The sequence below is a fragment of the Neltuma alba genome, unplaced genomic scaffold (genome assembly GCF_004799145.2).
Source record: "Neltuma alba isolate B1F8T4 unplaced genomic scaffold, ASM479914v2 tig00011219_pilon, whole genome shotgun sequence".
Classification (NCBI taxonomy): Eukaryota; Viridiplantae; Streptophyta; class Magnoliopsida; order Fabales; family Fabaceae; genus Neltuma; species Neltuma alba.
The window spans coordinates 56859-118220 of NW_021635942.1; the positions used below are offsets into that span (position 1 = coordinate 56859).

General features: G+C 35.3%; 9 protein-coding genes and 2 pseudogenes across 12 annotated transcripts; 6 read left to right on the top strand and 5 right to left on the bottom strand.

The window, feature by feature from the left end:
* Window positions 1-234: 234 nt before the first annotated feature.
* Window positions 235-2854, bottom strand: LOC114762559 (probable polyol transporter 4). The gene is made up of 2 exons (XM_028952059.1): window positions 2498-2854; window positions 235-2032 (listed from the first exon to the last, which is right to left on the bottom strand). Exons 1-2 carry the CDS (start codon window positions 2709-2711, stop codon window positions 660-662), a joined length of 1587 nt encoding a protein of 528 aa, XP_028807892.1. The 5' UTR covers window positions 2712-2854; the 3' UTR covers window positions 235-659.
* Window positions 2855-7964: 5110 nt separating this feature from the next.
* LOC114762581 (ethylene-responsive transcription factor ERF054-like) lies at window positions 7965-9507 on the bottom strand. Its single transcript, XM_028952086.1, has 2 exons — window positions 9437-9507; window positions 7965-9235 (listed from the first exon to the last, which is right to left on the bottom strand). The coding sequence occupies exon 2, from the start codon at window positions 9176-9178 to the stop codon at window positions 8240-8242; it is 939 nt and encodes a 312-aa protein (XP_028807919.1). The 5' UTR covers window positions 9179-9235; window positions 9437-9507; the 3' UTR covers window positions 7965-8239.
* Window positions 9508-13296: 3789 nt separating this feature from the next.
* Window positions 13297-18643, bottom strand: LOC114762570 (uncharacterized). The gene is made up of 7 exons (XM_028952076.1): window positions 18417-18643; window positions 16062-16316; window positions 15833-15965; window positions 15373-15476; window positions 15121-15292; window positions 14881-15015; window positions 13297-14666 (listed from the first exon to the last, which is right to left on the bottom strand). The coding sequence occupies exons 1-7, from the start codon at window positions 18641-18643 to the stop codon at window positions 13512-13514; spliced, it is 2181 nt and encodes a 726-aa protein (XP_028807909.1). The 3' UTR covers window positions 13297-13511.
* Window positions 18644-19079: 436 nt separating this feature from the next.
* Window positions 19080-19775, bottom strand: LOC114762571 (NDR1/HIN1-like protein 6). Its single transcript, XM_028952077.1, has one exon. It carries the CDS (start codon window positions 19773-19775, stop codon window positions 19080-19082), a length of 696 nt encoding a protein of 231 aa, XP_028807910.1.
* Window positions 19776-21509: 1734 nt separating this feature from the next.
* Window positions 21510-22305, bottom strand: LOC114762560 (uncharacterized). Its single transcript, XM_028952060.1, has one exon. The coding sequence runs from the start codon at window positions 22301-22303 to the stop codon at window positions 21872-21874; it is 432 nt and encodes a 143-aa protein (XP_028807893.1). The 5' UTR covers window positions 22304-22305; the 3' UTR covers window positions 21510-21871.
* A 5892-nt stretch (window positions 22306-28197) lies between these two features.
* LOC114762564 ((R,S)-reticuline 7-O-methyltransferase-like) lies at window positions 28198-36461 on the top strand. 2 transcript variants are annotated; one of them, XM_028952071.1, is made up of 3 exons: window positions 28198-28205; window positions 34444-35229; window positions 35926-36461. In XM_028952071.1, exons 2-3 carry the CDS (start codon window positions 34462-34464, stop codon window positions 36223-36225), a joined length of 1068 nt encoding a protein of 355 aa, XP_028807904.1. In that variant the 5' UTR covers window positions 28198-28205; window positions 34444-34461; the 3' UTR covers window positions 36226-36461. The 2 variants fall into 2 exon arrangements, with proteins under 2 accessions (XP_028807904.1, XP_028807903.1); XM_028952070.1 differs by lacking the exon at window positions 28198-28205 and having other exon boundaries at window positions 34377-35229.
* On the top strand, window positions 28230-31528 carry LOC114762568 (ELMO domain-containing protein A-like). 3 transcript variants are annotated; one of them, XM_028952072.1, is made up of 10 exons: window positions 28230-28332; window positions 28885-28987; window positions 29369-29472; window positions 29760-29828; window positions 29986-30101; window positions 30418-30472; window positions 30586-30706; window positions 30800-30847; window positions 30929-31023; window positions 31253-31528. In XM_028952072.1, the coding sequence occupies exons 3-10, from the start codon at window positions 29377-29379 to the stop codon at window positions 31358-31360; spliced, it is 708 nt and encodes a 235-aa protein (XP_028807905.1). In that variant the 5' UTR covers window positions 28230-28332; window positions 28885-28987; window positions 29369-29376; the 3' UTR covers window positions 31361-31528. The 3 variants fall into 3 exon arrangements, with proteins under 3 accessions (XP_028807905.1, XP_028807906.1, XP_028807907.1); XM_028952073.1 differs by lacking the exon at window positions 28230-28332 and adding an exon at window positions 28425-28465; XM_028952074.1 differs by lacking the exon at window positions 28230-28332 and adding an exon at window positions 28425-28465 and having other exon boundaries at window positions 29402-29472.
* Window positions 36462-41045: 4584 nt separating the features above from the next.
* Window positions 41046-43341, top strand: LOC114762563 ((R,S)-reticuline 7-O-methyltransferase-like). Its single transcript, XM_028952069.1, has 2 exons — window positions 41046-41859; window positions 42868-43341. The coding sequence occupies exons 1-2, from the start codon at window positions 41089-41091 to the stop codon at window positions 43165-43167; spliced, it is 1071 nt and encodes a 356-aa protein (XP_028807902.1). The 5' UTR covers window positions 41046-41088; the 3' UTR covers window positions 43168-43341.
* Window positions 43342-44138: 797 nt separating this feature from the next.
* Window positions 44139-45655, top strand: LOC114762567 (desmethylxanthohumol 6'-O-methyltransferase-like; annotated as a pseudogene).
* Window positions 45656-46868: 1213 nt separating this feature from the next.
* LOC114762566 (xanthohumol 4-O-methyltransferase-like) lies at window positions 46869-48800 on the top strand (annotated as a pseudogene).
* A 5798-nt stretch (window positions 48801-54598) lies between these two features.
* Window positions 54599-55772, top strand: LOC114762572 (desmethylxanthohumol 6'-O-methyltransferase-like). The gene is made up of 2 exons (XM_028952078.1): window positions 54599-55291; window positions 55401-55772. Exons 1-2 carry the CDS (start codon window positions 54599-54601, stop codon window positions 55770-55772), a joined length of 1065 nt encoding a protein of 354 aa, XP_028807911.1.
* The last annotated feature ends 5590 nt before the right edge of the window (window positions 55773-61362 follow it).

Below are 61362 nucleotides of genomic sequence, written 5' to 3' on the forward strand. Positions count from 1 at the left end.
GCCAGATTCAGGTTATGATTATAAATATGCAATGTGTAGGTCAAACTGTAAATTTAAAGAAATATACTTTGATGTCACAAAATAGTCACTCAAAGTGATACAAAACGGAAAGTATATTAGAAACTGATATAGCAGATCCAGATTATGGTTGGTGTAAAGCAAGGTCTAAATTTAGACAGAGATAAGCTTTTTTCCGTCAAATGATCACAATGCAGGTACGAAGCAAAAAAGTGTGGCAGAAACCGATATATCAGGAATAATATAAAGAATATCAATTTTCATTTCATCCCTTAATGAAGTACGTACAAATTATTTTGCTATTATATGTCACAGAACATCTCAACAGATCCGCCTAAAGCCAAATACATATACAGCGATTATAGATATATTTGTAGATCAAAGAAATAAAAATGATTGTGCGACTGGGAAAAGTTTGTGTATGCCTAAAGATAGCAGTTTGTTGATCACTTTTCAGGTTTCTTTTTGTCCCTTGTAAACTCAATATTCTCAGTCTGCAGATGATCATCTATCCAGCAAAGTTCTTGCCGGAATTGCGAATGGAAGATGCTTGGATATAACATCTGATGATATCACATCCTCTTTCAAGCCCATCAAAGGGCCATGCCGTGCGTAAAGTTGCAGCTGGGGGGAAAAAAGTATTAATTTGTTGAACCAGTTTTGTTCCGCACAAGCTGTTCAACATCTCCTAGCTCCATTTCATTCCGTTGCCCCTCATATTCCTTCTGAAACAGCAACTCTATCTGCTCCAGTGACTTTCCTTTTGTCTCTGGGACCAACATGTGGACAAAGGCAACAGCAATAGCAGAAATAACAGCAAACAGAAAGAATATTCCGCCAAAACCAATTGCGTTGGCAATAGACAGAAAAGACATAGCTACAATGCCACTGCAGATTCTATTACCCACAGCACCAAGCGCTGATGCTTGAGCACGTACTCTTAGAGGGAAGATCTCAGATGACACGACCCAGCAAACAGGTCCTAATCCAATAGAAAAGAAAGCCACATTCCCACAGACAAAGAGAATTGCCATCACAATCACAAGTGATCCTTTTCCGATGAAAGAAAGACTGACCCCTAAGATGAACAAGCACACTGTCATGCCAATTGTGCTTGTGTAGAGCAAGGGCTTCCTTCCAAGTTTGTCAATAAGAATGATGGCTACCAATATAAAGATGGTCTTTGTTATACCTACAGCAACAGTAGCTGCTAGAAGTTTTGCATTATCCTCAATACCAGCTGCTTTGAAGATTTCAGGACTGTAGTACACGGTTGCATCTATTCCTGATATTTGTTGAAAACATTGAATACCAATCCCGGTAATGAGCATCCGACGAAGGGGAGGAGGAGGAGATAGTAGTTCACGCCACACAGGTTTCTCGTGATCAGAATTAGCAAATTCAGCAGCCTGCTGTATTTCTGCGAGTCTCTCCTCCACTTCTTTCTCATCTTCATTTGTCCTTAACAGCACTTCTCTTGCTTCTTCTATTCGGTTCTTTATCACCAACCACCTTGGTGACTCTGGAATGACAAAGAGAGCAAAGCCGATGAAGACTGAGGGCAGTATTCCCACAGCAAGCATTATCCTCCAATTTATGTGCGGTGAAAGGCCAGCGAACGCATAATTTGACACATAGCCAAGCAAAATTCCAACGTTTATAAAAATCTCAGGGAAGCTAGTCATAGTGCCTCTAGTGACGTTTGGTGATATCTCGGCGATATATATTGGGGATATCATAACTCCAAAACCTATCCCGATACCGGCTAAAAGTCTTCCTACCAGAAGTATTGGAAAGGAAGGAGCTAGAGTCATAATAAGTGCGCCTGTTTGAAAGACAACAGCAGCTAAGGCCATCGTCCATTTTCTGCCAATAATATCAGATGTTCTTCCACCACCCAGACTACCCAGAAGAGAAACAATGCTCAGAATACCAACCAGAAATTCTACTTTCACCTCAGATATCTTCAGATCTTCTTTGATAAATATAATTGCTCCACTCATGACGCCTACATCTGCAGATCAGGAGAAAAAACCAACTCTATCAACATATTATATACATGAAGCCAAACCAGGATCAGAAATAGAGCTTGAAATAAAAATGATGTTTTATGACAATTTCATACACTATTAGGCAAAAGTAGAAGAAAGTCAAAGCCTGGAAACGTTGGATTGAAAATCTCTTTCACACTCTCATTTTCTGCTATCTTGGACAATAAAATTCGCAGATGAATCAGAAGGGTACTTCTTTGCCGCAAATTGTCTTGGCTATGGCGAGGTTTCTATAGGTTGTTTATAAAATATAACCGAATTGGTCTGGATAGGCTACATAACAAAGACATGTGGGGAATAGAAGCTTGATAAAAAAAACATCAAGAAGATGGAATACCGTACTACATGATAAATGGGGCGGCAGCAAGACCCAAATCGAAGAGGTAAAAGGGCAAAATTTGGCAAAGAGAATGATAGCATAATATTACCATAGCCCAGAAGGACATTGTTGAGGGAAGCAAAGACGGCACAGGCAAGAACATAATTCCTGGTACTAGTCCTCCTATCTTGCTGATATTGTTGGTGCAAAACATCGTCGGAGTCCTCATGAAGCTCGGAGTGCATCCTCTTGTACTTGTTCTTTGCACCCAAGGGGATTCCAGAGAGCCCCATTTCGCCGTTCCCATTTTCCTGGAACCCCATGTTGTCGGCTTTGCTCTATCTGATTGTATATGCCCACAGTCTCGTAGTATCCAAAGATGGTGTTCTTAGACTACTACGACATACTATGAAACTGGAAAAAGCTTCGAATGGGATTTTAGATCTGAGGGAAAAGAACGACGCGGAAATGGAAGGACAAGACTAGGCAACAAGAGGGACCTCCCTTTTTGACAAGAAAGCAAGCAAAGGCGACCCCACTGTTCATCCAATATTTTACATTTTTACCAAATAGCTTACGTTACATGTGCCATTGAAGACATCACAAGGATTTGACCTCCTACTTTTCTTAAGCTTAAATGGCGCTTTCCGGGCAACAGCTGCGCTGCGCCTCCTGTGAAAAATATGATTAATTGTTGCTTTCTGGCTTTCCGCGGGAATTAATTTAACAACCAAACATAAATGTTGATTGGCTCCTAAAGAAATGTATTTTAAATAGGTCGGAGGTTGGAACTTCAAACTATATTTTATATTCATTTTATAACGCATCTCCGTTTCCTTCCATTGGTTTAAAGATATTCTTGTACTGTGTTTTGTCTTAACTCCGATCCCAATTGGATAATCAAATGCATTGAAAAGTTGGTCACCTCTGACGTGGAATCTAGAAATATTTAACTATCCTGTGGAAATTGCGATCGCGAAAGGTGAAGGCCTGAAGGTATCCATGAAACGTGGGCTTCGCCGGTATTATTATTTATTATATTATGCTGCTGTTAAATCTTTGCATATTCTATCAAAATTAATTTGATTCTTGAAATTAACATGACTGGATGAATAAGATAGCATTAAAAAGGGTGAATTAATTCAGATGTTACAAATTCGCTTTGATGAGTGCATTCAAAGATAAAAATCTTAAGAGATATATTTTTTAAGAAATAAAATTCTATAATTAGTTTAATATTTAAACGAGGATGGCGATAAATTGAGGATATATCATTAGGAATTCAGATTATGATTATGTTAGATATTTTTAGGAAAACAATATTGTTATCACACCTTAACACACGTGCATTTGCTTAATCTGATCCTAAATATAAGACTCAATTTATTTATCTTTTATATTTATCTATTTTTTACAAAATAGTCCATACAATAGTTGCACATATTAAATATCTATCAAATAGTAATCCTAATCAATATACGCGATTAGCAAAAGTATTTTAGGGAATACAAGATTTATTTATTATAAATAATTAGTTTAATTAATTTTTTTAATCTACTCTAATTAATCAACTACTCTTATACTAAGAATTGGAGGTAGTACTATTTATTTTCCATATGATTAAACAGTGAAACTTCAAATTATAAAGATGATTTGGATAGGATGCAGAAAATGAATTAACCAATTAATGGTAATTGGTAAACCCTTCTTTCTTCGTTCCTTCTTTTTTTTTTTTGGGGGGTTTGGTGTTGTCATGCTTATCTAACCTTGTTGAAATTAAATGTTTAAAAAGAACAATCAAACAAATGAGACCAAGTCTTCGATAACGACACAAACACCAAGTCATCTGTAAATTTAAAATTTAAATTAGGCAAATTATAGGATATTTCTCAAAATCGGCAGAATTAGTTAATTAATGACTGATAATAGATCATTTCATTTTAGTTAATACCTCGTTGTTATTCTCTCCCATTCGAGTCAAAAACAACAAAAAATTATTTTTCTTATTATCGACCAACTAGCGACATTATAAAATTACATTAAAATATAATAATGATTATAAAATTGTATTAACAACTTTGCATCTAAGAAAATTTAATCTTAAGTCACAGAAGCCCGTTATAAGCGGCCATTGATTGAGTTGACTTGAGCATTCAACAGTTGACTTGAGTTTTAAATTATAAATGAAGATAAGTACTTCCCTTTAATACGGTATTATCTCCTGTCTTTAATATAATATCTTATTTGATTTTTATTTTGGTTTTAAATATAAGACCCAAATTCACTTTGTCTCTCATATTTATACTTTTTTTTTAAAAAAATTCTTCTAATAATGATAGTTATACCCAATACACTTAATTAAGAAAGATATTTTAGAAAAGACAATACTTATTCATTACAAATAACTAACTTAACTTATTTCTTGAATCTCCTCAAATTAATCAATTAGCTCTTATAATTAGGACAGAAGGTTATATTAAGATTCCCGCCCACGGCCTACCTTCTGCGACCAATTAATTTATAGAAAACTAAATGAAGTTTGATTATCTTCCGCTCATATTCCGCTCCATGCAACTTCAGATTCCGCAATTTCTAGAATTTTATTTGAAGCCCATAAATTTGGTTTAATGGTTAAAATATAAAATAGTCATAGTTTGCCGTTTGCGAGATTTTTAAGTCCTTTTAATAAATAATATATATGAGGTTAAAAAAACACCCCAATAACACAGGCTTGACGTATTTATGCGTCCTGAAGTAACTACGAGTTTTTATTTTTTATTTTTTAATAATCAATGGCCGTTACCCCCAAAAAAAAAAAAAATCAATGGCCAGATGCAGATTGTGGATTTACTAACTCTTACATTACTTCAAATGGGTCAAAGTTTGGGGGAATCGTAACATTCATCCAAATGTTCACAGTCAACTGTTAGAAAAACATATTCCAAATTTAAAAAAATGACGTATTCAAGTTTGAAAATAAATAACATTTTTTTAATAATTTATGCCTTAGGCACCCGACGTAAATCTGTTTCATTCAACGCGAAAATTTATGGAATTTTCGCCCCCAGCAATACGGTAAAATTTTTAATAGGGGATTTTTTTAATTTTTCTTAAATATATTCATTGTAAAATTCATACATACACCATGTACTTTTAATTAGGACATGCGAAACCAAACCTCATCAAATTAAATTAAATAAAACCTGGTCTTTTAATTTTTTTTTTCTTCAGTTTGGTTTGATTAATCAGTTGAACTATTCTAGACTATTCAGTTCACTAACTATAAACAACCTAATATCCAAACCCTTCATGATGTGATGTTCCTTTAAAAAAGGAAAAAAAAACTAATAGCTAACACTTCAATCAAACAAACAAAAAACTTGGATAAAAAACACAATGGATGTTTCATGTAGGATGAGTTAATGACATTGTTGCTTAAGCATTTACTTTAAATTTTATCTAAGTTGATGAATATATTTATTTTATATCCATGTGAAAGTAGATATGAAGTTAATTGTTGGCCCAAAAAAATGAACTTAATTAAGATAAAGTCAGCTATCAACATCTCTTTAATGATTCTTAAAAAATTATTTAAAAGTCAACAAAGTAAGGCCCATTTGAGCCCAACGCAGCCATCTAAGCCTCCCGAATCAGACACTAACAGCTCCATCGGGATTTTATTTTTATATTATAAAAATATAAAATCTTATATTTAAGGCCGGAAATAATATACTCCTCCGGTCCTAATTATAAGACCCAATTGACTTATTTGAGGAGATTAAGGAAGTAAGTTAAGTTGGTTATTTATAATAAATAAGTGTTGTTATTCCTAAAATATCCTTGCTAATTAAGTATATTGGCTAAAACTATCATTATTAGAAGGATTATCTTGAAAAAAAATGCATAAATATAAAAGAGAAAATGGATTGGGTCTTATAATTAGGACCAAATAAAAAGTCAAATTGGGTCTTATAATAAGGACCGGAGGAGTAATATAGTTCTCTTCTATTTTCTTCAATTATATTTTGGTAATTTACTTTTAATTTTTTTCATAGCTCATAAATTCATTATTTTTTATAAAGAGTATGAACCCCTTGATTAAAAAAAAAAAAAGTACTAAGAAAAACGTTTGGTATTATTTGGGTTATAAAGCTCCAGCCAGTTATTTGATTTTCAGTATTTCCCATCCTTATCCTTCCTTCGGATTGGACATACTTAATTTTAAATTCTCAACATTAACGACTTTTTACCGTATTGATATAACTTACCGAAAAAATATTGACATAATTTACACTTTGAATCTTTGAATTTGACAGTGAAAACTTGAGTCACTTTTCTTTTTTGCCAAATCATTATTACGGTCCTAATATAAGACCCCGTTTAACTTTTATATTGATCCTAAATATAAGACCCAAATCTATTTTGTCTCTCATATTTACTCAATTTTTTTCAAGATAGTCCCTCTAATAATTATAATTTTAGCTAATATACTTGATTAATAAAGATATTTTAGAAAAAAAAACCTATTTATTACAAATACCTACCTAAACTTCTTTTTTAATTTTCTCAAATTAGTCAACTAGTTCTTATAATTAAGACTGGAGATAGTATTATTTAGTGTCTACAAATAATATTGAGAATTAGATGATTTGATATTCATTTCATTTCAATATTAATAATAAAACTGCAACGAAATTACATAATTAGACATCAAAATCATCCAACAAACCATTTAATAGTGATACTTACTGAAAATATCACCTTTATAATAGAAGATGAAATTGTGCCCCCAAAAACATAAAAGAAGTTGGCAATGTTTTGTTGTCTCGGACTGGGTTACTGCTGAAATGAAATCCAACTTTTCAGCCCTTCGCTGGGCCTCTGACAAAGCCCAGAAAAACTGCCTTAACCGCACAAAGCCGGGTACTTTACTTATAAAATGTAAATAATCTCTACATCCCGGATATAAAATTTAATTAAAAATATAAATTGATCTTAATCATAAGACGCTACATTTTACCCCAAATAATATATAGTAATTAAAATATTAAGAATTTTTTATATTAAATGATAGTTTTAATATGCATGACTAATATGAGTATTTTAAAGAAGCTATCATTCATTTATTATAAATAATTATTTTTTTAATATCTGTCAATTAGTTATATAATTATTATATTAAGAAATCAAATTAATATAAATAAAGTGATTAGATTCTTTTATATATATAATTTTTTCATGGTGGTCAATTTCAAACTTTATATAATACGTAATATATATATGTATATATAAAAATTAGTTGTTATTTTTCGTCTGTCTGTTAAATTTACGGAGGAAAACTATATCTAAACAATTCAGATATGAGAAAATATACGTTGAAAATTTTAAAAGTCACAGTTATGCTTAACAATGCAAGTTATCATCAAACTTTATATGATATTTATATAATCATTATCATTAATATATTTTCAAAAAAAATATAAAATTTTAAATTGCTATAGATTTTTTAGTATATAGTGTTATTAACTTTAAATCTCTGACCAAAAAAAAACTTTAAATCAATATGCCAATGGAACCGAAAAAAACAGAGCTTTATGGAGAGGGAAGTCACAAAAGCATCTCCTTCTGCCATGTTCATGCTCCAAACTACAAGCTACTACCTAACATCCTCATAAGGCTCATGTAGCTTGATATCTCTCGTGTCTTCTGAGTTCTGAGAGGCCTGGAAATAAATAACATGTCGTCTTATCACCTACAGAAACTTGAGCTGTATCTTAGTATGTAGCTCAGACAAGATGCAGGATTTTGATGCTGAGAATAAGGTCTCAATTTTTAAATGGAAACATCAATCTTAATCCCTGCAGGAGAAAGGTTTCATGAGACAAGCAGAGGAGGAAGCGGAGGCATAATCTGGTCCTGTCTTGTCTTCTTGTCTCTCAGCATTATTAGCATCATCGAAGTCTTGCTGGTTTGGATTCACAAAAGGAAACTGTGACTGAAACAGAAGATGGTTGGTGCTGTCTAAATCATCCCACACAGCGCTCTCGGGTCCCCAGCCTTGTGGAATCGTGTTGTACCAAGCCTCCATGTCTCCCAAACCCACTTTCTCTGCCTCTGAAAGACCTCCCTCTGCTGTATTACCTCTAGCAGTTTCCTGAACCTCGTGATTCTCTTCTGGTTCAGGCTGCTTTGAGGACGAGGAGGAAGAAGCAGTTGAATGGGGAGCTTTATTGAGAAAGAGATCGGGGAAATTGAGCCTAGCATTCTCTCCTCTGAGCTTAAAGGCCTCACGATCATAAGCCAAAGCAGCATCTTCTGCAGTGTCAAATGTGCCTAACCAGAGGCGATTTCTACTGTTAGGAAGACGAATCTCAGCCACCCATTTGCCCCAGTGGCGTTGCCTCACTCCCCTGTATAGCTTAGTAGTGTGCAATGGCCGAAGAGGCGTCTGCCGCCGCTGATGATGATCACGTTCTGGGTCTGATCCTAAAAACGGTGGGCATGCGAAAGACTTCAAGGGCTGATAAGTTGTGGCTGTAGATTGGTAGGGAGACTCATCAAGGGCAAAGGGAAACGTGATACTTGAAGAAGACGATGAAGGAGGTGGAGGCAGAGTGAGAGAAACAGAGGGATGGCATAGGATTTGACGCTCAGGGCTACAGATTCTTTTGAGAGGCCTATCTGACTTGTGAGCTTCATCATAAACTGACTTCCATGCTTGCCTCTGAAAGCTCGAGTCTCGAATTTCTCCCATTTGAGTACCATCAACACCATTGGTGAATCTATCCATCTCAGAAACAGAGACTTTTTGGGTGTTGTACGCAGAGAAAAGAGATGGATGAAGAAGCTGATCAAAATGAACAGAAATACAAGAGTCTAAAACTCTGAGGATCCTGATTCAGTGTAGTCAAGCTAACAAGGAAAATTTAAAAGGAAAAAAAACAGAGAATTTTGAAGTCTGGGTTTTGAACTTTTGATTTAGAGAGTTAATCCAATCAAATCAAAATCAAAAGTGAGAAAAAAAGAAAAAGAAAAAGAATGGGATTACCAAAACTCAAAATCTCGGCTTTGGACCGAACCATCTTCAATCTCAAGCAAAACATGAAGAATGGAGAGATTTCTTGCGGGGGACACAGAGTACGGGGCAGAGAGGTTTATATAGGAATGATATGGAAAGAATCGAAAGGGAACAAGGATCTGCATTAGTACAAGGTTCAAGTTGTGACCACGTCATTATTTCAGACAGCCACTAAAATTTCACAGAATTTAAGTCTTTAAAATCGTTCTTTTCCCCCTCAAAAGGTATGTGAATGCGGGTGTACTAGGTTTTATGACCTCGTACGTCGCCCTTAAAAGATGGATTACATTTGAATGCTTCTATAATTGGGTGAATAAAATTATACTTGTGACTTGTGAGAAGTGATGGCGTGCTCTGTCTCAGTCCAAAATATGCAATAATTAAATTATTACAGTAACGCCGTATTCTTAGTATTAATTAAATTCCTTTCTCCACCATCATTCCATCACTTTGAGTAGTCAGAATTTACTTAATTAACAACAACATGTGACCAAGAGCTAAAAGAAGCTCACTAAGCATCTTATTAATGACATGATTTGCATTACATGGAGCATATTCACGTACAAAAAGTTACCGACGATCCTGTTTGCCTATACGTAAATGGAAATTTCGAAAACTTTGATGAAAGATTAATAACCAAAGGAGCCAGGTTCCATCAATTCCCAAGTTTCACTTTCGGTGAGTACAGTAGGATGTGCGATCCTCCTTGTTAAGTCGGTGAAAATAGGTCCAAGTCGGTGGCCTATTTTCAACCATAGCGGCAGTACAAAGATTTCATCATAACTATCATGTGTTTTTAAGAATAAAAAACGATTTTAAGTGAGTTAGCGAATAATTAATTATATTCATATTTTTGGCCATCCGAATAATTAATTAATAATTCATAGATAGGGCGTTAAGACTTATGCTAGCTAACTAATATAATAATAAAGTCAGAAAAATGAGCCAAACTCATCAGGCCGGCTCATTTAAGCCTGAAAATTATGAAAGTTGGGTTTAAAAATTTTCTCTTTAAATGGAAAACAAGCCTTATAGGGCCGAGGGTTTAAACTGGCCGATCCATTTAAACTCTTTTATAATTTTTTTGCTTTTTAAAATTTTTTTGTGTAATTACAATATTATTAATTTTTTATATTGTTAATGATAATTCAAATATTTAGTTATTATTATCATTTTAAAATTAAATTTCACAGAATGGTTTGATTTATTTAGTTTTAGACAATAATTTGTCTAATTAAATTTTTAAAAGATATGTTAATTTGGACTTTAATAATGATTTGATTTATATTATATGCGTTGATATTTTTAAACTATATATATTTGATAAAAGAGTATTTTTATACTACCTCTGGTCCTAATTATAAAAGCTAGTTGACTAATTTGAGGGGGTTAAGAAAAGAAGTTAAGTTAGTTTTTCGTAATAAATGTGTATTGTCTTTCCTAAAATATCTTTACTAATCAAGTATATTGGCCAAAACTATTATTGTTAGAAGGATTACCATAGAAAAGAATAAATAAATATGAGAGATAAAGTGGATTGAAATCTTATAATTAGGACCAAAATAAAAGTCAAACAAGGTTTTATATTAAGGACCTGAGATAGTACTTATATAACTTCTGATTCTATAATTTGAATTAGAAATTTATGAGTTTCAACAATAATGTTTCTCAAACTAAAGTAAAATAATAGTTAGACTGCAAAATTTAAAAGTGAAATTCTTATAAAGAAAAAAAACTTGATATTTTTGTTACGAAATAAAAGCAGAATTATAAAGAAGAGTAATTGATTATAGTGATGATGAAGTTTCAAAAAATTAATAATAGTATTTGTTTATTGCACATTTACACTACAGATGAAACTTTTGAATGTTGTTATCTTATTAATGAATATTTTAGATGTTATTGGATATTAATAGATATTTATATATGATGATATTTTGTATTTGTGACTTAATTTTATTTATATTTATGTTTTATATCAATAATTTTATTGGTTTATGTTCTTTCTTTTTTTTTTTAACAAAAATGTGAAAAATTTGGAAAATAATATTTTTTCTTAAATGGGCCGAAAGCTTGCCAACCGACCATGAGCCCGTTAGCTTAAGGGTTAGGCCTAACACATTGAGATATTTTTAAAATTTTCGTCCTGTAAGACTAACCCTTTTAAGCCTGCCAACCCTACAGGGCCGGCCCGTATTCCCACCTCTATATAATAAGTGAAGTTATTATTATTTATTATATCGAGTTGTTCAATCACATATAGTCATGTGTTTTATTTTTGTGTGTGTGAATTTATAATTATGTGACATTAAATGCTAATATTCTAAAAATAAAACATATGGCTATGTGTGATTGGAAATTAAGATTTAATACAATAGATATAAATAATAAATAACTTGACCTAAATATCGTCCACGTTAGTTTAGGAGGATTTTTGTTGGATTTATGGAGTTCGCAAACCATGAGTCGCGGCTTTATCACGTCCATGTTTCATTACATTTTGACATTCTTATAATTTCATTGATTTCAGATTTTGTAGGTTTTTTAACGAGTCACCTAAAATTATAGAGGCCTTATTAAAAATTAAGTGAAGCCATAAAAGCGTAATAAAAAGAAAAAAACTATAGAAATGTGATTGAACATCAATGAAATTATAAGGATACGATGAGGGAAAAAATTTTAAAAAAACTCTTATTAAAAATTAAGTGAAATTAAGGATTTACAAACTAATTTTTCTCATTAAATGTTCTGATCCGTAAAAGATAATGCTTATTGTGAGGAGAAGTTTATGATTCATGAGAGTCTAAACTATATGGACAGTAACTCTATCAGTGAAAGTATACTCACTAGAGTTATTAGATGTTGGTGATGGGAATCTTGGAGAATCCAAGAATCACATTATGTAGTAGTGGATATTGAAATCTCAAAGGAATTACTACTAGCTATTGATGAAAATTCATTGGATGCTATTGTTAGGTCAATTTATGGTGACGTATTTTGCTAATTTCACAAGCAATGAGTACTTTAATGATAGAGTCATACTTGCACCAATAGTTGAGATGATCAACCAAATCAATGATCATATGTGTTCTTTGTTGTCAGGGGAGCCATATGAGTTCATAAGCTATAATTCAATTTGCAAATCCACTGCAGATGCCAATAGTTTTGATGACTTATATGCTACTGAATTCTTAAACATATTTAGTTACTTTGGTATGCCACGGCACAAGTTGATATTGAAAGTTAAAGCACCTATTATGTCGTTGAGAAATATTGATCAAGCAGCTGACTTGTGTAATGAGACACGATTACAAACTTCTCAAGTTGGCAAATGAGTCATTGAATTGATAACATTGAATGGTAATCAGCCAAACCAAAAGGTATTTATTCGTAGAATAGACATGAATCCTTTAAAAAATAGATGACCATTTTGTATGCAAAGGAGGTAGTTTCCTATCATCTTGACATTTGTTATGATAATTAACAAAAGTTAAGGCAATTTCTAAATCACGTTGGGTTATTTTTATGTAAGCTGGCCTTCTCACATGGGTAATTATATGTTGCTTTGTCTAGAGTTAGATCCTTAGAGGGATTGAAGATTATAATAAATAAATATGAATCATGGTACATTTTCTGGGAGGACAAAAAATATAATGTATCACGAGATATTTCAAAATCTCGATGCGTCATTGGCATGAAATGTGATGAATGAAATGGTGAAAGTATGTGAGATGAGATGATGAAATGAAATGTAATTTAAAATGAAACTGAAACAAAATGTCAAGGTACTTGTGCCCACGGATAAGACCATAAACGTACACCCCAGTGACTTTTTGAGGGGCAGATATCTTGTTCTTTTGCATATCACTAGATTTCTTAAGGACTGATGGCAACCCAAAAAAAAAAAAGAGTTTCTGAAGGATATTTTTGCAAACTCAACAAGGTAAATCAATACAACAACGCACAAATAAAGCTATTCGAATGGGAAGATTAAATAAAAAAAATGGATATACTACGCGTGCCTCCTATTCTACCTTTGAGTTTCTTAAGTGGCCAAAGAGGTCACTTTGTTCTGGAGATGTTCTCTCTTGAGAGCGTTGAACTTAGCAGCTAAATCATCATAGTCTGGCAACTTGGGATGAACATGGTTGGGATATTCAGGCGGACATGAATACATCCTCATCATCTTGTCCCTTCGAGTTTTATGCCGCTCTGGGGGCATCGTCACAGCTCTTGCGTACGCTTCTGGTGTTCCGTTCTTCTGCTTCTCTGTTTTGTTACAATCTGGGTACGTGAATACATTATATACTGCTCTCTGAGGAACGGAAACTAATTCCATTCCCTTGTTTGATTCTTCATTCGAAATGGGCTTTTCTTCACTTTGTATAGTTCTTATTCCTATGTTTGGATTCACCTGTAACCCTTCCAAACAGTCTCTACTGTCATCATGAACAGAGCAATAGCAGGGATTGTCCAAGCTGCAGGCATTTTGCTCCATTTCTGAAGAGTTATGCTGCTTCAGTCTCTTGTGGGCATAACCTGGTTGTGGAAGTGCTTCTATGAAAGGCTTCTGGTGCTTTAAGTGGTAGCGAGAGCAAGTTCTGTGAGAAGAGGCATTTCTGGATGGCTTGTGATGATAGTATATCAAGCAGCCAATATCCATTATGCATTGGCTTTCAAGTGATGCTGATCTTCTTCTTATTCTTTTCTCACGTGCCCTCTTGCTCTTTCTAGAGCTCCTCGTGCTTGACTTGTCGCTTTCCGACTCCCTTTCATCCAAATTACTCTGATGACCATAATCCGATCGAGTTTGTTCTCTGAACTTCATTAGCCTTTGGTCACGAAAGGATCCATTTCTTGATGCAGAAGACTGAGGTTCCTCTATGTCATTATCATATGCTACCAATTCTCTCGTGTCTTTTAAACCAGGAAGGAGCTTAGAGATGTTCTGTACTTTCGCCATCTTTTGTAAAGGAAAGCTCTGAATATAGGGGAGATATTTCCGAACAGTAGAAATTATGGCAGAAACATCAACTGCGTTAGATTCTCGCAGAAAACGAGGGCTAGTTGGCTTGAGCAACAACTTCTTGATAGGTGAATCAACGCAAATGATTTCTCTCTGTATCTCTTCAACCTCTGAAACGTGCATCTCTGGTTTGCCACCATCTTCCTCTACTTCATACTCTTTGATTTCTCTCTCCTGTTCAAAAGTGTTGAATGTAAATCCGGCGCCACTAGACTAGATAAACATATATAAAGGTGAAGATGGATCCAGAGGAATGAGCCACCTTCTGTGTTCTGTTTGTGTCTTTATCTCTTAAACCCTTTAGATTGTAATCCCCCCCCCCCCAAAATATAAAGAATTATTTCCTTCTTTACATCGCATATACAGTGGTCTAGCCGAAATGAATTACCTGCATTTGTTGCCAATCAGGATAGTACTCAATAGCCAAAACCTCTGGTTGGAGGCAGTGGTCTCTTGCTATTTCATCGACAACTCTGTACTTTACATCATACGGCACAGACTTTAACGAGAGGCTCTCTATTAACTGCGATTATAAAGCATCATCACTATATATAAGCGCACATGATTTGATCTATAACTATAATTGCATCAAATTTGAGGGAAGTTTTCTCATCTTCAATTGAAAAACCTGCTTGTTCACAAGATTCCCAGGAACTAGCTCCACAGCAGTAGTTGCAAACCTCTGGCCATAGCGCTGTCCAAAGAGCTTCCTGATGACAAAAAGCTCAGGAAGATCGCCAATCCTCGCAGACGCAAATATCAAACTCGAAACTGCTTCATTGATGTCGTTTGGACAGTCCCTGTTTTAGGCAAGTTAGAGAGTAGTTAAAATGATTGTCCCGAACAAGAATCCAAGGAATCAGTTTGATCAAAGTCGTACTTGTGCCTTCGGATATAGGAGAGTTGGGTCAGGATAAATTCACAGAAGTGATCTAACAATTCATAAGCCCCAGATAAAGTTTCATCTTTGATTAGCTGCTCCACCTGAAATCCATAATATTTAGCTAGATTCATTGGAAACAGTAAAAAGGAACAAAAGAAGATCGAACTGCATGTAATTCCCAACGCAACTTGGTTGATGCAAAACCACCTTCCACTCAACCATGACTTAAGCCATTATTATTCTTGATGGAAAGATTTCCTTTTTAATTAAAACAGAGGATGTGACAGGAGAGAGATACCGGAACGTCAACGATAAAGTGTCATGTCCGACGCATATAACATTTGTATGAACACACGCCATGAAACTTTAAATTTGACATCGAAGTCTCAAATTTTGATACATAATTATACCTAGGCTCTATGTTCGTTTGTGTCCCATGTAAATGGCATTTACGTACCCGATTGACAGCAGATTCTTGATGGCCACACTTTATAAGCTCAGCGGCATCTTCACGTGACTGCCTCGCTATTGCCTGCCTCTTGTTCTTGAGCAGCTTGAGCCTGCACCTAGCTCTTTTGATCACCTTCTTGCTGAAACCCAGTTAAACAATTATAGAAGTAGTGAGAAGAAGCAGAAGATGAACAAGAATGAATCTGCCAAGTTTTCAACTTTTGACGTGAAGTTACCATTTAGAAGCCTTTGACCACCCAAACAAGATGTCCAACATGTCTAAAATCAGACGGTGGTCCGTCTGTTCTTCGGCTACGACATAAAACCAGGAAAAAGCGATAGGGTTTAAGCTGGTTTTGCAGAGAGGGGGAAAAAAGGAACCTCGAGAAGGATAAAGTCGTAGAGATGATGAAGAAGATGGAAGAATAACTGAAAGTGAAAAGACAGTTAAGTTGAGAGTTGTGGAGGAGAGTGGGGTTGAAAGAGGATACCTATGAAGAAGGGGACAGTTGTGGTCTGGTTGAAAAACTCCCCCACTCCGCCGGTTCCTTTGTGCACTTGTCATCTTCTTATAAAACCTACTTCTGAGATTACAGGCACGTTGCGGTATTAGTTTTAGAATCTCGGATAAGATTATTCTCCAAGAAAACAATTTCACATAGATTTACCATAATTTTATAGTTTAATTATTTTATTTTTGGTAATAAAGGGTTGGTTATGTTTTCTCTAATAAAAATATAAATCATGATGAAAAAAATTTCCAATTTTTATTATAAATTTGATGAGAATATCAAATTAGTCCTTTTGAGTCCCAATGGGACTGGAGACGAGGCTAGACCCATGGGGACGATGTTTGTTTTGTGATATACTAAGGTCAATAGATTAATTAAAGTAAGTGATTTTGTGGTAAGTAAGGGGCTGGGAGGTAGTGATCACCACCGTGAAATCCACTACGTGGTTACTTGTTCAAAGAACTAATGATAATTCTAAACTTTGGCCAATCAGTTCAACACAACACTGAACCACTCATTTATTAAACTAATTAATATTTATATGAAGCTAACTTATTTATACACATTTAATTCTATTAGTCATAATATGAAATTGATTGAGTGTATATCTGTCTAATACAACATATTCCTAAACTAATAAAGGAAGAAAACTAGTTTAATTACTCTTAAGTTTTATTTAGGTAGTTGAACCAGTGTAAGAAAAAGAAAACAAAAGGCGGGTGTGATTTAAAGGAGGAAGGAGGATGAAGAAGCACGCCTTAGCAAAGATTAAGCCCACGAGCCACTGATGTCATTTGCGCTGATCCTTAAAGAGCACGCACTGACACAGAAAGGCTGCTCTGCCTTTGTAAAGTTCTCTATTGTTGGTCAGTCACATTGACATAATGGAAGCGTGACTTTGTCTCTGTTCATTCTTTTGTCGTATACTAGAGAAAACAAGAGGCTTCATGGAGGGTCAAAGAACAGGTAATCTAATCCCCACTTCTCTTATCTTTTACTCGTATCTTTCTCTCTGTTATAAAAATGTAATTCTGGGTTGGCCACCCAACTCATGTTCCAATTTCAGTTTAGCTAAGTGGGCTCCTCAAGGGTGGAAATACTAGAAAACTCGATCGAGCGTGATTTCAATAGTGTCATTCTTGATTAACAAATGAGAAGGTACAATTATTAGTTCACATTGACCTGACAATCATTGACTTTTTTAATCCCATGTTGCATGTACGCTGTTCTTCTCTAAATGCCCTTTAAGTGGTTGTTGTTATGCCTGTGAGATTTTTGCTTTGGGTAGCCCTGTCTTACGGGTCATACCTAACTACTTTAATGGATCGGATGAACAGAATCTTTTAAGGTTAATTACAACATTCTTTATTCAGATGGATCCTTGCAGTACAAGGCTTCCCTGTAACTTCTCATAAATAAGTTGGATAGAAACTGAATAAGTTTAAAAGAATCTTGTACTAACTCTAGCCCTTAACATCAATTTTATAATTCTTTGTCAAGGACCTGAAAACTACGTGTTTAAGTTCCAGTAATCGAATTGTGAAACTTTTCAAGTTTCACTTCTGATTTGGGTTTTTTTCCTTCTCTGGGTTTCATTTAAATTCTTATTGACTAAATGCTAGAACTGGCACCTGGTGATATATCAGTAACTTTTCAAGAGCGACAGCAGCCAAAATCATGATTTCTTGATAATGCATTTATTGCTAGGGTTTGCATTTTACAAGTCCCTTAGGAATTTTTTTTGAAACGTCACAAATTCACAATCATGCACACCTCAAGTGGCACCCTGCAACTGCACTACTGCCTCGATGGAAGATCCCATCCCTCACAAGCTTTATACAGTTGTGTGACTAGAACAGACGTACTCATATTGAGGAAGTGAGATAGCCTCACATTCATTGGGCTCCAGTCTCCAGTTACCAGAGGCCAGATATATTATTTCTACGATACTCTGGACCTTCTGAAGATGATGGAGAAGAAAGAGATTTTTCTGTTTTTTATTATTTCAGTAAGCCAAAAGTTGGCTTTGAGATTAAGCTACAATAATCAAATTTGTGCAGCCTGGATGTTATCACTTACCAGTCAATGTCTTCAGGTTTCATCCATTGACATGTGAACATATCGATAAGTTGATATTTATCCTGTCTCTGGAAGGAATTAATGGCAGCTTCAAACTCCATGACAATCCCTGCAAGGCTCCACTTCTCTTCTACCTGAGAGGTTTCCACTTCAACAAGTGTCTGAAACTCTTCAAGTAACTGACAATTAACAAGATATAAATCTGTCCCTATATCCGTGGGTAACATATTTAGTTTAATAGGATACACAGAATATCATTTTATATTCAATGCTGATTCTGTCATGATTAATTGAGATTTATATGGTAGACCTCGCCCATCATATTCATATGAAAATGAATGTCTCATGGAGTGCGCTATAATAAATCAGTCAAATAGTATGGTCACTACAAAAGGAATTTGTTATTGCTCCTCTCCATTTTTCTTCCCTCATTTCTCTGCACCTACACTTCATGGGAGTCGATGTGTTCATGACTCTGCCATTTTAGGATTCCCATATTATGTCTCACCCTTTATCAGATACAGTTACTTCTGTTACAATGAATGCAACTTCCCTTTGTGGCTAAAGAAGAAGACTCGTTAATTCTCAGTCAAAAAGAGAAAAGCTCCAATTTCGTCTTTCATTCTCCGAATATAACAAGACTCCCGGTAACAAGGAAAACATTCATTCTTCTCCTCCTCCATATTGGAAATCGGATGATACAGCATTAATCTTCTGACCTGGCTGCAAATTGTCCACGGTCAATTTGAATTTGATAACGACTGGAATTTCCTTCAAACGTGTGCCATGGGTCACGATCGTGAGGGGAACATTCACTTTTACATCCAAGGGAATCTTATTTTCCTTCTGATCCTGCAACAAGTCTTGTTGAGTCTGTGAATCAAAATCACTCTCACCTTTCAACTCCACGTTCATCATCGAGGTGTTCTTCGGAGGTTGTTGGAAACTTGGGATTTGTCCACTACAGAGCTGGTTATTAGAATACAAAATGATCACCGAACTCTTCTCCCCATATCCAAGGGAAATCTCTTCGTTTGGATTCTGTGCTTTCAGAACAACGTTGAGTTCGGTGTAGACCTTATTCCCGTGTTGGGTATCGAATTTGGTGACACTGACGTTATCAACTGTGTAGACTGGAAGTTGAGGGTTCAGGAAGAAGACGAGAAAACCAAGGGTGGCGCAAATGAGGAGGATGACGAAGAAGATGAAGCAACAGCAGCAGCAGAAGCACTTCATGCAACCGTATCCGCTGGAGTGGTGGTGGTCGTGTTCATGGTAACGCGGGATGTTACGGCGGCCGGGTGGAGGAGTAGGCAAACCATCTGGGTCTAGAACAACGTATCTCAGTGGGGCACCCATGGTGGTGGGTGCCGATGAATTGACTGGTGATCAATGATGGTTCTAAATAGACTGTCTTAGACGCAGCTGGCGGCGGCGGCGGATGATATTGTCCTGTTTCTGGGAAAACTACGAACGCATTCTCAAGAAGAATGAGGAAAGTTGAGTGTTTTCTGGGTCAAAAAAAACCTCTCCTCTCTCTCTCTTCTTGATCAAAGATGTTCTTTTTGACGGGAATGAGGTACTTGCTCTGTTTTGAGGAAGGCTAATGGTTGAGGATTCTGCTGCATTTGGATGGTTATAGAGCGTGCCGTTTGTCTAGCTAGATTTTTGGGGGACTCAAACTGGCCTGCGGCGTGCAGCTCTTACCTTATTTTGAGCACAGCCCAATTATGGTAGCCTCCTACTATTAAATTATATTGATATGAATGTGATACATATTTAAAGTTTTGATTTCTTTTAAAATTATTATACATTTATATTAGATAAGAATTTAAATCTTTATCATTATTTGTATGTTAATTTTTCTAGGCTAAAAGGTGTTGGGATTTAAGGCAGATGCTTTTAGATTTGTGGTCCACTTGGCCTTCTGGTGGGATTTTCTCAAAGTTTTAAGTATTACTAAACTAAAGTTTTTTTTTTCATCCTAAGTACAGCTTTTTTTTTTGAGACATGGTCAAGTATTAAACGTGAGTAGTTCTTTCAATCGAGATTTTGAATTTTGGTTCGCTCTGCTATGAAAGATTAGTTTCTTTTGCTATTCTCAATTCCTGAGCCTAAACCGGAAGTTTTATTACTCACGTTCTATCCTCCAACCTGCACCACGACTAGGCTTCCATTCTGGGCTTACATACTCATTTTTTGTTTCGTTGTATTTATGCAAATTTGACAAGCTCTTTGGTCCTGGGCTGGACCCAATTAATGTTTTGTCTTAAATCCATTGGGCCGAGCCCAGGACCAAAGTTAGCTTATTATTCTATGTACCCATAATTCAAACAAATTCCGTCACAATACTATTAAATTCAATGCATTAAAATTCTCTTGAATTTTAAGGTCCATGCAACGCGTCAAAAAAAGTTCAAGTTATAAATATATAATAAGAAGGAAAAATGGCCAAAAAAAAAGTGGCAATGAAAAATAACAAATAAGGACTTATAATAATATTAGTATGAGTTTTGACAACAATAATTTAAGTTTTGACAGCAATTTTTGTAAACAGATCCCGATGTGTACTTTTCTATTTTGAATTTTTTTTTGGACAATATTAGCATGAGTTTTGACAATAATAATATAGGTTTTGACAATAATTTTATGAACAAATCCCTATGTATAATTTTCTTATTTCGACTGTTTTTTGTTTTTGTGGTTTTTCTTAACAAGAAAGTATAACAGCAATGATGATAATGACATTATTGCGGGAAAAAAAAGAAAGAAAGAAAGAAAACAATGAGTGTGAATTACTTCATTAGTCCTGGCCAAGGCCACTAGGCCAGCTTCGCTTTTAGTTTATGGAAATATAAAACATCAGTGATGTCTCAGCCAAACATCAACGTGGAAGTTGGGTCCCAGACTCTCGGTGAGTCAAAAGTCATATGCTTTACTGAAAAAATGGTGTTATAGGCTTTACAAGGTTTGGTTTACATCGTTTCCCCCTCTTCATCCTGTTAGAATAATTTGCAGAATCCCGGCATGCTATCTCCGTGATTCAATTTCAAACCAGTCTGCACAAAAAGCTTACTGAAACTCCCATAAAAATTATCCAAGTTAACTCAAATTAGACTTCCATTCCAACCTATAAGCATCTTTAATGCTATTTGAATTGCCTTGTATATATGACGGCGACCCAAATCGCAGAAGGAACTCTATTCTGGGATCATCGAGCACATAACTTTCAAGGTAGCATCATATTAATCGCTAGATATACACAAATACATATGGTAATAACTGAAATTTTAAACCCTGTGACAACAAGGTAACACCCGCTAAACTAAATTGCTTGCTTATTGGTCTTTGCCGTCATAACCTGAAAGAAGATGACGCAGCAAGCAACAGGGGTGATCCTAAATCCTGTTAATTTGCCTTCATATCTCTAAAAACCCAAATACTGCAAGTCTTCATCACTCACAGTGTGCGTTGCGCCATGTCTGATTGAAGCAAATCAGGGCCAGTAAAACGTTTTTGGTGTTGGATGATGGTGCAGGGGAGGAAGCTGAGATGGCGGACTTAGAACTGCAGGATCTGAAGGAACCAGTTCGCATGAAGACGAGAACAGAGTTGACCATTTTCTTAACCTTGACAGCCACCTTCTTGAGCTTAGGAGGTGAAGAAGAAGAAGAAGGGGGTTTGGAATCTGGGAAATCTTGGGAGAAGGAACTTAGCCTGTAGGTAGTGAGAAAGATTTGCCTTTGTTTGGCTCTTCTGCGTCTGTAGCTGACGGACTTGAGTCCCAGAGGCTCGTATCTGTAGCGGCGGCTAAAAGTGAGGGTGCCGTTCCGGACAAGGGTCGTCATCCTCACTTGCTGCCTAAACCCGCACACACACACTCGCATCCCTAGACCTAGGACTTGGTGCTGTTTTATAATTCATCTTCATCTTTCCAATCCCTTTCACTTTCTCACCTTTTTTTTTTCTAGTGGGCAACTTTTATTTGACTGCAATAAATGTTTGTTGACCGTTGACCGGTATTTCTTCTCTTCCTTCCGTGGCGGGCGCTTCTTCTCCTTTCTTATTTGCAATGGTCTTCAAATAATGACGCTATAGTGCAATAATCTAGTAAAAATGAAAATGGGTTGTTATTGCATTACAAAAATTAAAGATAATACTCCTCCGGTCTTTAATATATGACTCAATTCTTAAATTGGTTTTGGTCTTAAATATAAGACCCATTTTTCATATTTATCAATTTTCTCTAAATTACCCCTATGGATACTCCATCAACTATGATCAAATAGAAGAAGGAGATGAGGTATTAAGAGAGATGATTATTGTATTTTAGGAAAAATGTGTCATTTTTCTTATAATTAACTAACTTATCTAACTTCCTTAATCTAATCAAATTAGTTAAATAGGTCTTATATTAAGGACCGGAGGAGTACTTATATAATTGAATTGTCACATTCAACACTGTAAAATAATAAAGTTTGTTATATATGTATATTGTAATTTTACATATGGATGATGATTCATTATATATATTGATTTTAATTTTAAACCAAAATGGACGGTCAAGATGTCATGCTAATTAAATATTTCCGTGTGGTATGATGACGACATTGAATACGTCTCCTATTTTTCCTCTTGGAGGAAACCAGCGGATGTGTTCAAGACTTCGGATTTCATTTGGACAAACGCGTTTTGATTTATTACTTTATTTATCCAAATTTGTAATTTGCAAATGCATACAAATAATTTGGTAAAAAGGGCATACAAATAATATTAAAAAAAAGTGTGCGAGTGTGTGTTGATATGCTTTGAATTGTAGGAGTATGTTTGTATTTATCTGTACGTAATAAAACTCCATGAGGGAAACAATATCCCATCGTGGATCTAAGGTGACATAATAATATAATATATCGTAATTGTGACACGAGAACAAAAGTTATTAAATTGATGTTAATTTTTAACATAAAAGTGTAATTTGAGTTTTAACTTAAAACAACATTCAATTAAATAAATTTTTCATTTAAAACATGCATATTATGTACAATTTTGAAGTTTAAAATATTGTAATATGTTTTTCTTATTGCTTGTAGACATATTTCTGTTTGAGATAATCTCTTCGAGATATAATCAGATATTAAATGTAGACAATAATATTTAAAGCACCATTCAATGTTAAAGCGTATCATGTCAAATGTTATGTATTGTGGGTAAGTTTTTTCCCTCTAATTAGTAGTATTAAACGAGGTTAACATACATTGGAGGATAACAAATTTATGAATTAAAAGTTTCCATGGACATTATATCCACGTGTGAGGATGGATTGGGGAATCTGAGACAAGCCGACTTCTCAATAAATCAGTAAATAGAGACTATCGCGGAATTTTGACTAATTCAAAATTGTTTACCAATGATGTTGACTCCAAATGCTAACTTCATATTCTTTCTGGAAGACTAGAAGAGTTAAAACAGCAGAAGGAACGTATATAAAATGCGTGCATTTTGTCTGCATTTTTGGCCATTAAATATTGCATATTCTTGCTTATTAATTACCGCTCATGTCCTTAATATAATACCTAAATATTGAGTTAATTTTGACCATAAATATAAGACATATTTTTATATTTATTAATTTTTCTTAAATTATAGGATACTCTCTCAACCACAATCAAGTAAGAGAAAATAAAGATATTAAGGAAGATGATTATGATATTTTTAAAAAAATTCATATTTTTCAAAATTAAATAACTAATTTTTTTTCAATTTAATCAAATTAGTTAAATAAGTCTTATATTAATAATAGAATAAGCAAAATATTTGTAATTATAATTGGCCCAATATAAAGTCAAGCCTCGGGAACCACAGGTTTGGTGGAATAAAATAATGGACCATATCAAAGGAGCCCACTAAAATACTGGAACGGGCCTACCGAGCTGGAAAGGAAATGATTGGATTCCGGGAACCAAGCCTTTTTGTTTTGTTGGGCCATCCCACGAACCAAAAGTCATAAATTCATAACACTTGAAATAAAATCAATAATAACACCAGGTTATCACTTATAATTATAGAACAGTAAAGTTTCACATTTGGAGCCAGGAAAAGCATCAAGTACTTGATAATTTTAGTTAACATGCGCCATCATTTTAGTTATCCAAACAAAGCACGCACCGCAGGAAGAAAAAAAAGAAAGAAAAGCGTTTATTAATGGCGGTCACGTCAGAACATCGGAAGCTATTTATGAGCAGGAAAACAAAGAGCAAGCCCTCTCTGCATTTATGCATTCCATGCTCCATAACCAAGCTGGGTGAGTACTCACGAAAAAGAAGCACTCTCAACACTTTTCTCTTTTAATTCTTAGCTTCTTCCACGGCACAAAACCACCTTCACTCCTGTGACTTGGTCTAGACATAGATGACCAAACCCTCTTTCATGTGACCTCCTCACTTTGCCTGTGAACGAAGAACCATCACTCCCTTTTCCGCTCCTATAAATACATCGTCTCAGCTTATCTACTGTGCTTAATCAAAGTCTCAACAAAAACACCCACCAGTAGTGTTTCAGTAAACGGATCGTAAGAGAGCTCCAAATATATAATGAAGATCGCTACAGTTTTTCTTCTTCTTCTCTATGTTCCATTACTCATCTCTGCAAGGCACATCCCCAGTTCGGAGTATTCTCGTCGTAAGTATTCCATTTGAATTCATCTCCTGTATATGTAGAATGAGTTAGGTGGGGTTATGTTGATTATGTGCGGCGGTTTTTATTCATTACAGAAGACGAAGAACAAGCAGGGAGAGGATTATTATCAGACACAAAGATGATGAAGAGGTTGAGAGGAGAGACAGTGGAAGAGGTAGCAGGGTCGAGGTTGCCGGATTGTTCTCATGCGTGCGGTTCCTGTTCGCCCTGCAGACTCGTTATGGTCAGCTTCGTTTGTGCCTCCCTTCAAGAGGCTGAGACCTGTCCCATGGCTTACAAGTGCATGTGTCATGACAAGTCCTACCCTGTCCCCTAGAGTTATACAAGTCCATATATATGAACTTTGTCCTTAGTAAGGATATATCTATATATGTCAACGTGTTCTTGTTCAGAAACATATTTTGTATCCACGCAACTTGTGATGCCCCCATTTTGTTTGATACTGAGTTCTTAGTGTTAATCAACTACAGGGAAGAGATACTGAGATACTTGAATGATTCAGTTTTTCTTCCATCCCTGCTTCCTTTCTATGTTTTTTGGGGCAAAAACCATCGTTTAATTTTTTTATTAAACATGACAACATTTAAGGTTAGTTTGCAGTGAATATAAGACTTACTTTGCAGTGTAATTTATACTATAAAATGAGTCTTATATGTAAGACTGGAAGAATGTTCTAGAAGGTAGGGGTGTTCAAGGCCGGCCCGTCCCGGTCGGCCCGTTCCGGTCCCGGTCTTATTGGGACGGGACGGATCCGTCCCGAAATTTTTCGGGACGAGACAAACCGGGACGGGACAAAAAAGGGACCGGGACGGGACGGGACACGGGACGGGGTCGTCCCGTCCCCGTCCCGTCCCGGTTCCTTTTTTAAAAAAAAAAATTAATTTTTTTAATTTTTTATATAATATCATTTTTTTCATATTTTTTAAGATTTGAGACTATTGTATGAAACTATGGATATATTTATTTAGAGTTTTTATATTTGTTAATGATTTGAGATTATTGATGATTAGAATTTTTAGCAAGTTTTTATTGTGTTAAAAGCTTTTGTTTAGAGTTTTTAATAACTATTATATGTAATATTTTGAGCTTTTGTTTAAGAGTGCCCAAACAAATAAAAAAGATGTTTTTATAAGATTTAAGCTCAAAAAAATATAATTAAAAAAATTAGATTTTTTTAAAAAAAATAAAAAAATAAAAAAAATTATTTCGGGACGTCCCGGTCCCGTCCCGGATCCGTCCCGTCCCGACCGGGACCGGGACAACCCCGGGACGGGCCGGGACACGGGACAGAAAATCTGTCCCGTTACTGTTCATCAGGACGGAACCGGGACGGGCCTGTCCCGGTCCCGATCCGTCCCGTGAACACCCCTACTAGAAGGGGAAGGAAAGAATGAAGGCATACATCAAAACATCTAATTTATCACACTGTTATTATATTTGTGTCATTATTACGTTTTACGCTTCCAATTTTTTGATAAAAATATGATACATATCATACATAAGATCATAATAATCAAATAATCCAAAAACGGTAATTTTCTATTATATTTATTAATAAACAAATTTATAACATCTATGGTTTGGAAATTAACATATAAAAATTATATGTGTTCATTATATGATAATGTAAAACAACTTGAAAACGCAGATGGCAGACCAAAAAGGAAAAAGAAAAATTATATTTTATATCCACATTATTGGATATGCCGTACTCAACAAGGAATCTGCACCTGGGCGGCATATTTGGTATGTACCGTGCCTGAGGGACTCAGAGGGATTGAGGGCCCAGAGCTTTAAAAATAAAATAAAAGCAGAGGTGTCTATGTAATCTATCTGCATCTGCCCACACAGGATCCTGCAAAACCCCATTTGCCCGATACAGACAACCAAATTTACTAATATTAACTATTAAGTTGACTTTGCTGATACCTAAATTTTCCTTTCCATCTCCTTTAATGAGAGGGGCCGGGACCCCAAATCTTTTACTATTTATTACCTCTTTCACAGAAAAATCTGACTACCTTTTTCGCCGTCCTCGCAAGTGATCAATTGGCCAGTTTATCCTTTGAAAGTGGATTATCCACTTGGCCATGCGTTAAAGCTATGTGCCATTACATGACTCAGCAAAAATTCATAATCCTAATTAGCATCAAAGGCAACTCATTTATGTTATAATCAATTGGATCAAAAGCCTCTTTCGGATGAGCATTATTTGCATGATGCCCTCTTATCACGCAACATTCAATTGCATAGTTCTTGGAGTCATTATTAATTAGTTTGATAATTGATTGTGTCAAATCATATCGATAAGACTTAGAGAGTCTGAATCGAAGTCCATCTCTTCACTGCGCCATCTATTTGCTCTCCACAGTTCAGCTACAATGACAAACAACTATGGCACACACAAACATATATAAACAAATTACAGGGCTGCACTATGCCTATTACAACTGAGACAATCCTTTCTAAGAATATCAGCTAGCTCAGAAGGCGCTTGAGAAACAACATGAGAGCCATTATGAGCAAAAAGGGCCTTCTTCTCTAAGAAATCTGCAGCGTTGTGCTGGTCTAATGCAATATTACATAACACTTGTAATTATCTTTAATAATTTTCTCTTCCTTATTGCTCTGTCCTCTTTCTGGTTCCACCACTGCCTTCCTGTGGGGTCTTTTTCAGACCTCGATCCAGCACCTACACAATGCCAGAGACATGTCTCGTCGGATACCATATCCAATTCTGACTTCGGGAAGAAGAGGAAGAAGACACCATAGCTAATTAGTTCCATTCATTTCTTTCTTTTTAATTTCCTCCCTTTGCTAGCTCATTATTGTATCTACATGTTCGCTAGGAGGTGGGAGATAACTTTTGTCTTGTATGTAAAGGTGCCGTCTTGAAAAGAAGATAGCAATGTTAGGCAGAGCAGCGACACCCACCCCACCTTCTCCACTTTTCATACCCTTCTTTACAGCAAAATGTGACCTTTAATTACGTTCTTAATTTTTTTAGCCTTTATTTATTCACCCTTCATCACTTCTTGTTCTAGGATGCCCTTCAATGTTATGTTACCAATTTCATCTCTCTCTCTCTCTCTAGTTATGGGTACAGAGAAAATCAGCGTACAAACAAAATAATAGCTCGGAATGATGGGAGGTTGAATTATAGGAGGGAGAGCATGGGTTGGTTGGGTGTGCAATCATATGTCTCCCATTTCTTCAAAAGGTTTTTGTCTTTTTTCCAACTTTTGTTTTTGGTTTATAAAAGAAAATAAGCCATTCTTCTGCTCGATTTTGTTTCCCTCATGAGATTGAGGAAGCGCAAACGATGTTTTCCTTCTTGCTCCTCTCTTCACAAAGTAAATCCCATTTTCTTTTATAGAAACTCTGATAGTTTAGAAGATTAGTGAAGAGGCTGTTTTTCTTCAGAATGTGCCTGTTTTACTGATGTGCAATGCGTTTTGTGCCCATCAACGAAATATTTTTCCTTTTACATCCTTCGAAACAGAAATTTAGTACTCCTTTTTCTGACTATTTTCTCTCCTTACTGTAAAGGAAAGATATTACATTTCTTCTTGCCAATGCAAAAATTGAAAACCCCTCGCCCCCAAAAAAAAAATTGCATTCTCGACAAGGCATTTTTAAGCACAGTGAGAAGGTTTCAACTAATTGCATGAAATTTCTCAATAGATTCGAGCTTTTGGCAGATTCATGGACTGTTCATATTCTGGTTATTTCAATGCACTTTACCATAGATGCTCTGAAAATTTAAATGCAGGTTGATGAGGATGAGCCTTATTGGAGACAAAGAAAGGAAGATGAAGAATTGGAATGGCCGCACAATTCTACTCACCTAATATCTCATTTGGCCCAATGTCTTAGTAAGTAGATTTATCCCTTGATCTATTGCTACTATCTTTCTACATTCCATTTCTCTTATCAATTCATTAAAAGTTGACCCAATCGATATTACATGCCAGTCATCATGAGAGTTTATTAATTGCTGCTTCAGTATATTACCCTTTGATCCATGAAAAATTCAGTTATTCCTACATCCTTAACACAGTTTTCTAGGCCACTTCTTCTATCCTCTGTTTTTTTACATACAGAGCACAGAACAATTTGGTTTCAAAGTGACCCTTACTCTGTCAAAATCTCCTAACAACTGCCGACAAACTCAAAAAACTAAATGTTAACAGTCCCAATCCTTATCATAGATTCTTCTTTTCTTTTATTACTGATCCACATGTTGCTGGAAGTAGCTAACGCTATGGTTGGATCGCGATCATGGATAGGAGGATTCTTTCATCGCTCAAGCACTAAACGTCATCACAAGTTTGTTGACTATCCTTTGACTCCTCTTCAGGTGAAAAAGCAAAGATAAAGTTGTCGGTTTCTATTTTCACATTGTATCTAATTGTAGGATCGGATCATGAAAATATTATGAATGTATACAAAACAGTAATTTTTGTCGTGAATCATGATATTAATTTTCACACGTGTCTGGCAATGGATAATTCATGACACATTACATGATTGGAGCAGCTTATTTTAAAGCTTAGTTAGAAGCTAGATTTACAATTGTGTTCCTAGTATGACTTTTTTTGTCATAACAAAATCATTGAACTGACAATGTTTTAGTTTTGTTGCTAGGAACAAAGGCTTCAAAAGCTTCAAGAACGGCTGCAAGTGCCTTTTGATGAGACTCGCCTTGATCATCAAGTACTTGCATTTTACGCAATGCCAACTTTCTTTTTATAAAATCCTTGGCAGACACGATTACACTTCAACTTATAAAATGTCTAATGATTTCTTTCATTTTATTAAACTGTAAGTTGAAACTTTTGAGCTATGATTAACCATCATTAACTTTCAACAGGAAGCTCTGAGAGCATTGTGGCAGTGCGCCTTTCCTGATGTTGCTCTGAAGGGATTGATATCTGACCAATGGAAAGATATGGGATGGCAAGGTCCTAATCCATCAACTGACTTTAGGTATTCCTTATGAATACTGAAATGGAGTAAACCAGTTTTTACCCTGAGAAAATGGTTTATCCATTAATGTTAATAAGATTATATCATCTGAATAAAGTGGCTGGGATCCTTTTTATATGTACAAATGAGCACATAACGATATGACCAAGTGTTAGAAGCATTGATATTTAGTCTGATTTCATATCTTTTCTGGGCTCCAAATGCATTAATATTGAGATCTTGATAATGTCCGATTACAATGATTTGAAAGCACATGTTCATTACCTCAATATTTTGTTATTCAAAGGTATTCTGTCTCATAACTTGCATACCTCAGGGGATGTGGCTTTATTTCACTTGAAAACCTGCTGTTTTTTGCAAGGACATACCCGGTATGCATTCCTAGATCTTCTGCTTTGTGCTTTTCTTATTGCATCTTAGTTTTTTGATATCTACTGCTGTCAAGAAGAAGAGTCTGTACTAATTTTGTGACTTCAAAACGAAGGCATCTTTTCATAGGTTGTTGTTCAAGCAGGATGGACATAGAGCAACATGGGAGTACCCCTTTGCTGTTGCTGGAATTAATGTATCATTTATGCTGATACAGATGCTGGATTTATGCTCTGGTTTGTGACAAATTTTGACACATGAAATTTTCCATTATTAGCAACTTAGATCTTGACAGTTATTAGGAGTTAATCTACCTTTTTTCCTTGCAGTGAAACCTCGTTGTCTTCCAGGAATTAATTTTGTCAAATTATTAGAAGGTAATGGTGATGCTTGTCACAGTTATTGTGGAATGCCTCTTTATATTGGACCAACCATTATATCAATACTTGGTATTGCAGAAGATGAAGAAGCATTCGATGTTCTATACTGTATAGCTTTTGAGATGATGGATGCTCAATGGCTGGCTATGCATGCCTCCTACATGAACTTCAATGTAATACTAACATCTCTTTCTCTGTTTCCCGCATATCTGTTGCGAAAAAACAACTGAAAAAACATATTGAAGCAAACCTTTGAAATTGTGAAAAAGAAAACTTTAATACTAAGTCCACTTTGAAATTAAGTCTATTTAATGAGTGATGTGAAGCAGAAAGAGACTCTGGTATGTGGGACTTTTCAATTTTTTGATTTGGAATTCAAGGCATTTTACTCAATGGGTTCAGGATGTTTTACAAGCGACAAGGATGCAATTGGAGAAAGAGTTATGCTTGGAAGACCTGCACAGAATGAATGATCTTCCCTCTTACAATCTCTTGTACCATTGGCAATAGCTCTACTCTTCCCCCTCTGTTCCTGCCTTGAGGCAACATGTTCAAGACTTGGAAATGGGAGAATATTGTAAGTATTGTAGACAGCCAGATAATAATATGTACACTGAACTGAACTGCGGGGAAAACGAATTGTATCTGTCATTATCTGTTTGAAGTTCCTTTCATGCACAGCTTATATTTGGTAAATGAGCTAATGATGATGGGGCTAATCTGTCAAATTGAGATACGCGTTGCATAGGGGAGGGGTTTCTATTATCTTTTGGAAATTAATATGGATCCGTTATGTTGTACAGAAAATATGAAAGTCAACTGTACTATTCACATTATAGTTAAATTTTGGGTGTAAAAATGGAGGCTGATCCAACATTGTTGTGAAGCATTTTTTTTAGTAACATTGAGTGTTCTAAAATAATTCTTGGTGCATCTGACACCTAAAAATATTTTCCAGTCATACCCAATATCTAACAAGCTGCATTTTAAACTATTTTGCATTTTAAACTATTTTTTAGTACCACCCAGTATCCTAAATTAATTTTTAATGCATCCAGTATCCATTATTATTTTTATAGTAATGACACACAATGTCTTAAAATTAGTTTAAAATACCGCGTGCCACTGAAAAATACTGCAAATCCAATTTACTAGATGTTAGGTGTTACTGAAAAAATATATTTTAAAATATTAAATACACTAAAAATATCTAATATCAAGGGAATATATATTTGTTAACATTAGTCGAAGTCACGTCAATTACGCAAAGAGCTCTACTTTTCTATATCTTTCACCTTTACCCATTGTTTTAAACTGGTTTGACATACAGAGTTACTAGACACAAATGGATGGGAATTAAGAAACCCACGACAACTGTATTGATCTAATTATTTCCCTGCCTTTAGTTGTTGACAATTCAATAGTCGTAATCTCATAATTTCTTCATTCTTCGGTCACTTGCTTGTGAAATCTTGCATGAACCACAGACTATTACTAGTTTTTTCCTTTTATTTTGTTTTTATTTATCAATATAACTATATGGTCCCCACTAATATATTTTAACACAAGGTATAATAATACAGCTACGAGACAAACATTTCATAATCTCGCTGGCTCAAATCCCTGAGTTTGCTTAAAGTCTTTAAATAAAAAGCTTGAATAAAGTATTCTTTCAATCTCATTCTTAGTTATCTTTATATTAAACATGGTAAATAAATGATTAACAACTAAAAATATATTACTCCTCCGGTCCTTATTATAAGACCCAATTTGACTTTTTATTTGGTCCTAATTATAAGACCCAATCCATTTTGTCTCTTATATTTATGCATTTTTTTCCAAGATAATCCTTCTAATAATGATAGTTTTAGCTAATATACTTAATTAGCAAGGATATTTTAGGAATAACAACACTTATTTATTATAAATAACCAACTTAACTTGCTTCCTTAATCTCCTCAAATAAGTCAATTGGGTCTTATAATTAGGACCGGAGGAGTACTATATATCATATGGTATGATATGCATCATGAATCTGGGCATTACGTGCTCGCCTCACCCTAAAAATGTCATAAGACAAGTCAAATTTTGATACGTTGTAATTGGCAATTACTCCCCCATTTTCAATGCTATGTTCCATGGATGACTAGGCCTTCATGGATCAGATAGTCAATGTTGTATTATCGATTTTATAATAATTATGTATATTAACAAAAAAAATTTCTTACTCAATGCATCAATGAAGCGAGAAGGGGATTTCTTCTCTTCGCTTCCCATCTTCTTCCATTATCTTTTTTTTTAATTATAAGATTAACACATTTTAACGGTTTAGATTTTAATATTTTCAAGCTAAGTTAAGGTTAGATTTTACTAACTCATCTTATCCTCATCCATCACTTTTAGATAATAAGTGGGGAATCACCATAGATTTAAATTATTGTTAATTATGTTAGGTATATTTGGTGTATTAAGTTACATAAACTATATTTATCAACAGCCGAGCTAGCTTAAAGGATAGGTGCTTTTCTTTTTCCTTGTGTCTTTTTCGGTGAATGACTTTGACATTATCATTTTTATATCGCACTGTGACATCGTTAATTTGTAAGGGATTAAAATATTAAACCATTTTATAATCTTAAACATTTATGCCAAATTTAAAAAATTATAGTAAATTAATGACACGTGTTTGATGTTTTATTCAAGCAAATACGAAATGGGGAAAAAACCTAACATGCTTGAGTGGTACTTAAGCGTGGGCTATTAACACACACTGTACGAATATTCTCAAGAGAACCAAACCCCACTTGTGGGTGGGGCCTAGCCACGCACTAGCCAATGTGTGGTTATGTAAAGTTAAGATAAACATGTACTAACGGGGTGTTTGGGAATGTCCAAAAGTGTTTCTAACTTCTAATAAGTATTTTTTCGTAAAACGAGGTAAACTCCTCTACATATTTACTTCATAAACCGTAAAAGCACTTTTAAAACTATAGTTTGGTTTCTATCCAAACATTCTTTAAAAAAAGGCTTAAGTAAGTATTCTTCTGGTCTTAAATATAAGATTTTTTTATAATATAAATTAGACTACAAAAGAGATATATCTAGGACCGGAAAAGTAATTAAAATTAGAGTTAAGATGCGCATGAATGTTTTGAAATGGATGAAAAATGTCAAAATCGTTAAATCTAGCGGTTGACCGTTAAGTTTATCTAGAAACACCACACTGACCTACGTTAACGAAAATAATTGTACTATTCATGAAAACTTTATAATGTTAGATATGCGTAGAAAAGATGTTTAAAGGGTAGATTTGCAGTTTAACGTTTGAAATTAATACTACGACAAAGGAACATCATAAATAAGGCGCCACTGGGCTCACATCCCAATGGTGTTAATTTGGGGTGGTGCAAAGCAATCCCTGGCACTATTATATATATATTAGATGACGAGAGAAGATATCTTTGAAATTAACTAAACTTGTTTGAATGTCACTCGGGAGTTTAATTTCTCAGTAGGTGTAAGCTTTATAAGGAGGCGGCTGCCTCTCTGATTCATACCAGCACTATCAATCACAGAGAGAGAGAGAGAGAGAGAGAGAGAGAGAGAGAGAGATGGGAGAATATGCTAATGGAGAGGAGGCCCTGGCATTACAAGGTCAAGCTCTTGTTTGGAGCTGCATGTTCAGTTTTGTAGATTCCATGGCCCTCAAATGCGCCGTGGAACTCCGCATTCCCGACATTATACACCGTCACGGCGGACCTATCTCCCTGTCCCAGATCACCGCCTCTCTCGCCGACGCTCCTTCTCCCGACCCTACCTCCCTCGCCCGAGTCATGAGGCTCCTCGTCCGCCGCAACATCTTCACTGCCCACCACCCCTCCGACAGCGGAGACACCCTCTATGGCCTCACCCACTCTTCTCGGTGGCTCCTGAGTGACTCTGACTTGAACCTCGCTCCCGCGCTTCTCATGCAGAACCATCCCGCCCTTGTGGCTCCCTGGCACTACCTGAGTCATTGCGTCAGAGAAGGTGGCCCGGCGTTCAAGAAGGCCCATGGCCGGGAGATCTGGGAGTTAGCATCGGAGAGCCCAGAGTTCAACAAGCTGTTCAATGATGGGATGGCGTGTACGGCGAGGATGGCGATGAGGGCGGTCGTATCGGCGTACAAGGAAGGGTTCGAGAGCATCGGATCTTTGGTGGATGTGGGAGGGAACATCGGAGGGACGGCGTCGGAGATAGTGAAAGCGTATCCGCACATAAAGTGCATCAACTTCGATCTGCCTCATGTGATCGCCACCGCACCTGAACACGACGGAGTCACCCATGTCGGAGGAGACATGTTCCACTCCATCCCTCCTGCCGATGCTGTCTTCATGAAGGTAATTAGAGCCAACAATTTGATACATATCTGAATTACATATTAATTTTAATCTTAAAAAAAATTATGAATCTGTGCCCGCATATCCATCCACAGGCTAGGTTATTTATTTCTGATATATTAGGTCATTATAAAATGTTAATTTCTCATAAACTGTATGAGTCAACTAATGAAAACCACACACGCACAAGAAATCGATCATACATCTGAATTCTTCACTGAGGATTATATATTAGTCTCTGATATCGATATATCAATGATGCTAAAGCCTACATCAATATTTTAACGAAATCCATTTGTTTATTGTTAGCCTTTGTGCACGCTGTGATGCAACACATCAACCTGTTCTTCTTGTCTGTTTCTTTTTCGGTCGGCATTCTGAGTCCTTAGTGATGTAGCAGTCAACAGATAACATGTAAAATTAGGGGAAAGATGTTGACGAAAAATATAATTTATTCATTTTAAAATTTCATTGGCGTTAAAGAAGCAAACTAACATATCACACGGGAGAGAGAAATCAGGGATATGATAGAGTCAATAGAATTAGGTAGTGAAAGAGGAATCTGGTTCACTGAATAAAATTGGCGGGAGAATTATGCCCCCTTGGAAGTTAGGATAGGAAGCATGTCACTATCATCCCCATAAGTTAACACAGATCATACGTTCCAAACTGATTGGATTTACGAATATAATGCAGTGGATACTGCACGATTGGAGCGACGAAGATTGCATAAAGATACTGAAGAACTGCAAGAAGGCAATAGAAGAAGTGAGAGGGAAGGTGATAATTGCAGAGTTTGTTCTGAAACCAGAAGGAAGGGACTTGTTCGACGAGACAGGGCTGGTCATCGATTTGTTGATGATTGCTCATTCTTCAGGTGGAAAAGAGAGGACCGAATTGGAGTGGAAGGATCTACTGCACCGAGCTGGCTTCCCTCGTTATCGAATCATCCAAACACCCTCTTTCTTATCCATCATTGAGGCTTCCCCGTTCTGAGATCCATTTACCAGGCCATTCCAAGTTTCACTCTTGTTTGTCCTATATTATACCATCACTATTATGCATCATTTCCCCCTTGTTGCTTCCTGTGTGAAACTTTAGTATTTAATGTTTATGTATAACGACCAATTACGTTTATAAAACTTTGAGACTGAGCATATATGGGCGTGCAATATGGACCATAAATGTAACATTAGTGTGGCTGATCAAACAGATATTTTCTAGCTACAAAAGAGAGATCAATCTTGGGTTGTGTTTCATGCACTGGGCCTATAGATATAGTGGGCCCAGCCCAGCTAACTATAGATATCAAGAGAAGGTGCCTAGACTGCCTGCAAAATGTCACCGATCCTTCTCGAGGTGGTTATTGTCAGGTCCACCCCATTTACCTATAATTCTCTCTAGGTGAGACTGAGACTCGAAAGAAGCACTTCAACTTTCCTGATAATTTTCATATTACCTTTTTTCCCCCGACAGCCAGGAGATAATTTTATCAAGTTATAGCAGCCATAAAACATTATTGGATTTTCAATTTTCAGTCCTTTTTAAGTACTTATAAAATGGTATTAATAGTGGGTTCTGCACTTGTGATGAAGATGAAACAGCATCATTTGATGTTCTACTATATTACTGGCTAGCCATTGATTCTTCCTACGTGAATTTTTATGTAATCTCTCTTAATTTCTCTGTATTTTCTGCACATTCACCACAAAAAAACAAAAGGGGAAAAAAATTAAAGATGTTAAGAATTAAAGCAACGTTCTGAAATTATGACAGCTTTGATGGTAAGTAATCAACTTTTTAACTAAAGAGATGGCAAAAAGATTATTTTTATTTGGCGCAAAGTACTTGCTGGATTTCTGGGAGGGTTAAAGAAAGATTCCTACATATAGAGGATTAATCTTCTTTAAATTATATTCCTAATATTGTTTATAAATAGTAATATAACTTTTTTATGAAAAAATCATTTAATTGTGTACTACTTTTATTTTAATTTTTTTTATTTCACCTATATGTCGCAGGCATAGAGCCGCGTATAGCTTTGACTTTTGGTTCATTATACTGAAGTTGATCTGTCACGTTAATACAATTTTCAGCAAAAACTCATATTTAACATTTTTACATGTCTATTTATATTATTTATTTTTTGTTGACTGGTCAAATATACCAAACAATCTTTCATTGCAAAAGCCCGTATATGTAATTAAAACTCTACGAAATTAGACATTTATAACACGCGCCTAATTTATATATGTCATCGGATACGCATTAATTATGTCATTTTATTATTAGATTTACAATTTCCGACCTTAGCAATTCCCTAAATTCAACTAGTTTGACAACTGTGATCATCAGCTCAAGAATGTCACCATGCCACTTGATTGATAAAAAGACGAGTGCAAAAGTCACTTCATTACCGAACCCTTCCATTATTAGCTTCTGGAATCGGCATGATGACATCAATTATTACAGATTCCCCGAATTATGTACTGCTCTTGCATTCTACCAATTGTTATCTTAATTTGCCTTTCACTGTGGACATAAAGTCAATATCAAGCATCCATCACTTTCTTCATTTTACATTGTACGGTCACCCGGAAATTAAAACCAGAGACGAGTGGACTATGGGCAGCATCACGAACCAATCACCTGTGAGTTCATATTGAAGAAAACAACACAATGGGGGGAAAATCAAAATGAAAAGGAGTAAGTTCACAATTAAAGGTATTCTTCTTTTTAGATTATACTACCTCCGCTCCTAATTATAAAATTCAGTTGACTAACTTGAGAAGATTAAAAAAAGAAGTTAAGTCAGTTCTTTGTAATAAATAGGTATTGACTTTTCTAAAATATCCTTACTAATAAACTATATTGGCTAGGACTACAATTATCCTTAAGAAAAGAATGACTATCTTGAAAAAAAATACATAAATATAAGAGACAAAGTGGATTGGGGTCTTATATTTAGGACCAAAATAAAAGTCAAATAGGGTTTTATATTAAGGATCAGAGGTAATATAAAAAAGGTAGTTACTACCAAAAACAGAAGAAAGTCCCCCTGAATTTGATCCTTGATATATATATATATATATATGAAATCTCATGCATAATATTTCAAAAAACACTATTCTTTTAATCTTACCTGTTTGTTTAATTTAACCCTGTTATTAGATGATTATTAGTTATCAAAAATAGATGACACGATATAATGCAAGATTTGCGTGAGCATTACGTGCTATATATAACTGCCAAAGGATTTTCCATGATATACGTGCCTATGTATGTGTGTGTAAAGTAATGTCACCTATTTTTATCAACACCTAGTGATTTAAAAACCACACCGGTTCGGCAGGTGACCGGAGAGTTATCCAGCTCATTTTTTATGGTTTGACCGCTTGACCAGTTAGGCTGTTTTGGACCTCTTCAAGCCAGCCATTTAGCCGAGAGCTAAAGTTAAACCAGAACTCGGTGCTGTTTTTCAAACACCATCTGGCTCAAATTTGTGAAGGAAGAATGCTACGTCATGAGAAGATAAGAAGGTAAAGAAGAAGATAAAGAGAGCTAAGAGAAGAGAAAAATGTAAGAAAGTATATAGAATTTAGTTTATGACAAATAACTAACTTAAATTTACTCAGTCTTAGGGTCTGTTTGGCAAATGGCCAAAATCATGGTTTTGGGACCCAAACTATGGTTTAGGTCAAAAATTTGCCAAACAGGAGGGAAAATCATCAAACCACCGTTTTGGGCTCAAAACCATAATTTCAGAAAAAATAAATTTATTCTGTTTGTGGTTCAAATTGGAGAGTATGATTGTGCCTGTCAGAATAGATCCCTACGATAATAGGACTTTAACACCCCTCAATTATTTTTCTATAAACATATTTAATCTCATATTTTATAAATATATACACATATTAATTATTTATTAATTATATTATCTTATATATTATTAATTATGTTGATAAAAAAAATATATTATTAACAATTTTATTCCTTTAAATTAAAATATATTATAAAATCTATTTTTTATGTAATTATCATATTAATTTATATCATTTTTAGTAATTTACACATATTATTATTATCAAAAACCATAATCAAGTTATCACGGGTTTTTTTTCTGTATTTTTCAAATTTTAGAATCTTTTTTACGATTTCCTCTGGTTTTTAGGTGTCACGAAACGAAGAAATAAACACCCTGAAAAGATGCAAGCCATGGCCCCGTATACACAAAAAAGTCAAAAAGCATTAAAGCATCTGGGAAGTCGAAAAGAAATGAAGAATAAAGCAGACGAAAATAAAACACCTTTTTTCATTTTACCCATTTTTATTTTTCAATGGACCAATAGATCACACCGTAAATTTATAAATTAATTTATTCAAATATTTACACTTTTTGCAAATGAAAATAAAGGATATCAACTTATTATTATAACAAAATGAAGAAAAAAGTAATAAAAGTTTATAATTCTTTGGCATATCGTCAGTTTTATTTACAATTTTTTATTGAGATATTATTATATTATTAATAATAATACTTATTACAAATTATTTTCTACATATTAGTTATATATATAATATTATCTTTATTTAATTATCATGTTATCAGCCTAATCGAACGGTCCAACTAATCTGACTATTTGAATTATGACCTGTTTGTTTTTTCGCTTTTTAAAATATTGTTGAGGTGGGAGGATAATTCATGTTTGCAATTGACTTTGACTTTAACGGTTTTTTATTTGCAAACTGAACTTTCAAGCAATTAAGATATTAATTCATTTTAAAATAAAACACATTTGTGTGAAATTTTTTTTAAAAAATACCAAATTTCTTATGTTGGATTGTAAGCAAATAATCAATTGGAATGAATAGCATGCGATTATATATAAAGTTAATATAACACCACTGAGCGGATAGATCTAATTTTAAAAGTGGCTTAAGGCGAACCATTCAAATTGGCATGCGTGCCAACTGATTTCGATGTCACATGTGAGCATCACGTCACTTTTTTTCCTCTGATTATTTTGTTGGTGAGGGAGACTTGGTATTCTGATTAATTCACTTCAGGCTTTAAAATATCCACGTCAAACTTAAAAATTTTTTTAAAAAAAAGTTTAAAGCTTCAAATATTGAAAGCATTTAACTTACAAAAATAAGGAAGATTGCCCACAAAAATTAAAATTAATACGAAGTTCTATGGTATTTTTTTCAAATAAATTCTTATAAAATGTTTATAAAATACAAAAAATAATTAAAAGCCACGATCTTAAAAACTTACTAATGTTTTTTAATCCAAAATTTTATATATTTAATACTCCTCCGGTCCTTAATATAAGACCTATTTAACTAATTTGATTAGATTAAGGAAGTTAGGTAAGTTAGTTAATTATAAGAAATGTGACACATTTTTCCTAAAATACCATAATCATTTTTCTTAATACCCCCTCTTCATCTTCTACTTGATTATAGTTGATGGAGTATCCATAGGGGTAATTTAGAGAAAATTGATAAATATGATAAATGGGTCTTATATTTAGGACCAAAACCAACTCAACAATTAAGTCCTATATTAAGGACCGGAGGAGTATAAGTTATTTTCATATTCAAGCTGTAATATGTAATTTTCCAATAAGTTTTTCTTGGACGAGAAAATCTTTTCAACAGTTAAAATCAATTCTGTGGAAATTTCAGATCATATTTTCCAGAAGTCTACGTCTACTCAGACACAATATTGTTGTAGTTATCCGCTACGAGAGAGTTTTCTGGACGGAAGCTTTCTCCAGCTCTATATATATTATACGATGGTGGCTGCATCTCTTGTTCTAATCGATCCACGGATAGAGAGAGAGAAAGATAGAGATGGGAGAGAGTGCAACGGGAGAGGCAGAGGCTTTGTTATTACAGGGTCAAGCTGATATATGGAAGTACATGTTCAGCTTCGCAGATTCCATGGCCCTCAAATCCGCCGTGGAGCTCCGCATTCCCGACATTATACACCGCCACGGCGGTCCAATCACCTTGTCTCAGATCACCGCCTGCTTCTCCGACGCTCCCTCTCCCGACACCGCATACCTCGCCCGCCTCATGAGGCTCCTCGTCCGCCGCAACATCTTCACAGCCCACCACCCCTCCGACGGAGGAGACACCCTCTACGGCCTCACCCACTCTTCTCGGTGGCTGCTAAGCGACTCCGACCTTAACCTGGCACCCATGCTTCTCATGGAGAATCACCCCGACCTTATGGCTCCCTGGCACTGCTTCAGCGACTGCGTGAGAGATGGAGGCGTGGCGTTCAAGAAGGCTCACGGCCAAGAGATTTGGGAGATGGCGGCAGAGAACCCAGAATTCAACAAGCTTTTCAATGCTGGGATGGCGTGTACGGGTAGGACGGCGATGATGGCGATCGTATCGGCGTATAAGGAAGGGTTCGAGAGCATTGGATCGCTGGTTGATGTGGGAGGTGGCACCGGAGGAACAGTGTCGGAAATTGTGAAAACGTATCCCCACATCAAAGGTATTAACTTTGATCTGCCTCATGTGGTGGCCACCGCACCTGAATACGACGGCGTCACCCACGTCGGAGGAGACATGTTCCACTCCATCCCACCTGCGGATGCCGTTTTCATGAAGGTACGTAACAGTTGGCTTTTTTCTTTTTTCTTTTTTTAATTTTTTAAAAAATGATCTTCGAAAGAATTTGTGTCTAAATCAAATAGAAGATGCATCAATTTTAGAGTATTTTTTCTTTGAAAAGTTATTAAAAAATTGAGAAGTACATCATTTTTTATAATATATCAAAATTTCACTTATTTTAAGTAGAATTTAATTATAAAAAAAGGGGGGGGAATATTAGAGAAGTAAGAAAAATTGAGCAACAGCAAACACACAGCTGACACTCCAAATTCTCATTGTACTCTTTCTTTTTTTCTTTTTTTGATTGGGCACATGAATTGTCATTCATATACAACATAAATAAATGCAAGGAATTAAGCTTCCTGGAAAAAGCTTTAATAAAACCGCGCACACAAAGTGCATATCTAGAACTCTGTCGAAATAAAGTGCGCGCATGTCTGGATTGAAAACACGCACACACAGAGGTGGGGGGGGGGGGAACAACAATGATTAGAAACTTTAAACAGAGAGTAGAATATACACTCATTAATAAAATTTTTTACTAAAAGTAAATTCTAGTCATCTTAGTGTATTAAAAAAAATTTATAAATGATTATATTTTGCTTGTTTCATTTGCACTTTTTTCTTTTTAAATTCTCAAATAATCAAATCATAATTAAAGATAGATACGCATTTTCATTCCAAACACAATATACTTTTGAGCTAGCTCCAAGCACCGTTTAAATGTCATGTACAGGAGGCACAAAATGCTGGGCTTACCCCTTGCGCATGTATATAAATATATATATATATGGATTAAAAGAAATTAAAATCATTACGTCCACGCGGAGATGATATAGAAGCCAGTTCATCCCCCCGCTTTGACTTAAAATTTCCACCCAATCTCTGTCATTTATGTCCAAAACATCGATGTAATATAGCTTTCTTTGCAAAACCATGATTGGCCAACAATAATATGAACTTTTATTATACTGTGGTTGATGAATAATTGAAATGCAAGTGCAGTGGCTGCTGCATGACTGGAGCGACGAAGACTGTATAAAGATACTGAAGAACTGCAAGAAAGCGGTGGCAGAGGATAAAGGGAAGGTGATAATAGCAGAGTTTGTGCTGAAGCCAGAGGGCAATGGGCTGTTCGATGACATCGGATTGCTCTTCGACTTGCTGATGATTGCTCATTCCTCCGGTGGAAGAGAGAGGACTGAGTCGGAGTGGAAGAATCTGCTAAATCAAGCTGGCTTCCCTCGCTATCAAATCATCAACACACCCTCTTTCTTATCTATCATCGAGGCTTATCCTATCTGATAATGCTCCCCATCCTCCAACCTACCTCTGTTTCAACCACGCATTTAATGCTTCTCTCTTTACTTGTTCTTCAAAAAACAAAGTTATGGCCAGTGATGATGAAGTATTCAGTACAAGTTTGACTATTCCATAATCAGTTTGTCATAATACACTTACGTGATCATTACGTACTAAGGGCCCCTTTTGATTCCTTGTCGTTGCTTCTTTCCTCTCTTGGCGTTGTGGGTTTATACATTTCAATAGTTCCTATTTAAAAATTTTAAATATAAACAATCAATTTTTGAAAAATAGACTGTTAAGAGATATTTTTTATTTTACATCCTGTAAACATTAAATTATTAAATTATTAAAAATATAAAAATGAAATTATAGTACTCTACCCAGAATGAGTGTGCTACCTTTTAATATGTATCGAGGAAATGGACAAAAACGTAATGCCACTCCTCCAGTCATCATATATATTCTGTCTTTCAATTATCGACGAATAAAATTAGTTTTTATTCCTCAATCATGCAATAGTTTCCACTGTTTCAACCACTCCCATGTATATAAATAGAAATAAAAAATAAAAGAGTTAAATAAAAATGTAATAATGACGGAGGTCTGAATTTAAATTTTTAAATTAAAAATTATTTTTTAAAAAAACTTACAGTTAAGATATTACATTTATTTTGGATTATATATATATTAAAGAAAAATATTTTTAAAAAATAAAAATATTAAATATTAAATTCTGGCCATTCATAGTAAAGTTGAATGGTTGAAATTTGATGAATATCATGATACTCATTATTGTGATGAACACTAAAAATGGTTCCCCGTTTATGTCTCTTGTTAATTTATGTATCAATCTTTTATAAAGACAATAGACATGTTAAATAAACTGATGCGCGATCTCCACCAATATCAAAACAGACATAAAAAACGATATCCTTGAAAAAAAGAAGAATATATAGGTAAGCAGGGCTTTTAAATTTTATCTGCCAAATCCCCGAGATCCGCAAGGTATTTGTCATGATATTTGTTACATTCCTATAAAGATACCATCTTTGTTTATATGAAGATGTCATTCCCACTTTCACGTACAGTTGCACACATATATTGCTTCAATGGAACACACACAGATGCTGTCTCAGGAATCCCTAAAGAGCCAAGCAGTTATCTGGGACGGCCTCTTCGGCTTTGTAGACTCCATGGCTCTCAAATCTGCCGTGGAGCTCCGCATAGCCGACATCATACACTCTCATGGCCGCCCAATCACCCTGTCCCAGCTGGCAGGAATCTCCTACCTCCCCAGATATCCCTTACCTCTTCCGCATCATGAGATCACTGGTCCGCAAGAAGATCTTTACCATCCTCCGTCCATCCGACGGCAGTGAGACTTTCTACGGATTGACAGAGGCGTCAAAGTGGCTCCTCCATGGTTCTCAGTTCAGCTTGGCCCCGATGGTCATAATGGAAAACCATCCATGGCAGCTTGCTCCGTGGCATTATTTGAGCGCGTGCGCCAGAGAAGGTGGGATCGCCTTCGAGAAGGCTCACGGTTGCGAGATGTGGGACTTCGCCTCCAAAAACGCAGCGTTTAACAAGATATTCAACGATGCATTGGCATGCACCAGTAAGTTCATCACGGAAGCGTTGCTACGCGAGTACAGAGATGGGTTCAGCAACATAGAAACATTGGTGGACGTCGGTGGTGGGACCGGTGGCGCCATGGCGGAGATCGTGAAGTCATACCCACACATCAAAGGAATCAACTTCGATCTGCCACATGTCATCGCCGCAGCCGATGATCACCCCGGAGTCACCCATGTCGGCGGTGACATGTTTCAGTCCATTCCTGCAGCTGATGCCATTCTCCTTAAGGTGATTTAATTGATATATCCCAAATTCTGATTGATTCATATCATCACAAGAGGGCATTTTGTACCGTGTCTAAGAAATTGTTGCATGTTATCTGGTAAAGTAGTGGGTTCTGCATGATTGGAGCGATGAGCACTGCAAGAAGATTCTTCAGAACTGCAAAAAGGCGGTGACGGAGAAGAAGGGGAAGATCGTAATAGTGGAGATAGTGTTGGAGGAAGAAGATGACTGTGGCGTGTTTGGCAACACAAAGATGACATATGACCTGCTCATGATGGCGCACACAACGGGGGGAAAGGAGAGAAGTGAAGCTGAATGGTGCAATTTATTGAACGAAGCCGGTTGTGGTCGTTATAAAATCATCAAAATCCCCACCATACCTTCCATTATTGAGGTTTCCCCTTTTTGAATGCATAGCATGTTATGGGCAGAATTGGAAAGTATAATGTGCAATTTCCAATATTTGCTTACTAGCTCGTTGAATGGGTTTATTATTTTGCAAAATGTGTGGGGGACTAATAAATATATAGCGATAAGTTGAGTGGTGGTGGTTGATTATTATTGTCTGCTTTTTAATTAACGCTCCATGTTATTATGACCTAATAAAACTTCAATCTCTGTCTAATGTGTGGTTCTTTTGATTGAAATTTGAACCTGCTTATGCGAATTTTATTTTTACTACAAAGAACAGCGCATCCGTCATAGTTTCACATAAAACAAAAAACAAATTAGATGTATTGCAAAGAAGAAGCAAACACATTTGATCGTTTAGTGATCATACGCAGTCACCCTTTACCCTTATTCACTTTCATAATAGTCCCTATTACTGACGTCAATCTACTTGTTGGCATTGACACGGGGCTATTTATATGTTAATCATCGATGTCTAGCTTATTTCAAATTAAATACTACATTATTAGTTCTTTCTGTTCTTAATATAAGAACTAGTTGACTAATTTAAATAGATTAAAGAAACTAATTAAATTAATTATTTGTAATAAATAAGTGTTGTCTTTCTTAAAAAAATCTTTGCTAATAAAATGTATTAGACTAACTTGAAAAAAATAAATAAAAATGAGAAAGAAAGTATATTAGAGTCTTATATTTAAAACCAAAATAAAAGTCAAATGAGTTTTTATATTAAGGACCAGAAGTAATATAATTATTGCAAAGAAGAGCCAAACACATTGAAATGTTGATCCAGTAGGTGAAGGAAAAGAGGGTAGAGGATAGGAAAGATAGAGAAAAGATCCTCCTCCTCATCTTTTATTATTACTATCTCTGGTTTTAATTATAAAATCTCATTTGTAGTTTATAAACTAGATCTTATAAAATAAGATCGGGGTAGTATTATTATTTGTTACATCTATTATTTTCGAGTTTGTTCGTTTTGTTACTTGTGAGGCCCCCCCTTTTTTCCGGTTTTAATAGGCCGGTCGTCAGGTTGCCTGTGTTTGTTTTTGGTTACTCTGGGTTTCTTTAATTTGTTCGGTCTTGTGATTCAGGCTGAATATCGTAATTAATTATGATTTGGATGTGGATGGTTTCATTTGTTTGTTTGGTTGGACTTTGGAGGCTGTCGTGATAACACGTGGATGTAATAATGATTAATGATTCATTATGATTAACAAATAAAACTAATTTTTTGTTCATTAACCGTCAAGAGATGCTTTTGTTCATTAAATAATAATGCACCTCACTTATCATATTTATTAACTTAATCAATGTGAATACATGCATCCAACTTAGTCGTCAATATATATACGCGTGCGCATGAAATGCTATTAAAATTATTTAGTGTCAGATTAAGAGATATGCATTGAACTATTCCTACTAAATTCGTGTATATATTATAAATCATTTACATGATTCAAGAGGAGAGGTTGTAAATTACTATTTTCAAGAGAGAGATGGGAGAAAATGCAATGGAAGAGAAAGATTTGATGCTACAAGGCCAAGCTGATATCTGGAAGTACATGTTCGGCTTCGCCGATTCCATGGCCCTCAAATCTGCCGTGCAGCTCCGCATACCCGATATTATACACCGCCACGGTGGACCGATCACTTTGTCCCAGATCACCGCTCTCTTCCCGACGCATCCTGTCCCCACCCCACCTACCTCTACCGCATCATGAGGCTCCTCGTCCGCCGCAACATCTTCGCCGCCCACCACCCCTCCGACGGAGGAGACACGCTCTACGGCCTCACCCACTCTTCTCGGTGGCTGCTAAGTGACTCCGACCTTAACCTGGCACCCATGCTTCTCATGGAGAATCACCCCGACCTTATGGCTCCCTGGCACTGCTTCAGCGACTGCGTGAGAGAAGGCGGCGAGGCCTTCAAGAAGGCTCACGGCCGAGAGATTTGGGATTTGGCATCGGAGAGCCCAGAATTCAACAAGCTGTTCAACGAAGGGATGGCGTGCACGGCGAGGATCGTGACGAAGGCGATCGTCTCTGCGTATAAGGAAGGGTTCGAGAGCATTTCGTCGTTGGTGGATGTTGGGGGTGGCACCGGAGGGACTGTGTCGGAGATAGTGAAAGCGTATCCCCACATAAAGTGCATCAACTTCGATCTTCCTCATGTGGTTTCCACCGCGCCTGAACATGACGGAGTCACCCACGTCGGAGGAGACATGTTCCTCTCCGTGCCTAATGCAGATGCCGTTTTCATGAAGGTGTGTATATATTACTCCTCTGGTTCTTAATATGGGACCCAATTCTTGAGTTGGTTTTGGTCCTAAATATAAAACCCATTTCTCATATTTATCAATTTTCTTTAAATTACCCGTATGGATACTCCCTCAACTATAAGAAGAGGGAGAGAGGGTATTAAAAAAGATGATTATGGTGTTTTAGAAAAAATGTGTCACTTTTCTTATAATTAACTAACTTACCTAACTTCCTTAATCTAATAAAATTAGTTAAATGAGTCTTATATTAAAGACTGGAGGAGTACCCGACAACTAACTGGTTGATACTTGAATTACCAATTTTAATCTCAAAATTTATCTACGAAGTCCATGCATATTGATTTGATTTTTGATGTTTTTGGGTGCATCAATAAACAAAGAATGAAGTACTTGGTTGGGCGAATGGATTCTTCGGGATAAATCTGAGTTCTGAATACTTTTGGGTTCCAAACTGATTGGATTTATGAATATAATAATGCAGTGGATACTGCACGATTGGAGCGACGAAGATTGCATAAAGATACTGAAGAACTGCAAGAAATCGGTGCCAAAGGATAAAGGGAAGGTGATCATAGCAGAATTTGTTCTGAAGCCAGACGGGAAAGGGTTGTTCGATGACACAGGCTTGGTCTTTGATTTGCTTATGATTGCACACACGTCTGGGAGGGAGAGGACTGAGTTGGAATGGAAGAATCTACTGAATCAAGCAGGCTTCCCTCGCTATCAAGTCATCAACATACCTTCTTTCGTGTCCATCATCGAGGCTTATCCGGCTTAGCTACTGATGCAAGTTTCCCCGGAAGTTTGAATATTGATCCCAAAAAATATGATTATTGTGTCTAAAATTTGTTTGTGCAAACTTTTTTTTGGTTAAATTATCTTATTTTCAATTATTTTGGTTGACTTTAGTTTCTCATATTAATTACTCCGTGTGAACGCATCGATGGCTGCGCTGTACTTTGAATAGTCGTCCATCAACTATAAAAATTCACCGCAAATGTCATATTTTGAGGAGCATTCGCCGGTTGCGTCCATGACAGGTGATTTTTATATGTCTAACAACTTTTTTGAAAGCTAATCATGGCTACTTTTGATCTGGAATGGCCGTATATCTCAATATTAGGCTATCAACATTATGTTTTATGTACACTTGATGAGTGATATGAATGAATTGTTGCTTCTGGATTCATATATAAGCATCACTCTTGAGTCTAATCTTGCAAAATTTTTGTCATTTGACTTCTTACGTACAGCTTCATCTTATGTATATATTGGTTGAGAGAGTTTGTTTGAGCATTCTTATTCTTCTAATTCTAAAGGTCTTTGTCAGGCAATGTGTTTCGTCAAAGGGATAGAAATCAAGAATGAAGTAACTCTTAAAGATCATATTCTTCTGAGTGAGGATCGGAGTACTCTATTTTTAAAGTTGGAAAATGGTGTTCTAATTAAGGTCTAACAGGTGGGGAGGTTCAAAGTTATTAATGAACATATGTGGGAGCAAAACCAGACAAATCCGTGTGAACTTTCATACCTGCTCTCTTTACACTATATTCTATGTTAATTGGTTGACGCAATGTTCTTATCTTAATAAATATACACATATTGAGCGTGAAAAATAACTACACTAGTTTTGAAATTACTTTTCATCTATCAGAGGTGATTAGGTGTGGTGTCTATTAAAAAGAAAATAATTGAAAATCGTTTGAGAAGACTAAAGTGAATGCTCCATGAGGTTATTAAATGGGACTTTTTATTAATACCTATCTAAGAATTTGATTATTAATAGAATACAAAAACATCATATAATTCATGTAGAGTCAGCTAAACCTAGCAGAATAAAGTATTTGTTATTTATATTAGTAGTTTACAATTGCCAACTATGCATGAATGCTAAAAAAGAGGTCACAAATTTGTATCTTGTTAACTACAATTTCTTGCATATATCAACTCTTATCTCAGTTAGATATAATATTCTTTATTTAAGTTTGATATAGATTTTTTACAGTATTTTGCCATGACCGCTTTGCATCACTTTTACGCGTTTATTTATATCCTTGATCTCATTTTTCGTCAACTAAATACATATAGCATGCAAATTTTTTAAAATGAAACATATGTAAGTTAAAAAAAATAAATATGATGAGAAACGATGCTTATATTATTGTATATAAATAAACGTAAAATCTAAGATATATACCAAATAGTCACTCCTGCGCACAAGTAATTATGTGGTGCACCCTCAAGCTAAGTCTTAAAAAAAACACCGACCCGTCGCTAATTCATTTGAAGGTTTCTTTCCAATTTAGGCAAGGACTATAATATACAGAATTAACAATTTTCTTTTAGGTAGGGCCCAAAATAGTTATAATACTCTTAAGAAAAATACTACTGCCCCGGTTCTAAATATAAGACCTTTATATAGTGTATATAAAGGTTTTATATTTAGAACAAGAGGAATAGTGTTTGTCAAGTTGGGGATACATAGCTCTATCTAGCTAACTCCTGCTTGTCTTAGGTAGGAACATTATTTGTGTGCACGCGCGCGGGTGTATATATAAGGCAAGAGAGCATATAGATTTTTTTTTTTGATAATAACATGTACAATCTAACAAGAAAAGAAGGATACATTAGAAAACCTAGCACATAAACACCTAATATCCTGCACGATGACCTTGCATTCCTGATGATATGAAGTCTGTCCAGTCAACAGTCTTACCATGCTTGGTCTATTCATTATTATTGATAGATTATAGGCACAGGGAGCCAACATGAGAGACTGATAACATACAAAGTAGAGCCTCTTGCGCAAGTCCTCTAACACTGTTTGAGTGGGACTTTTATTTTTGGGAACCATACTAACTTTAGACCATAGTAGACTTTTCTCAAAGAAAATTTGAACCCAAACTTGGTGAATAGTACGTCCAAATTGTCTTAACCGACCCAACTTGATCAGCAAAACCCAACAATGGTAAAAACCAGAAGGGACTGAGACCATGCTTCTTCCCTTTGTGTCATTTAGCCTCATGCTATGATCTTGAATAATACTGCTCTGATACATCAGCCATTTAACATGATTTAAAACTTGCTCTGGGCAGCATGATCTATTCCCAAATACCTTTATATTCCTAAAATACCAAAGACTATACAAAATAGTGTACATTAGAACCTGAGATTGAAGAAGCAAATCCATTAAACATGGTACAAACATCCCGTCAAGTTAGTAAAACCATGCTCAGAAGTTCGAAGGCTCAAAGGAGATCCAAACCAAACCGCCCATGCTCATTGACATTTGAAAAAAAATAAAGAGAGCATGTAGATGATTTTTGGCTAACTTTGTGAGTCAGAGTCTTACAATCCAATTAACACCAAACACCTCATTTAAATTTTTCTTAATTGTAAGGTTGTAATTAATTCTCAATAGATTAAAGTATAAATTTGGTCATTTAACTTTATGTACGGTTTCATTTTGGTTTCTTAACTTCAAAAATTATACTTTTAATCCTTTAACCTCAAAATTGTTAGTGTTAAACGATGGTTTTTTGTAAGAATCATGGTTGTTTTGAATATTAAAATTAATATATTAACATTTAGTAATATTTTATTAGTATTCAAGAGCTCAATATCATCATTTTTTGTTAATAGTTTTAGGGTTAGAGGACTAAAAGTTTACTTTTTAAAATTAAAAGACCAAAATAAAATATTATGTAAAGTTAAAGGACTAAAAGTATACTTTAGCTTTCTCAATAAATTGATACCACTTTCATTCTAAATATAAGTTACTTATAGTATATTTAATGCTCATTTATTTTTTATTTTTACTCTTATTTAATTCTCCTTGGAAAGAGGAAAAAACCAAAGAGACGAGAGAATTAAGACTATTCATAAGATGGGATGGGACCGGGATAGACTCATCCAAAATATATCTCGTATCTTGTCCCATTTCAATGTTGTCTCGGTCTTAATTGGAATAGGATGGAGATAGGCTTGGGATGTCTTTTTTTTCCGTAAAACTTTTTTTGCCTTGTAGTTGGCCTATTACAGTGAATTTTATTTTTATTTTTGGTTCTTTAATTTAGATTTAGTCCTTCCTAAAAGCATCTTTTCATTTTTTATTTTTTATTGTTTTGGGCTTAGCCTTCTTAAACAAAACCTCATATAAGTAATAATCAGTAATATAATAGTTCTAAAATTCACTTTCACCATTCTAAAAATCATAAGCAACTATAAATGCTCTAAATAATTAATAATCATTCAACTTTTCAACTACGTATGTCTTGAAAGCTACAAATATACTCATTTGGTTTTATTGATGAGGCATTTTCAATATATCTTACACAGATTAAAAAAATCTTAAAATGTATTGATTCTCCATTAAACATGACAACTTTCCAACTTTATCTGTATTTAATATACAAATCTTTTTTTAAAAAATAACTATCTATACTATAATAAATAAGATGAAATAATATATTTATGCTAAAAATTTAATGAAGTGGCTTATGAATAGGGCTAAAATTATCTTTTTTTTTCTACCCTAGAAATAGAATCAAAGAGTGAAACATTTTGTGTTACACATGCCCTAAACATTTTGTATTTTTAACATTTAATAATTATAACATGATAAAAAATATATATTACTACTAGGTCGGGACGAGCCCATCCCAGTCCCATTTCTTGTCTTGTCTTGAAAAATTTTGGGGTGAGTCCGTCCCATCCCAATATAGTCGGGATCAGGATGGGCCTATTTTGAACACCCTTGATGAGAATTATTTGTAAGTGGAAATAGGGAGGAAAAAACTTTAAGAAAGGTAAAACTAATTTTTTTTAATTTAATATATTTCTTGATATGTGGCAATATATTATAAGTGACTTATATTAAGCACAAAGAAAAAACTAGTATTATTATTTTAATTGTACATTAAATAAATAAATAATAATAATTTCGTGCTATGCCACCCAATTATAAACTACTCCTTCGGTCCTTAATATAAGACTTATTTAACTAATTTGATTAGATTAAGAAAGTTAGGTAAGTTATTAATTATAAGAAAAGTGACACATTTTTTCTAAAACAACATAATCATCTTTTTTAATATCACATCTCCCTCTTCTACTTGATTATGGTTGAGGGAGTATCCATAGGGGTAATTTAGAGAAAGTTAATAAATATGAGAAATAGGTCTCATATTTAGAACCAAAATCAACTTAAGAATTGAGTCCTATATTAAAGACCAGAAAAATATATTTAATGCTAGTGGCCCCCTCCCGAAGGGGAGGCGCCGCCCTCCCCGCCGTTCCGGAATTAATGCGGGGCCCCCCCTCCTACAAATTCTTAGCTCTGCTTTCCCCGGTCTTCATCTCCCCTCTAATTTCAAACTACATTCTTAACTAAACAATCACCCAATTCCAACCAAACACACTCTAATACTTTTTCCTATTTTTATAATAATCAAGTTTCATCATTCTCATACATATATCTAAATATATACCCATAAATTCCGGGAAAAAAAAGTAGAGAAGAAAACCTGCCATATGAGTTAGTTTAGCTGCACATGCCCCCGGGGAAAAAACATCTTCGCAACACAAATATAGAAACCACAAAAAGAAAATTATACATCTCATGATAGTTATACAAAATGCTTTCCGCTTCGATTCCTTTAATTTTCTGGCTTATTTTCAAATTTTATTTGCTTTCTTTGAAGTTTTTAAAAAAGTTAAAAAGGGAAAAAAAAATTGATGATCTTGATCGGCCATTAAGAATGATATACGAAGGTAGGCGGATCAAAACAACCCTTGCCTGAGATGGGTTCAATCATGAACCTGGAATGCATTATCGAGTTTGCTTGGTTTGTACCAACATTATTCTAAAATCTGAACTGGTGTACCAAAAAAAATCTGAACTGGTGATTAGACTCGCAATGGTTCAAGAATCATTGATTTAATCCGGCTTCAATCAAATCAATCCAATTATGATTAAAGTAATATAACGTAATTTAAATATACAAAAATATTTATATACTCCTCCGGTCCTTAATATAAGATCCATTTAACTAATTTGATTAGATTAAGGAAGTTAGGTAAGTTAGTTAATTATAAGAAAATTGACACATTTTTCCTAAAACACCATAATCATCTTTCTTAATACCCCCTCTCTCTTTTACTTAATTATGGTTGAGGGAATATCTATAGGGGTAATTTAGAGAAAATTGATAAATATGAGAAATGGGTCTTATATTTAGGACCAAAACTAACTCAAGAATTGGGTCATATATTAAGGACCGGAGGAGTATCACCTTAAAAAAGTACTATGATTAAATAAAAAAACATTAATTCACAGCAGCTAAATAAAACATTCACGGATGAACCAACTATAATTTAACAAAACAAAGTTATTAATGTATAATTATGATGGAACTATTTTTTAATTTTTAATTTAAGATAATATCATTTCAAATCCAGCAATGAAAGAAAAGAGCAATAAAATTCAACACGACGAACCAGCCAAAGAACCCCAGATTTTCTAATATGACGACTCTGGATTGGATTTAATACCATTGTTTGTAATAATTATTAAACAGTTCGTGGTCTTGCCATGTGGTTTATATTACTCTCGTATAATTTTGACAGTCAACTTCACTACTGTATAATCCAATAGATGCTCATCATCAATGCATTTCAAGCGCAGAATGGGGAAAGCATTATGGAATGGATATTTCTTTTCCACTTTCTTGGTCCATTCGTTGCTATAAATATATCTTCTTCTCTCTCTCGTTTGCACACACATTACTTCCATAATGGAACACACAAACGCTGTCTCAGGAATCCCTGAAGAGCCAAGCAGTTATCTGGGACGGCCTCTTCGGGTTCGTGGACTCCATGGCGCTCAAATCTTCTGCAGTCGAACTCCGCATCGCCGACATCATACACTCTCATGGCCGCCCAATCACCCTGTCCCAGCTGGCGGCCTCCTTGGAATCTCCTACCTCCCCAGATATCCCTTACCTCTTCCGCATCATGAGATCACTCGTCCGCAAGGAGATCTTTACCCTCCACCATCCATCCGACGGCGGTGACGCTCTCTATGGCCTGACGGAGGCGTCCAAGTGGCTCCTCCATGGTTCTCAGTTCAGCTTGGCTCCGATGGTGATAATGGAAAACCATCCATGGCAGCTTGCCCCGTGGCATTATTTGAGTGCGTGCGTCAGAGAAGGTGGGATCGCCTTCGAGAAGGCTCACGGGTGCGAGATGTGGGACTTCGCCTCTAAAAACGCAGCGTTTAACAAGATATTCAACGATGCATTGGCATGCACGAGTAAGTTCATCACGGAAGCGTTGCTGCGCGAGTACAGAGACGGGTTCACCAACATAGAAACATTGGTGGACGTCGGTGGTGGGACCGGTGGCGCCATGGCGGAGATCGTGAAGTCATACCCACACATCAAAGGAATCAACTCGACTCGATCATGCCACCGCCATGTCATCGCCGCAGCCGATGAGTACCCCGGAGTCACCCATGTCGGCGGTGACATGTTCCAGTCCATTCCTGCAGTTGATGCCATTCTCCTTAAGGTGATTAAGTTGATATATTGCAAATTCTGTTTTTCTGATTGATTCACTTCATCACAGGAGAGGAATTTTGTATTGTGTCTGAGAAATTGCATGTTAACTTGTGACGTAGTGCGTTCTGCATGATTGGAGCGATGAGCACTGCATGAAGATTCTTCAGAACTGCAAAAGGGCGGTGGCGGAGAAGAAGGGGAAGATCGTAATAGTGGAGATAGTGTTGGAGGAAGAAGATGACTGTGGCGTGTTTGGCAACACAAAGATGGCATATGACCTGCTCATGATGGCGCACACAACGGGGGGAAAGGAGAGAAGTGAAGCTGAATGGTGCACCTTATTGAAGGAAGCCGGTTTTGGTCGTTACAACATCATCAAAATCCCTACTATACCATCCGTTATTGAGGCTTTCCCTTTTAAAAAGCATCTCTCGCTGGGTATAAAAAAGTGTACTCTGTTAGGTTGTAGCATAATACACGCTAGAACTTAGACTCTCAACTACCTACTTAAGTAACAATTCTGGTTGCTACTCAAGTCAATCTAAATAACATGCATCTGATCTTACTTATCATCTTTATGAATTAGTTTAATCAAATAAACGCATATGAAATACTATTAAGATTGTTTATCAGATTAATTAAGAGATATACATGTTGAACTTTTCCTTATAATTATCAGTCTTGTATTCCCTCCGCCCCCAAAAAAAAAAAGAGTATTGTACCTCTTTTAATCAAGAATTTTCTAGATGTGAGTTCAAAATCTCGTGAAGTTCCTCATAGATAAACACGTATATATACATGTGTGTGTTTCATTTCAAGCACTACTGATACTACAAGGCCAGGCTGATATATGGAGCTCCGCATACCCGATATCATATGCCGCCACGGTGGACCAATCACCTTGTCCCAGATCACCGCCTCTCTTCCCGACGCACCCTTTCCCGACCCCACCTACCTCGGCCGCATCATGAGGCTCCTCCTCAGCCCACCACCCCTCCGACAGGGGAGACATCCATCCTGTATGGCCTCACCTACTCTTTGCGCTGGCTGCTACGTGACTCCAAACTCAACCTGGCACCCGTGTTTCTCTCGGGAAAACACCGAACTTCGTGGCACCACTTCAGCCACTGCGTGAGAGAAGGCCTTTTCAACCTACACTACCCCCGCACTACTTCAGCCATTGCTTTAAAAATGAGAAATAAAGATTGTGATTGAGATTGAGAAAATAGTTATTAGTATGAGAGATTATTTATTATATGAAATTGGACAAACTTATGTATGTGAGATTAGAAAATACCACGGGAAAAAGTGGTATTCCTTAATTCTACTTTCATAGGTTATTTAATTCTATATAACAAGTAGTAATTACTCATGTTAAATATTTTTTTAATTACAATCTTAACGCGTATCTCTCATTTTTAGTACTTTGAAACGGACCTAAGTGTTTTTAAGTGAGCAACTGTGGTCGTAATCGCGGCACTTTGGGTTGATCTTGGAGCATGACCGACGAAGAGATTTGAAAATGAGTAGTTGGGTCCCATTTAAAGAAAATTACAAAAAGTAAACAGGTCGTTTCTTTCCTATTTTAGTTATGTCCCATCCAGATCAGATCAAGATAGGATAGAGGATGAACAAGTGGCCGGGTCTCATGAAGGCTCCTAATTGGGAGGAGAGTATTATTACTATCCTGCGCAGTTGCAAATCCACTGCTTCAATAATGGAACACAAAGCCAAGCGCAATCCATGGCCCCCCTCTCTCTCTGAGTAGCCAAGCAATTAATATGGGAGGCGGACTTTTTGGATTTGTGAACTCCATGGCCCTGCATGTGTGTGATTGATTGTCATTAATTGCACAGCCGTCATTAATTGGATCAAAGTTTCGGATTTTTTTCATCCACAAAACTTCGATTTTTCATTCAAAAAATACTTGAGCATTGTTTGATTCTGGTTCCTTTTTTTAATATGTTTTTAGAGCAGTTTTATAGAGAAGTTGTTTTGATTTTTTTTCCAAACAGATTCTTATTTTCTTAATAAAAAATTAATTAAAAAACTAATTATCAAATAAATAAGTCATTTTAATTTTTTTCAAACAAAAAATTGTTCTAGAAATAGAAAATCAAAACAAAACCTTAATTAGTTGCAATCAACGGTATCTTTTTTTTTTTTGGGTGCTAGAATAAAACAAACGGCATCACCAGGTGAGACGAAAGAAAGTGGGCCCAATGATTTGGGCTGGTGCTCCCCACTGACCCCACACCATATTCTTATCCAAGATGGGCCTATAGGATGTGCCTCGGCAACGTGTTCAATCACAACCACCATTAAGGATAAGGATATTGATTATTACAAAAAATAAAAAGTACAAAATTAGCGATCAATTTCCTCTGTTGAATTAATTAATGACATAATTTCCTTGATTAGAAACCAAAAAAAAAATCTATCACTAATTTCCTACTTTTTTTGTGTGGTGGAAAATGAGTTTCAATGCTTATCATAAGTATGGATATTATAATACTTATCGTTGCAATAAAATCTATATCAATCAATTATATACAAATTTAACATTCTATATTTAAATTTTTTAAATTTTTAATGGGAAATCATTTTTTCAAAAACCTACAGTTAAAAATTTTATTTTAAATTTTATAGATATTAAAATAATTTTTAAAAATAGAAAAATGCATAGTTCAAATTTCAATGCTCAACACTCTTAATAAATTTTGTGTTGTATAACCAACAAGCTATTGGTTAAGATGATAAGTAGCCTCTTTCTTGGAAGGAGGTTAATAATACAATTTAAATTTCAGCTTTCAGGAACTGCACTTATTGAGAGAGGCAAAAAATTTTTGGCATTTTAAGTGTCAAAAGGAGAAACCCTTAATTAATAAAAAAAGCAAAAAATGAACTTGTGTGTTGTATCTCTGAAATTTATTGTGGACCTCAAAAAATTAGAAAGCCGCTGAAAACGCCGCTGCCCCGCCACTGATACTTAAGTCAACGCTTTGAAGATTGATTGAAGCGCGTGTACATATACAATCAGGGGCGGCCAAAATGTGGCCGAGTTTACATAAAAGAAGGTATGTATAGTAATCGATTGATTAAAAAAAAATGTTCTAAACACATGAAGCATTAAATAAATCCTAGTAATATAGTGTTTAATATAAAATTTATTTGACTATTTTGAATAGATAAAAAATTAGTTAATTTAGTTATTTGCAATGAAAAAAAAGTATTGTTTTTCTAAAATGTTCTTACTAATCAAGTGTATTGGTTAAAATTAATATTATTACAAAGACTATTTAAAAAAGAGAAATATGAAAAATAAAATAAATTAAAATCTTATATTTAAAATCAAAATAAAATTAAAAAAAATTTATATTAAAAAATGGATGTAGTATATAATTACCCATCCCAGTGATTTTTATTGGGCCTCAAGTCAATTTCTGCTCTTAGTTGTCCCCATAAAATTTGGACCTGCTCAATGGCTTTACTCATTTTTGGCGCATCCTGTGCTAAGTTTTAACCAAAAAGACAAAATGACAAAGGGTTGACACTAACCCACGTCCGAGCCCAATTTTGTAAAAACAAAACTTAATTTTTACAAACCTGAAGATATAAAAAAAAAAAAACGTGAACCAGGATCAGTTTTACTCCTACCAACAAGAGTTGGGTATATAAACGGAAGTAGCTAACTTCTAATAAGAAGATAAATATGCTTAGCAAAAAAAATATTTTTTTAATGGAAAAAAGACACTCCTCATCTTCATTAGTAATAAATAACATCTGTAACTTGTAAATATGTTTTTATACACTATTTATGAACTGTTTTTTTCTTTTTCAGTTTTTTCATCCATTAAATATCATACTAGTTTAAATTTTAACTACTTTCATGCAATCCTATTTATCTAATAAGGGTATTTTTTTTGGGCATTGAATAAGGGTATCATTTGAAAAAAAAATAGGTTACCTTAAAATTTTTGAACATGTCATATATGCAGGGACAAGATAGAAATCTAAGTCAAGTCAAATAAATAGATATGGAGAAAGTATTAGAATTTAAAAAATTTCATGAAGTATTAATAATAATTAGCTATAGCTATTTATGGCACACAATTCCCTGTTTTTATTTGATGAGGATAGGTTCTCATCACAAATTTCAATTATCTAGTTTTAATCTTGTTTTATTCTCTTGTATTTTTAATAATTGGCTACAAATATATTATATTATTATTATAGAACCTAAAATAAAACTAATGTTTGAATTGTCACTTTTAAAAAAAAATTAAAAAAAAGAACTATAAACTCCAAATAAAATTGGAGGGTTGAAAAATGTACGATGATGAAGTGGTCATAAACATCCTTAGGAATTAATGGGCCAAAAACTCTTTAGTGAGCCCTGGTTTAAAAAAAAAAAAACCTCTTTAGTGAGAGGCATGATAGATGAAGAAGAGCGACTATAACTAGTGGAGTTTGAGAAGATTAACCAACGGAGTTAGATCTACTAGAATAAATTAGTTTTTCATAATATGACGAAGTAAAGCTCGAATATTTATTAGGAGAATTATTTTTATTAAAAAGATACCTATATGTAGGGGGGGAAAAATTTGACAGGATTAATAAAGCAGTGTAAGACTGTAAGGTACAAGTAAAAAAGTGAAACCATGTTGTTGGAAAAATTGGAAGCTTTACTTGCCCTGCAAGCTACCTCATTCATTCCCGTATCCACCTTATCCCCACCCCATCATTCAAACCCCTATTTATATCCTTTTCTCACCATTTCACGCTTTCACACTGTTACATCTCAACATAACACTCAATCATGTGCCCAACATCTCTGTTTTCCCCAGTCCTTTTCATTCTTTGGGAAACAACATATTGTTCTAGTTTTTTTTTTTTTTTTTTTCAAATCTCGGCTCTTCCTCTATTTCAATTACAGCAAAGATATGCCCATGTCAACAGAGAGGTTAATTTAGAAGTTACCAACTACAAATTTTCCTGAAATTTCATTTAAGCAAAGAGAAAACTGAAAAACTGAAGGCAACGTCATATATCAAAGCAAGTGAACGAGTGTTTTGTCAATAGATGACATTCCCACTCCTGTTTTATAACCAGTCATAAACCCGAAGGTTGCGTTAGATTGTCGACAATCAAGGTAAAATTCCCTCAAATCTTTTTACAAATGGGAAATGCAAATGTAAAGTCGCATAAGAAATCAAATTAAAGTCAAGAGAAACGCGAGAGAGGCCAATAAAAACACTTGAGGCGTGCATTCAAGGTTGAAAGATACGAGTTTAGAAAAGTACAAGAGATATGAAACTGAGAAAGCAGAAGTGAAGTGAAGTCGGACCCAGCTGGGGATGATATCTTATTGCAGCATTGACTTGGAGGAGCAGAAGAGGGACCGTGCATGTGCCAAGTGACGACAACTTCTTTGATGGATGTCTCTGCCTCTTCCACCAAACCTCGTGCCTCTCCACTTCTCATTTATTCCTCTAAACACTCCATTTCCATTTTAATGCAGGTTGTCGCTGTGATTCAATTCAATGGCAGCTCAAATGGACGGTTTTATTCAATCTCAGTGTGTGAATTGATGGCCATGGTCATACCCTGTAGGCATTTAATAATAAGCATTATTAAGACCCCTCCCATGTTAAAGTGGCGTATCCTGAACCACATCACAATATTGGAGGTCAAGTAGGTGACATTTTTTTTGTAAAATAATAATTTCATGGTAAAATTGATGTTTGTTCTTTGTTTTTTCACTGCCTCCAATCCTTATTATAATGTTAGTTAGAGATTTAACTTGGTTCTAAATCTAAAACCAATTAATTTTATTTTCAATCTTTATCCATTTTACCCAAGAGGTAGTGTTTTACTAAGATAACTAAATTGTAAATACACCGCACACACACATGAGGACTTGGATGAGGATTTAAACGCCATTGTAGCCACACGCCACCGGCATCTTTGTTTTCCATGAAGCTTCTGAGTTACAGAGAAAATGTCAAAATCGGACAAAAAAAAGGTCAAATGTTGGAAGTGAAGGATTAGGAAGTGATTACCACAAAAGTCTTACCAAAA

What these genes read in the sequence shown, in the direction of transcription:
- LOC114762559 (XM_028952059.1), bottom strand. Translation starts at nt 2,711, where the DNA reads ATGGGGTTCCAGGAAAATGGGAACGGCGAAATGGGGCTCTCTGGAATC. An exon ending in CAATGTCCTTCTGGGCTATG is followed by an intron (nt 2,033 to 2,497) that starts GTAATATTATGC and finishes CCTGATCTGCAG; the next exon opens with ATGTAGGCGTCATGAGTGGA.
- LOC114762581 (XM_028952086.1), bottom strand. Translation starts at nt 9,178, where the DNA reads ATGGATAGATTCACCAATGGTGTTGATGGTACTCAAATGGGAGAAATT.
- LOC114762570 (XM_028952076.1), bottom strand. Translation starts at nt 18,643, where the DNA reads ATGTTACCCACGGATATAGGGACAGATTTATATCTTGTTAATTGTCAG. An exon ending in TGGTCAAAGGCTTCTAAATG is followed by an intron (nt 15,966 to 16,061) that starts GTAACTTCACGT and finishes ACTGGGTTTCAG; the next exon opens with CAAGAAGGTGATCAAAAGAG. An exon ending in CTGATTGGCAACAAATGCAG is followed by an intron (nt 14,667 to 14,880) that starts GTAATTCATTTC and finishes ACTTTTGAACAG; the next exon opens with GAGAGAGAAATCAAAGAGTA.
- LOC114762571 (XM_028952077.1), bottom strand. Translation starts at nt 19,775, where the DNA reads ATGGGTGCCCCACTGAGATACGTTGTTCTAGACCCAGATGGTTTGCCT.
- LOC114762560 (XM_028952060.1), bottom strand. Translation starts at nt 22,303, where the DNA reads ATGCGAGTGTGTGTGTGCGGGTTTAGGCAGCAAGTGAGGATGACGACC.
- LOC114762568 (XM_028952072.1), top strand. Translation starts at nt 29,377, where the DNA reads ATGGTTGGATCGCGATCATGGATAGGAGGATTCTTTCATCGCTCAAGC. An exon ending in AATCCATCAACTGACTTTAG is followed by an intron (nt 30,102 to 30,417) that starts GTATTCCTTATG and finishes TGCATACCTCAG; the next exon opens with GGGATGTGGCTTTATTTCAC. An exon ending in TTTTGTCAAATTATTAGAAG is followed by an intron (nt 30,848 to 30,928) that starts GTAATGGTGATG and finishes TTGGTATTGCAG; the next exon opens with AAGATGAAGAAGCATTCGAT.
- LOC114762564 (XM_028952071.1), top strand. Translation starts at nt 34,462, where the DNA reads ATGGGAGAATATGCTAATGGAGAGGAGGCCCTGGCATTACAAGGTCAA. An exon ending in CCGATGCTGTCTTCATGAAG is followed by an intron (nt 35,230 to 35,925) that starts GTAATTAGAGCC and finishes AATATAATGCAG; the next exon opens with TGGATACTGCACGATTGGAG.
- LOC114762563 (XM_028952069.1), top strand. Translation starts at nt 41,089, where the DNA reads ATGGGAGAGAGTGCAACGGGAGAGGCAGAGGCTTTGTTATTACAGGGT. An exon ending in CGGATGCCGTTTTCATGAAG is followed by an intron (nt 41,860 to 42,867) that starts GTACGTAACAGT and finishes ATGCAAGTGCAG; the next exon opens with TGGCTGCTGCATGACTGGAG.
- LOC114762572 (XM_028952078.1), top strand. Translation starts at nt 54,599, where the DNA reads ATGGCGCTCAAATCTTCTGCAGTCGAACTCCGCATCGCCGACATCATA. An exon ending in TTGATGCCATTCTCCTTAAG is followed by an intron (nt 55,292 to 55,400) that starts GTGATTAAGTTG and finishes CTTGTGACGTAG; the next exon opens with TGCGTTCTGCATGATTGGAG.